We start from the raw sequence: 71,257 nt of genomic DNA, 5'->3' as shown, positions 1-71,257 counted from the left end.
GCATATAAACATGTAAACTGAGAATCCTGAATAAATCACTAGACTCCAGAAACAGAATACTTACGCACATCTCTTAAAAAAAAAGTAGCAGTGGAAGTCTAGTAGCACTGCAAGTAAAAGTCTATAAATAAAACGGAAAGAAAAGGTCATTTTTATTAACCAAGTTTAATCAAATTAAAGGAGTACACAAGAAAATAAAGTAGCAAAATTAGATTAGATACTTTAAGTCTTTCTTTTTGATACAAGAACTCTTGGTTGACAAGACTACGATTATTTATAGCTGAAAGTATAATTTAATTGTTTAATCGGCATTGTTTTGGTTCCACTGAGAGTGCTTAATCACGTGTTGGCCATGGATGAGTGTCTTTGAGGCTGCACAGAGCAATGAAAATCATATGGCAATTCCTAAAGAAGTGGAGCTAGGTTTCTTCTTTGTTATAGAAGTACAGAACATTGCTAAGTTCATTTCTTCCCTAGAAATGGAAAATTCTCTTCCTTTTGGTGCTTTCTTTAGAATTTATGACATGCAGATGAAGGTTTGAAGTTTATTGACAGCAGGAGGGTTCATATCAACTGGCTCTACACAGCGATGCTTGCTGCCTCAGATCTGCTGATGCTCCGTTTTCTTTGGGATTCATCACCACATAAAAATCAGACCTGCGAATTACGTCTTTGCTTCGAAACTGGTTTGTGGTTATCAAATGCTTCACACTACATCACAGTATTGAAATGACAGGAGCTTTTTCCTGAATAAAAAATAGATGAAAGGTAGCTGGAAATGCAGTTTCTCTCTTTTTTTTCCCTATTCATAACCTAACTTGTTCAGCTGATCTTTATAAAAATCAGGTATAGGACTTCATAATGCTTTTGTCTACATCATGCATCACTTTTTACATAGGTGCAGTTAGACATCATAAAGTGGGAAAACAGCTCCCAAACCAGGTTGACAAGTTTACAAACTTTTCCTGATGATCAGCAGACTTGGCTAGACCTTTAGTATTTTTCTTTCCATAAGGTATATCAGCAAACTATGACTCATACCAAATTCACATAGCCCCTAAGAGGATAATATTAATTCTGCCTAAGGCCAAATAACTCAGTCTAAGTTTGTGTGTGTGAACAGGAAACAGACTCAGTACAAATCTTCCGTTATAACGGAGATTAACATAGCAATGAAGGAGCCTACTAGGCAAAGGAATGAGCTTTAATGTTTAATTGGATAGGCCTAACAGTTTCTGAGAACTGAAGAAATGACTTTCAGAGTCTGTTGGTAGTACCTTAGAGTTAGTAAGTCAATGGCAAAACTCCTACTGACTTTGCTGAACTACCTCTGACTGGATGGATCTTCCCAGATACTAAAGTGCAGACTTGCCTGTTATTTGCCTGGCAAGTGAGCCTGCAGGTACCAATCCTGAATAACCCAGGAACAAAGAACTTCACAGAAACATAGAATCATAGAGTATCTTAAGTTGGAAGGCACCGATAACAATCATCGAGTCCAACTCCCTGCTCCTCGCAGGACTACCTAAAAGTAATGCACATGACTAAGAGTGTCCTCCAAGCGCTCCTTGAACTCTGACAGGCTTGTTGCCCTGAAGATTTCCCTGGGAAGCCTGTTCCACCCTCTCAGTGAAGGAAATTTGAAGTTTGAAATAGCATACATAACTGCAAACATACTAATTAAGGTGTGTTCATTGCACAGTAACCATCAAGAATGTACACATTAAAATAAACTATTGTGACAGAATAACTTTTAATCCTTCTCAGTCGTGCTGCCATTAAAGCAAAAGTAGCCTATTCATTCAAAATGTGTACCTTTTTTGTAGTGTAGATGCAAAAAGTTTTAGCGTATCATGGCAAAACTCAAGAAAAAGTGCACACTAGTTTACATGATTGTATAGCTAATATACAACCTATGCAACATTTCTTAATGCAATTCTTGGTCAATTAGGAGAAAATGTTAAGACTGTTAAAGGAAATCACATTTGTACAGTCCTCTGCAAGTTTGCTGAAATGCAGCCATGCATTTTTCAACCAGCCAGCCCCTCTTCTGTACACTCAACAGGGGTTAGAAAGAGCGCAAGGCACATATATCCTGAAGGCATATACCTCCACGAGTATTGTGGCAGCGTGTAAATCTAAGGATATGTCTTCACTGTACAGCATAGCACTGGGGAGATATCTGCAGCAGCTGAGACAGCTGAAGCAGCATGGGCATGTTAGCATCATGCTATGCCAATGTTGAATCATACCGGGGCTCAGGCCAGGTATCGTACCCTCTTAGCCCAGTACAAACACTTTGTACTGTATAGACAAAACCTCAGATAAAATACAAATGGACTTCTGTTTAAGAAGTCATCAGCAGCCACAAAAACTATGGTCAACGATTTTCTTCCAGCTTTGCCCTCCAGACCCTGTGTGAGATCTGTCACTTTTTCACGGGGCAGTGAGGACACCCAGCAATGCTTTCTGAATCCACAGACCACATGACCCGCACGTCTGTGATTCAAATCCTTCATGGCTACAGCCTGCCCCTGTTTCATTGAAGACTTTTGCTGGAATCTGCTGTTAACACTGCCTTTGACCTTAATGTTTAGACCCCCATTTGCTAAACTCGTAATTATAGGTAAAGTACCCATAGGACATCACAAGGTCGATGCAACCAAACTATGCTAGAACAATGTATGCAAAATGCCAGGATGTGTAGACCTTTAACAAAATTTGGAAACGCATGGGTCCTACGCACACGTGCGTTAGGTTATCATACACTGCTTGGTGCCCCAGTGCTGCCATCACCCCTGTCCCATGGCTAGTGCTTCCCTTTGGGTCTGCAGGCACCAGCCGTGGCTCCTCTCAAGTCTGATTAAGGCAACTACTCGGTCTCTTCCGAGCAGCTGTTCTCAGTGTGTATTTAGCTTCACAAGTCACAAAGAATTTACAATCCGAAGACCTTTTGCTGTACTTGCACAATGGAGCATTTGTTGCAGAAAGCCAGCACACCCGCACCCACCATTTCAGCTTCCACTGTATCCCAAAATTGCAAACTGCACTTTTAGACCTGAAAAGTCATGGAAGAGACAGACTGCTCTTAGGAAGGTAATCTGAAGCTAATACATCCCACACCCAGAGCCAGCACTGCCAATATCCAAACAAATGGAAAATGGAAAGGAAGTTAAATGGAAACTAAGTCAAAAATATGTTGTAACTAAAATATCTGCAGCGCATTTATCAACACCAGCTAGGGACTTTCCAGAAATGTAAAACAGGATCATATTTTCTCATGAAGAAACTAATAAACAAGAGCAGATAAATGTTAGGGGATTCTTATACCAGAGATACACTAGAAGGTCACCAGAAGTTATTTAATTAGAATTTAAAGAAAAATTAATTTTCATAAGCAGTGGGAAAGTCCTTAAACAACCACTGAATACAACTGAATTATTTTTCACTTCAAGTTACCCTTACAAAATTTTGCATCACATAGCATAACTTTCAATAAATGGCTGAACAGTACTTTCATACGAAAAAAAAAAATTGCCATTTGGGATCACAGGATAATTCCGTCTGGAGGAGAGCTCAGGGCACCTCAATCCAGGTGGTGCAGGACCAGCTCTGAGCTCAGACTGGGTTGCTCAGGGCTTTGTCCATTTCATCCACTTCCTACCACAATGGGTTTTTTTCCCCCTCAAAGTAAGGGAAAGAGAAAAACATGAGAAGAAGCTGTACTGATTTAAACCAAGGAACCACCTAGGCCAGGATCTCCTCTCCTGTGGTGCTCCACCAGCTGGGGCATCCAGAGCTGCCTTTGACCTGCCCTTCCCACATGGCCCCAGGCAGCTTCAACTGACTCCCCAGTACTGTACGGAGAGGGAGGGTGGTCAGTCCCTCTCTAACCTTGTACCAAGCATGATTTTATACCGCTAAGGAGCTACAACACCAGAATTTCCTCCTTTCCTTTCCTGAATTGTTCCATTTCTTCTTTTGTTTAATTTAAAAAGGTACACTAATGAGCCGTTGACCAACAGTACCCAGCGTCTGATGTCTCAAATATGACAGAAAGGGCATATTCAAACATGACCAGATTAAGAGTAGACAAATTATTGCCTAACAAAAAATAATACAGGTCTAGCAAAATATGGGTTCTTGTATGACTTTCTGAGGAACACATCCAGTATTTATTTATTTTCCCAAAATATGAAATCCTAGGAACAAATAAACATTCATACTGTAGAAACTTTACATGATTTTCTACTAAAATTGGTCTTCTAAACTGCCATACTGAACAGGAAAAGAGAGCACTTTAGCTTAAAAAAGCTACTAATTTAAAATTCCTCAGTAGATCATTATCTGCTATAGCAAAGGCCCTTAGCATTGTTGTAAAATAAGTACTTTCAAAGGCCACGGGAGAGGTCCTTCCGGAAAGCTGGAGGGAACTGTACAGCAGCGGTGCTGTTTGGAACCTTCTCTAGGCCATACCCAGCGTGGGACAGACATCTCAGAATCCGTCTTGTACAAGTGTCAGCAAGCTCACCCTGCTTGCTTTAGTTTCATGGAGGATATCAGATTCTGATCTAGTTAAAAATGCTTACAAAAATGCTTTTGCTTAATGAAAATGAAGTCCCAATCATTAGGGCAACTCCTTCTGGCTGCAAAATCCATGTATTTTTACTGCTGTTACCTTTAATATTTTTCAGCTGCAGGTACAGATTTTTTTCCCCTTGGGTTTGAGAGAAAACGCTCTTTCAGATTTGCCGTTAACTCGTATTGATCAGCAGCTTATAGATGGGCCACTTGCAAGCCTGAACTGCTGCCATATCTACTGCCGTACTGCAAAGAAAGTTTGGTAGCATTTATCTCGGCCACGTCCCTCGGGGTGATGGGTTGCCCCGGTTCACTACTAGCTCCCGCCAAGGCCCAGAATGGCAGCTTGCTACCTGCAAATAGTGGAAGAAAATAAATCCTAAAGAAAAAGAGTTGCTGGCCTGGTTTTATATGTGATTGATTTGGTAGTTTGGGGCACAGAAACATATTATTCCTTTGTATGTCGCTAGCAGAAAGTTAATAGCTCCTTTCTTTTGCTACAAGGGCAACAGCGATAGCTGCTTGCCTAGCGGAGTCTGTCTCATTTCTCAGCTTATTTATCAGGGACGAGTTCAGATGAGAAGCATTTTTGGAGCCTATACTTTAGGTGAACAAATCATGATTAATTCTTTTGGGACATTTCAGCCCTGTTGTGTTTTACACCCTTTTCCAAAACACATGCAGCCACACACCACTCATCTCTGGGAGCTGCTTATTTTTACAGTTTTTATGCCTTGCCTTACAGTACTGTGACACATATAAATATCCAATGAAATGCATTTAACAGCTTGTATTTATCTAAAGCTTTTGTGGTCTGTTCTTCTGGTTGTTCCCTGACACAGGAGTTATTGACACTCCAAGCAAAGCTGCTTTGGCATCTTGCTGCTAAGATGTAAAGCTGTAAAGCACTTAGAAGTTTGAGTTTCCTGAGATTTAAGGAATGCTACCATGTGCCTTAAGTAAAAATATAAGAGAACAATTCTGGCCTTAAAGAAACTGAAAACATACAGTATTGTGTAGAAGTACTTAAAAAAAGGTGTTGGCACAAACCAGGTATTTTGGACACAATTCGGCAAAATAATGAATTTGATCAAAATCTATTCAAATGTCATGTCTGATGCAGTTTTAAATGAAGGTTTATATATACCTGAAGATGCAAGTTTGTTTTGAACAGACAGGTTTTAAGGAAATATGGGAATGAGGTTGGGGACCTACACTGTCTCTCAGATGTCTTTTAAATCTGCTGACTTTACAAGGTTGAACAGTTCTTATGTAGTCAGTCCTGCAAAGCCTGCCAGAGAGCTGTCAAATTAGGGTTTTTTCTTTTTTTTTTTAAATCTTCAGTAATTAAGATCTTGCAGGAGAGAAGTTTTCCATGTTCCAGCAGCAGCAATTGTATCCTGCTCTTTATTAAGGTATTTAAACTACACTGAAAAACATGAAGTGGCTTGAGAGTTTTTGACTGACTTCCTGATTGCAAATCAGGAGTGCACTTGCAGGAGAAAAATAATTTGTTGTGAGCTCTTAGCTTATGCATCTTGACTACATTAGGGATTTTTTACACAAAAATCCCCAGTTATTGCAAGTGAAGATGAGAAGATGCACACTCAATGTGCTACTGAAAAAAAAATGAGGTGCCCTGAAGTTTTGGATGGTAATATATCTAAAATTAACATTTGAAGATGTGATCTTATCAGAGAGAATGAAAAAGATCTAATTACAGATGGATCTTTTTGCATCAGTGTGGTGATGTTAACAACTATAAAAGACAGAAATAATTTATTTTAATTTCTAAAATATGCATAATTGACTTCACATACAGCCTGGATGCAAATTTACTGACACAGAAGACACCATTCTCATTGTCCTGTGTAAGAGAAGAATTGCTCTTTAGATATAATTAAAATCCTCAGAGAGACTAGTTTAAATATTTAATGATTTTCAGGTCTTGCTGAAGTGATGCTGCTTATTTTTCATATTCTGCACCCTTCTAGCTTTGGAAGATGTTTTTGCTGAGAGTGTCATGTGTTCATATAAATATCTCATTACCACTCAAATTGAAATTTAAAATTATGAAGGTGGTGGAGGTTTTTTTTCTAATTGTAATAACCAAAGTACACAGGATGTGCAGACTAGCTGGCAACTATAACATCTGTCCTTCTCCCATCTCCACTTACTGGGTTTCCAGAAAACACTGCTTTTCAAAATAGATAAATAAATTAGTGGAAGTTCTTTAAATATTTGTTAATCCTGTCTTTTTGCACATGCTGAGTATTCTGTGGATGAAAACACATTAAATAGAGTATAATGTATGTGGAGAGAGATGGGGGCTGGGGGAGAGGCAGATCACTGAAGAAGCAAACCAGAAGGAAGAAATGAGATGATGCATCAGGACTGCAGGTAGACAGCTGGTCCCTGTCTCACACTGATGCTGTCTCAGCAGGATGTGGAGAAATTGCTGGAGATGACAGATGACCATGGGAGAAACTGGCAAAAGTGAGGCAGAGTGCCAGGAGAGATGGCTGAATTTCACAGGGAGCTAAGGGGAAGGTGCGTGAGAAAGGGTCAAAATGTAACTGCTGAAGGTTGTGCAAGGGACTTTTGGGCACATTATACTTCACAAGGCCAACAAGGCCTGGTGATCCACCTCAATAATGCCCTCCAAGTCTGATGTGATCTCAGTAACGGTATCACAGATAGCAAAATTAAGGTCGGATGCAGTGAAACTGGGAGCTATGAGGAAAAAGTGACGAGGGATAGGCTATTCATCTGGGTGGAGACAGTGGGAGGTGGAGAAAGGGATGCAAGAGGGAAGCTAAAATGGTGATCAATACATAGGAAAAAGGAAGAGAAGGTATACAAACGATGTGATCTGGGCAGTCTGGAGGTACTTGCAGAGCAGCCCAGCACTTGGTCACAGGCTCACGGGACCATTCATCCTGGAAGGGAGCTAGGAGATCTCAGTCCAGGGTTAGTCAGTGGCGAGTGACTGTACAAGTCAGGATCAACCAAAAATTTGCTCACAGCTAATCCCTCTTTAGCATTTTGCACCAAGTCTCTCCTACAGAACTAAGAATAATATACAAGAAAGTGGGTTTAATCAGGATACAAGTCATTTATGCAAATCAGGCTGCCTATCCAGTGTTTCAATATTTAGTAACTTGTGACTAATTCTTAATTCATTACAAATTTTGGGTGCTTAATCATTTAATCACTCTGTTCTCTGCATTCATCAAAATAATGAGGCTTAGAGGTGCCCCATTTCCTTACATTCCATTTTTCACTGACTCTTTATGTGAATCACTCTGGTATTGCAACACCAGCACCTCTTCCTCAGGCATCAGACATTATGCTTTAACCACAGGAACCACCGTTCATGTAGCCACAAGGCAGTAACAGATCACAAGAGGTCAGCTAGTCTCAGCCCTGCTTCAAAGACAGGGAAAATTACACCTGAAAATAGACATTTGTCCAAACTGTCTAGCCTGAAGTCCTTTGGCTGTGGCAGGTCCACAACTACTCAGGTAGCCTCTTCCATTGTTTCCTATCCTTGGTATGTTAATGCAGCACTGTTGGACCTGCAATCCCAAAATGTATTCTCCTCTTTTCCTGCAGAAGAGAAACATCTGTTCCTGTGCAGTGATGGTACTCAGTGACTCCTGCCCAACTGTACCACTTTTCTTTTATCTCCATGATAAAAGTCATCCATATTTCCAGTTTCTCAATTTTTTTTTAATTTTAACCTTGTTCCCCTGTGTTCACAACTTCTTGTATCCAAGGAAGTCTGCACAAGATCTTTTTCCTATTGCCAAGATTTTTTTGACAAGAGCTAATAATTTCAAAATGATTCAGGGGAAATAACACACACTTTTTATTCCAAAAGGGACAGTTCTTTAGCAAATAATAAGTGCAAAAGATATGTTCATACATTTTGCGCTCACATTAAGTAAATAGTTTCTTCATTGGCTGAGCAAAATTAGATGAATCCACACCTGAATCTAACATTTTGAGTCCTTGAACATCTATTTCTGCTACTATTCTAAAATCCTGGCATAAGATGACAACTCTTAAAATAGTGACATTCTCAGGCCTGGAGAAGATGAGCTATTTTCTAAACACTAAGAAGTGAACTGATGAGTTACCTGTTCCACCAGAAAATACATTATGATATTCATCTTGCTTTCAGAGACGGTGGTGTTTTTTTTTTTTTTTAATCCAGAATAACAAACCTGGTGTGAAGGTATATTTAGTGCACTTTTTTTTTTATTTCAAAGAGGGGGTTTTTTTGGTTTTTTTTTTTTGTTTGTTTGTTTTTGTTTGTTGTTTTTTTTTTAATGGTAAAGAGTCCTGTTGTTCATGCTTTGACTTCATAGTATTCCAGATCAAATAAACTTCTAATTCTCTTTTCCTCCCCTCTCAAAGTGGCTGTTTGAAAGGAAAAGAGAAAAAACTATGCTTCTGCACTGGTACTTCAGATATGTGGAATAATCTGTAGTTGACATATTTCATCACTAGAGGGAAATGCTTTGCAGTGCTCCTCTCAGTAATGTGACAGGCACACCTTTCTCCAGAGCTGCAAAATGTGCAATAGACTTGAGTTTGGATGCAAAAGCTGTAGCAATCGAGTATGACACAGGGAAGATTGTCTCTCCCTTGCTCTATGGAATTGTCTCTAGTCTCATCACATTACACCGTGATGAGAAGGTGCTGGAGCACAAGGGTTACTGGGAAAGAGAAAACCCCAAACTGGCCCAGCCTGAGCAGTCCAATCGTCCTGCAAGAATGTCTCCAAGCCAAAACCAGGACAGAAAGCTATCTCCCTGATGGGAGCACAGGAAAGGAGACAGTGAAGTCCATTTGTGCCACCAGCTCTCAAAACACAGACATTTAGAATAAAGAACAGCATTTTGAGACACTTGTTAAATCCACTTCCAGCTACTGTTTCTCTAGTTAGTCTCCATCATCAGACCTCATATTTCTGTTGACCGTCAAACAAGACACTGAAGATACCTTGTTCTGTCCAGTTTTAAAGGCCTGGAACCAAAAAGCCAATTTGAAAATCACTGATCATAAATGAAAAGCACAGCAAGCAGAGAGCTGGGGTGCTGCAAAGGCAGATTTATTGCACTCTGCCTCATAGCCTTGATGTCACCTCACGTGTTCCTGCACTCACTTTTTGTCTGCTACGCGCACTGCAAGCTTTCAGGACATGAACAGGCTGGATGCGTGCATCCTTGCCTCGCCACCTCTGAGCCCGCTGGCTGCCAGCACTGCTGCCTGGGGCAGCCACTTGCTCCAGCTCCTGCCACACACCCCAGTGCAGGCGTAGCACCTGCTACCCGGCTCCCCACAGAGGAGAGAGGGGTCCCGGCTGGCACCTGCCCCAGCCCTTGCATCACTGAGGATGACCTGCAGTGCTAAGAGAAAGAAAGAAATGAAAGAGAAATGCTAACAAGGGAGCAAACATGATTTTCAGTGCTGACTCTTTGGGATTTTAGAGTAGATTTTATCTTTGACCTCATTTGGTAGGAGTCAAAGCAAGTCAATGAGAGAATAGAAAAGGACTGCATGTGCTATTGCCATTTTCCATGACAGTTTGTCCATTTCTAGTTGAAATGTTTCATTTCAGGATAATAAATTGAACTTGTCTTCAGAAGCATCATTTCATGCTGTTTTTACAGTGACCTTCTGTGGCAAAGCACTACAGATAATTGGTATTGCATGTGTAGGTGGTATTAATTATGCTCCTTTTAATCAAAAACCTAATTTTTAATAAAACATAGCTGCCACAATTCAGTTCTTACTACTTGTATTTTGTTTTTAAATAGTGCTATGCTCCTTACCATTCAAATATTGCATCTAAATACCAGGACATTTTAAACCCTAAACTTTGTGCTATGAATGAAAGAAATAACAAAGAGATTTCTGACTGATTTCTTGATAGGCAGATCCTCATTTTGCTGTCCATGCTTTCCATTTTTTTGTTTTTCTCTCCACTGCAGTGGTATACACTAGTAACTGCTTTGCTGCTCTGGCATCCTACACACAGGATCTTTGGATTTGACACAGGATTGTCTTTGGACTGTCATAGTTCAGCCCCGATTGGGACCAGACTACGCAGTCTCTCTCTCATTCCCCCCACCCTCCAGTGGGACAGAAAGGAGAATTGGTAAACCAAAGGAAAAAAAAACAAAAAAAACAAAAAAAAAACCAAAAAAAAGAAACCCAAAAAACCAGAAAAAGCAACATCAGTTAAGATTGAACAAAAAGTAAATTTAACAGCAATAACAAAAGAAAACAAAACAGTGATGGAATACAAATACAGTATAATGGCTTACAACAAACCTCCACACCTAGTTTCTTCCAAGTACTAGGAAGCTCCCCTCAGCACCCTCCTCACTTATACACTGAGCATGATGTCAGATGGGATAGAACAGCCCTTTGGCTAATTTGGGTAAATTAACCCCAGCTGTTAGCTAATTAGTTAACTATCCCAGCTGAGTGCCCCAGCCATAGGGGCCACCAGCTCCAGTTCTTCTCCCAGCTCAGGTGAGTATTAACTCTATCCTAGCCAGAAGCAGGACAGTTACATTGACTTATACTGGCAAAATCGTAAGCTCTGATCTGCCTTCTATATAATTTCCCAAGTATATTGTCCCTTTAACCTACTGCAATGTGATTTTAATCTTCTTACAAAACTTTCTTTGGTTGCAGCTGAGCATTAGATTACAAGATTTTCAGGCTGCACAGATGAATGCCTGAACCTAATAATCATTGAAACCTCAGAGATCAGACTGAAGAAATACTTGCTATAATTTTAGTTTTGAACAGCTGTCAAAATGCATTTAACTTTTGAAGTTTTTTATTCTGTTTCAAAACCTGGGGTAGCTCTGTGTTTGCATATTGAAAAATCAAGACACAATAATACATCATGTGTCCTAGGAGGCTTTTTCTCCTAACAGTATTTTCTTCTCCTATGAACATACATTTTAGCACATTTATTATGGCCATTTAAAAAGGACTTATATGAGATTTAAGTGTTATTCCTGGCTAATAGAAACTGGCAGAGAAAAGAAGATGATGAAGGAGAACAGAAATAGAGGGGAAAAAAAAAAAGAAAAAAAAACTAAGGAAATGGCAAACAGGTTATCAGTGAAGGCTGATCAAGACATGCTGGTGGAGACACCAACAACCTGCCTCCACCCTGACTTAGGCCACCACCTCCATCTCGTTGCTGTAGGTCACTTTTTGCTGTGAAGACAGGTAGGACTTCTATTTGCCTGTTTTGGAGATGTAAATGGCAAAACAGCCAGGATTCAAACCTGTCTGTAGATATTTTTTCCTCCAAGAAACAAATATCTTGGGAAAAATAAATTTAATGTGCAGAAATCCATAAATAGTAGCCCCTTACTCACATGGATTGGTTGTCCTATAGCAGATTTTCCATACTTACATGCTTTAGAATAGCAAGATAAATGACAATCATTTTTGTTACTCACTGATTTAGCCAAAATGCCTTATGACAAATTTAATACTGATGTTTTCAGGGAAAATTATATCCTTAGACTGGAGCCAAGGAGTAACCTTCTTTCAGGACTTGTTTGCATACACATATATACACATATAGAGAAACTCATAGAAAAATATCGGTCGGAAGGATCCTCCTGATCTCATCTAGTCTGATCCCTGCTCAAAGCAGGACCAACCTTGAAGCTAGATTCAATGTTAAAATTAGATCAAATTCTCAGGGTCACGTCTAGTCAAGTTCTGATTATCTCCAAGGATGGAGATATATGCTCTTTCCATAATAAACAAGTGGCTTAGATTCAGAGCGCAGGCAGCTCAAAGACTTAACCTTTTGGAGCTTTTCTGCAAAATAAATTAAGAACACTAACGGAAGGGATCATGTAAAAGCAAAGACACTTCATCCCATTCACTGGACTCAGATTTGGGCTTGGATTATAATCTACTGTTCTATAATTAATTTCAGTTTTCCAATTCCAGTGTTTTACTCTCACTTTAGTATCACAAAAGTCATGGGTATGTTTTCCCTTAGGGGAAAAAAAAATACATTATATACAGATATGCAATTTAAGGGCTAAAATTAAAAGTGCATCAAGACGTTTCCTTTTAGGTTCTCTCTCACAGACTCTGTAAAACTTTCTTTACTGATTAATAGACTTCTGGTAATCAAACAGTTCAAAGTTTTACTGGCAAGACTGAACTCTTTTGCTCTTTATTGATGATGAGCCTTTTCAAAGAGCTGTAAAAGTAATTAGTTAGGCTTTTTAATAAATTACCTAGGGGGAAAAAATCCTTTTCACCAGCTCAGAGTTATCAGTAAGCAAAATAATAAAATCAATTGGTGAAAATATAGGTTTGTTTCAAGATAATTTTCAGAATCTTGTGGCATTTGATGTGTTTCACATTTATTTTGAAAGGCTACACAAAATATTGATATTTTGCATTATAAAATATAATTACTTAAAAATATTAATTGTTTTGGAAAAAGCTAGCTCAGACAATGTTTTAAATACACAAAATGCTGAATAGCTACATGAAATTTTTCAGCTAGGTAGGACCCAGGTGAAATACAGGATCAGACTAGAAAACAAGGGCTGTTGTAGCTTAAGCCAAAGTAATTTCAGATGTTTTGGACCCTGCTGAAGGTCTGTCTTCACCATCGAAGCTTGCTGAGCCCATCCCTGTCTCCATTCTTCATCCATCACAGTCATGGCCACTGCAAACACTCTCACTTACGAAGATGGGCTTGTACTAATAGGCTGATTTGTAAACTGGGTTATACACCAGCTGCCACAGACACAGAGTTGCAACCTCCAGCAGAATGGGGCTAAATCCGCCAGTACAGCTCTGTGAGAGCTAGTAGGCTCAGCAGCACACAACAGTAGAGCATTTGCCCTCAAATGAGGAAGACACTCCAGATTCCTTCTCCCTTTACCTGCCTCTCATCTCTTCTTAGAAGAAAAGAGCCCCACCAGTATAGCATGCTGAGCCTCAGCCTGTCCGTGTTCTCAGAAGACATCAAAGCCATTCTTCTCAGATCAAGTCCTCAGGGACTTTAAGCAGAAGGACATCTCTTTTATGGTTCACACAATCAAGGTACCAATTTGCTCAGTCTGGTTAATACTGAGACATCTCTGGATACAGGTACAGATGCTGCTGTAGTCAGTGGGGAAACTTAAGTGAGACGGAAGGTTTTATTTGTGGATACTAAGAGACTCCAGGGTTAAGAAACACCAGGGGATGGTTTTTGGGACCTTTAGTTTTGGACATTGGGTGATACGACACCATGAGCAACATTACCTCAGCAGTAGGAAATAAAACAGGACCAAGGCAGAGGTCCCCACTGTATAGACCTATCCCAGGCAGCTTTACACAGGTAAGGGGTTGTGGATGACACAACATGCACAGTGGCAGGCAGACTACCTGCAGAGGATGAGCATGTCCGAGGAGGCTGGTCACTGCTTGCTGATGTAGCACCACTTCTCCACATGCAGGACAGCATGAGTACCAAGGTTTAAAAAAATGGGTTGTCCAGGATAAGCTGCGGGCTGCAGCCTCGTAAAGACAGCACAGCTGCCACAGGTAACAGGACACAGGGTTTCCTTTGACTTTGCAGAGCCTCAGGACACAGGTTTATCAGTCTTGCTTTGCCTGAATTTGCCTAGACTTGCTCAAAGCTTTCCTTTTCTTTGGTTTGATTTGTTGCTGTAACAGCCACTTCTCTAACAAATAGGCAGCTACACCTAACTTGCTCTGCTTATCTTCATACAGTATAACCACAGCTTTTATACAGGTAGTAGTAACACACAGCTGTTCTGTGTCATGTGAAATATTTATGACCTTAGCAGAATGATGTAATACAGGCCTGGTATGGGAGCAGAGGCCCTGAAAGTGGACTTGCAGGTGCTGGTGTAGATGAGTACAGGCACAGGACGATGGAGCTGGGACACGGGCTAATGCTGAGGGCTGCAGAGCTGTAACCCCCACATCAGTGGTCAGCTAGAGAAGTACAGACCTGGGAGCTGAACAAAACCTGTCTTAGGAGATACAAAAAGTATAGGGAATAAGTTTCTAACATAGGTAAAATGCACCATATTTAGTAAATTCAGATGTAACGTAGAATTGCAGACCGATAAAGAAAGAACAAAGCAAAAAAAGGTGTTGACAAACATTAAAATGACCCTAAGTGGATCCTAGAGGAGGAGGAGGAAGAAACCATCACCAACCACCACCCAGTGAAGGGTTCAAGGGTTCTGACGCCTCACCATAGCTGCTCGCCCCAGGCTAAAGCTGTTGACCCAGAGGAGCAGTGGAAGGGTGAGTGGGACACCAGGAGAAAGGGTTAGATCCTAGACAGTGTATACGTAATAGTTTTGACTGTATTATTATTACTGAAGCTTCCCATAATGCATAATATTCCAAATTTTTTCGTCCTTCTTCCCGTTTTTAGAAACAAACAAACAGAAATCAATCTGCATAATAACAATATTTTTATTAGACTACTAAGACATCAGTTATGCTAACACTAAATTCTCAGCATCTCCTGCCCTCCCTCTGTAAGAAGATTTAGAATGCGACAGGCTTGTACAAGCATGGATTTATTTAGGTGAAGGGTGGCAAGGGTTGCTAGACTCCGGCTAAGGCTGGAGTTGGAGTTTGGTTTAAGACTGGGGTCATAACTCAGGTTTGCAGGGCTCTTACAGAAAGCACAGAGCGTGGGGTCCAACAGGTCTGTCAGGTGTGGCTGAGCTAAACCAACATCATTCATGGCGATCCCTTTGTATCTGCAGCTACATTTTTGCAGGCATCCCTAACTTTAACAAAAGCATCGATCTTCGCTGAGTGACCCCGACCAGAGGCAGAGCTCAGGGACCCATGCAGGCCTCAGCTGACAGCTTAACCTGCCACAACCTTTTTTAATCTATCAGTTGCCTTGTTGTATCCCAAATCCTAGCTGTGGTCAGTTGCAGGTGAGGATGATGGTTTGGGCTTGCACACATCCGTGAGCAGGAGCAGGCTGGAGGTGGGCCTAGTCAAATTTGGGGGCCGGAAGCTCAGCAAAGGGACCTGCTGTGCCAGCAGGAGGGGAAAAGGAGAGAGGCTGCTCAGGGAGAGCCCAAATCTGTTCACTGCCCCCAAGCTAGTCTCACCTTTCCCTTGGGCTTCCTGCTCTCTGGTGTCTCTGGACTTGGCTTAGGTCTCAGGGAATGCATTACTTTGAATGTTTTTCCTTCCAGTTTGGGTGCCGGACCATGACAATGGCTCTTGGGGAACAGAAATAGTTAATTAAGCAGCAAACCTCTGAATGGAGCTGTCATGCAACAGGGTCAATTTAACTCTTTTGCCTTGGACTCTGTCCCAGGACTGTTGCCTCCACACAGTCCAGAAGGACACAGTCAAAGTTCAAGTAAACAAGAGATGATTGGTCTGCTTGGGCAACTGGGAAGAAGAGGAAAGATAAATTAAACTGCCTGGATAATCATAAAAAGATTGATTGTTGTTACTAGTGCAGGGCAACTATAGAGAGAGGATAAGAGGTTTATCCAAGTTTTGCAGTGACAAAAGAGAGAAAAAACATCAAGAACAAAGCCTTTCCCACTTGTATTTATCTGAAAATTATTCTACACATAGACACTGAGTTTAAAAGTTTAGGAAGTAAAAGCTTTTTATCATTTCTCCTCTTTTTAAAAAATAAATCAAAACCAAATGTGAAGACCTTGCTTACTTCGAAAAAAAATAATCACATTATATTCTTTTTTGTTTATACACTTCATATTTACAAACAATTCACTAAGACTGCAAAATATTTTGACCCATAGTTACACAAAAAAAAATATAGATCTTAAGGGTTTTTTTCTATCTTCTTTCATCTTTAGATGTTTTAGTAAATGGTAATTTTTACAGAAGAAAAGACAACACTACTCTCATTCAAGATGTCAGTTTCATTATGTCTCTCCAGTTAAGCCACAGCCTGACATAACGATATTCCTCATCACTGCCGAAAGCCTTTTTGACAATTAATCAACTTAACAACGTTTCTGCAAGGATCTCAGCATATGCTGTTCCCTTAGTGCAACTTTACGATGCCTTGCTTCTAAGGTCACTGAATTTCTTTTCATCAACATGCACTTGCGTGACACAGCTGATCCTGGCACACCTTCAAAAGAAACTCAGCAGCCTCTCGCAACCGCCCTAAGGAAATGTTTGCTCGGAGAGCCTAGCAGCCCTCAGAGGTGCCTGTGAAAGGAGCCTTGCACATAAAGCCATACTAACAGAAAATAAAGCATTATGGAAACACAATAGGCAGCCCTAAAACGTCACCTTTATGACTCAACTCCTCTGCAGCCAGACATTTGTTGAAAACTCCCTCAGCTGTAGCTAATGAAACCCTTGAGCACAGAAGGAGTCAGCAAGTGCCTTCAGCCAACAAGCCAGTACTGGCAAGCATTGAGAAAACACACTTGAATGCAAAGTCTCCTCTTCTGTGGTGGGTGTGTGGCATTTCTTCCTCCTCTGAACCCTGAATACTTAAAAAAAAAAAAAAAATTCCACTAAGAATGAGGGAATCAGCCAAAAACTCCCCTCGGCAGAGATTGAGCCCCTCCATGATTCAGCCCTGTAATTTCAGCAAGGTCAGTGGGAGTTAGCCAGAGCTTACCGTCAAGCAGCATTTGGCTGAACATTTTTTAAAAGGCATTGAGTTTTCTTCTCCCTCTGCCTAACTTTCAATTAAAGGCATAGTAAAACTGGAGGAGCGGGACTGAGCAGGGTATTTGTACTGACTCCCCAGCCGCCCCTGCCTGTGGCACCCTCTGCATCACCCGCACTGGGGAGGGAAAAGCTTTAAAGGAGGAAAAACACAGCAGCAGCCCTTAAAAAAGCCCAGTAACCCCATACAGCACATATTTCTGCAATTTTATCTTGACAAGGAAAAAAATTAGTAAATCACCTCAACCTCTTAGAAAACCTTTTGTTCCTCACTGGTTGTGTTGTCTGGCAAGAGAGCAGCTCTGCGTTTGGGCTGAGGCCTGTGTGTCAGCTCTTTTGGCACAGCCACAAAATCCAGACACAGGTTTTGCCCCACAGAAGAAGGCAATAAGGACTTGAGAAAGAAGGCAGAAGAGAGCTATTCATTCTTAGGTAAAAATTTGAAAAGAGGTTTTAAAAAAGAAAAGGATTTTTTTTTCAGCACTCAGTTCTCATGGATGAGCAGATAAGCTTCAGAATTTATTTTTCTGTGAAAGCTTTCCCTGTTTCTGTTATTCACATTTATCTATACATGTGCAGCTAGATAAACAATTGGGAAAATTGTTTAGGTCCTTTCGGCAGCACAAAGCAATAATCCAACCAGTTTTTGGCCTTAAGCAACTTTAAGAGCCTCATACCTTAGCTCAGTAATTCTGTTTACTTTGCTGGAGTGTTTCTGCTAAATACTGTGCCTCCTTCGTGGTTGTACCTCTGAGAAGTGCAGTTACCTCAGCACGAGGTTGCCAGAGGCTCGGAGTATGAAGGGAATAAGTGGGTGAAGGTGGCCTTGTTTTACCAGCCCGAGCCCTCTTGTGAATGCAGCTTCATCTGGTATGAAGCATCTTTAAACTGAGGCAATGGTGCCCATGTTGTGTTGGATCAGCCTGGTCAATGCAACAAAGCACTGCCGAAATGCTCTGGAGTACGGATACCCTCTGGCACCTGAGGAAGCTCCAGCAGCCAGAGCGTGGTGGCTCAGCAGAGTACAGGAACCACAACGTGCGGGGAGTGGGGCAGGAAGACTGTCCTGCCAGAAGATAATGCCAGGAATCCTTTGCTTTTGAATAGCAGCACCAGTGAAGCGTTGCAGGACACTCAAAAGGTGGCATAAGAAAAACAGCTCTTACTGAGAAGAGTTTCTCACAGTTTTCAAATCCATGTACTCTGCCTTTCGTGCCCACTGCCTGGAGAAAACCATAGTTTTGTTTCACCAACTAAAACTTGTTAAACTTGCACTTACCTTCCTTATTCTTTTCTATTGCCAACAATTTTAAGAGCCCTGATGAGTCCTGTACACTGTATTTCTGTTTTACTGTGAAACCTGTAATCTCTGAGCTACTTGGTGATGTGGTAACTCACCATACCATTGGAAGCTGGAGAAACTTTTGGATGCAAACTTCAGTGTTTGGACAACTACAGTTAAAAAAAGAAGTAATGTAATATATTGGTGAATCTCTTGTGTGTCTTTTGGAGTGGAAATCAAATCAAGTTCTGTCCTTGTGAAGTCATTGAACGTGCCATATGAAATTTTTATTACTAAAGGAGAGATATGGAATGCCTGCACTCTGGCTTGGGCACACTACATTGTAATAATAAGGTTCAATCTATTTCATGAAATGGAGAAACCAGGAGGACGATGATGACCAGGGTACACAGTATATCTTTTGCTAAAGTCTTAGCCACTTAAAAAAAAAAAAATCCACTAAAACTTTTTTTTGATACTACTTTCTATTTATATTTTTTATAGTGCAACACATTGATAAAGATAACACCTACTTTGTTACATGCATAGGAGACAAAACTTGTCATATGCTGAACTTGGATGGATTTGTGGTCTACACATAGCTGATTTATGCAACAGGATGCTAAAAAAATACATATGCCTAAGCGAACCTGTTTCTGGAAGAAGGCTATCCCTATTCCAGAGCATTTTCACAGCACTTTGTTGCACAGAGTGGGTTGATCCTTCTATAAATGAATTTCTTTGCCTCACTTTAAAGTTTATTTAAAGTTTCAAATTAAAAAATAAAGCAATTTTATTATACAGCAATCTAATTTCTGTGGAAATTCCATTTTTTCCATGATATTCTTGGTCCCTGATCTCCAAAGGTAACATCACAGCCAGGATACGATCAATGACTGCTAGAACTCATAACACTTGCATGACACTTTAAAAACCTAGAAGTCCTTTTTCACTGTGTTAATAAAACAAATCTTAAAGTAAATTTAGCCTTCTTCTAATAGCAATGTATGAGTGGATTCAAAATGAGATTATTAAGGGAAGGTTTACCCAAAAGACAGGATGACTGGAGTGCTGTATGCCAGAAGAAAGGGCATGCTGAGCGATATATGTACTCTCCTGGATTACTTTTAAATAATACTCCACAGCACAGCACAGCACACAGCCGCTGTTCATCACAACGTTCACACGTGTTGTCTCATTTTGTGCTCGGTTTCAAGACAAAGTTTGTAGTCTGGATTAACTCCATACTTCAGATCGTTCTGGTAGTTTACACAGTAAAGAAAAATCTAACACTGAGTATAACGTACAAATTTGTATTTATAAGGGAATTTAGACTCATCTGCAAGTGCCATTACTGGTACCCTTTTCAGCAGCGTTATTAGAACTACTAAGCACTCCAAATAAGATCTGAATCTGTTCACAGTAGGCATTTTACACAAGGATGAAGTCCCTGCACCAATGGGTTTAACATACGTGGATTTTTAATAGACAAAAATAATGTAGTTTGGTGATTTTGCTATTAATGTTAACCCTATGCTTTTTTTTTTTTTTAACTCACGTCAGCAGTTGGAAGTAAGAAGGCCATCTATTTATAAGGGATTCATAATGAGCTCACACCGACTCCAAGAACAAACTGAAAGGTTCCCACGTGGAAGTGTGCGACAAGTCTGGAGCTGTACCCTCATGTTTCATGCAAATCTTCTGCAAGGCCCAAGAGAAACCAGTTAGGTTACGCCTACGGGAATGATGCAGATGCATCCAAGCTAGGTCTAAACTAGGCCAGAGTTCACGCAAGCTGTAAAACTTTGTCCGAGAACCAAGGTAAATATTCAAGCAGTTCATCTGTTCCAGTAGAAAAAACAATGCCAGATTCATAGCAGAGGGGAGAGACTAAAACTCTCTGCAGCTTAGCAGTAGGACACAGAGCTCAGAAGAAAAATCCTGGATGATAGCCCTTGCTTCACAGGCTACTTCTGTTTTTCTCAAGCAACTGTTCCCATTATTTTCAATGTCATTTACAAAGCACTCCCCTTGCTTGTCTTACCTTCTTCTCTCTAACCACTCCCTCCTAGACTTTGAAGCAGTTTCCAGAACATATTATATGTAAAGAGAGATTTTTCCACAGCTGATGGGTAAAAACAATATTCAAACAACATAAGGCTGCACTTATCCAGGACCTAAGCGCATGGAACTCCAGAGACACCATGGAGTGCTGTCACCCTGCAATAGGATCAGTCAACTGGCTTTATCTGTAGACCAAAGTCTATGGAAAAAGAAGAGGTTTCTGTGGTAACAGTGCTACTAGGTACTGTTCCTGGACTCTGGGGGGGGGGGGACACATGAATTCTGTGGTGTTCTGCCTGGAGACACCAAAAAACCTTCCCAAAGGTTTTCCTGTGAGTAACTCTTCTTGCCTGACAGCGCTGCTTTTCTTCTCTCCGTGAACAGAACTGACAGCTCTTGGCATTACGCTGTCTGCCTAACTGCAATAAATTGTAAGACACAGGCACAGAAATCATACTGCACAGAATAAAAGTAAAAATCTATTCCTTAGACATGAGACTGCAGTGCAATCCAGTCCATTCCAAGCTCTGTCTCTTTTAGCACCCATCATTTGAGAGGGGTAGCTGCATTGTATGTCCCCAGTTTTAGAAAGCTGGCAAAGAAAGTGTGAAAGATTGCTTTATGCACACTCTTACATGTAAGAAGATTAAGAACAAGTCTAACTAGTTTTCAGAAAGAACAGAAAATCCAGCATTAATCATCGACTGAGATCCAATGTTCCAACATTTCTCATGAATTCATGTGCTTGTCTGCCCACCTACTTAGAACCCAGGTAATTCAAAACTCAAAATACTTTAACACATAAAAAATTAATCATGAGAAAGAATGTAATGTAGTTTGAAAGGAAAGTAAAATGAGGAAAGTAAAATTCAAATACATGATCCATCAGCTACTAACTTCATCTTGGATCTGGCAAGGTGTTACAGTTTCCTTCCCCTCCTTGTTCCTTTTATACTGTTTCTGAAATCCTGTTCTATGTTCAGGAAAAACGTTGTAATACTGTTAATGTTCTACATGTTTTGTATGATACTTCGATACAGCTCATTCATTATCACTGAGTTTTGGTTAATAATCTTCATTGCCAGCCTTGCAGAAAAAACAGCAAATTTTGCTCAAAATGGCCAAGAATTTATAAGCATTCATTTACCCTCAGCAGTCAAACATTCAGAAAATAAAAGCAATAGCATTGTCCCTTTTTTTTTTTGCCTCTGAAGAACATCTGTGATCAGCTTCCATTTGCTTAGCTTTTACCCCTTTGCCAGTTTCTCTCCAGCATTCTGCAACATCCTGACTGTGGCACAGCATTCAGTGCCAGAGAAAGGGGCAGTGTACTATTTTTTTCTCATCACAGCAGAGGAAGCAATTGGACAAGTTGTGCTGGCTTTAGTCCACAGACACCAAGAGGAAGTCAAGGCTGTCACCACTTAAAGGAGCTCTCTGCCACTATCTGTTCTTGTGAACAAAGGTGAGGCAAATAGAAGCCAACAATGCAACGCTTAAATAATTTAAGGCATAATTGTGAGGCTGTACAAGTAAACACCTTAAGATAGCATCTGATTTAAAGCATCAACCATCAAAACCAGCTTCTCCAAACAAAAATTTAGTATTAAAGCTAATTGCCAGACAATGTGAGCAGATATTTTCAGATTGTAACTGGGGACAAAGGATTTTGTTCTGAAAAGAAAGCAGACTGTCCAGTCTTTTATTTTTGCTGTAAGACTGTAAAAACATCGACTACCCTTAATCCACTAGATTAGATTTCTAACAGCATAGTCATTCATTCCTCACCAGACCCACATACCTTTTTTCATCGTCTCAGGTTCATGATCAAAAGCTGAAGTCACATAAAAACTCCTGTATGACACCCTATAGAAATCAGCTCTGTCTTTAGGGTATTAAAAATGAAAAATTATAAGCCTGATCATTTTTTTTTAGTTTAGTTTTATCAGTTTACATTTAAAAACTTGAAACAGTCATGTCCATCTCTGAGGAACACTGGTGGAAGGGAATACAAACAGACCAAGTACGGGGAACAAGCTGTGTGCATCTGCAATAGCATTTTAACTTCTATCAGTTTTTGAAGGATTGTCTACCCATCTCCACTCACTGCGCTTTCGATTCACATCATGGAAACTGCCTGCATGTGCCAGCTTGACTGCTTTAAGATGGGACTGAGCTTGCATAGGTACTCCAGGGAAGGGCACAAATAAACACGTAGTATATAGGACCCAAACAGCACTATATGATACTAAAACTCCCAAAACAGCATGGAAAAGGCCTTCTGTAGCAAGTGTTTTGACTTATGGACCCACTTTGATTGCACTACCCTGCCTGCTGATGTGGACATAACTATCCCAGCTTGCAATTCTTAGGGGAGGGGGGAAAAAAAAAAAAAAACCCAAAAAAAAACAAAAAAAAAAAACAAAACCAAAAGGTTAAGCTTTCTAAAGTTCCTGTGCGTGTTTTTTTTTCCCCTCACCTGGACATGTGAACTTAAGTGTTATTTTGAAAACTAACAGAAAATGCAGTACTTGATTTATGAGTCTAAATACTAACTCAGAGTTAATATATCATTTTAAAAGGTTATCTGTAAAAAAAGTAAAAAAAAGCCTGAATGTTTAAACTCTGCTTCACCCCATTCAGAGGAAAAGCTAGGGCAAGAAGAGGACAAAATAAGTTAGTGCTAGACAGAATCCCAAACACCACCATTTATACTGCACGCTAAAATTCCCAAGGTAAAGAAGTTGACGGGATCCACTGTAAGTGCACGTGTCTGTATCTGTAAACCAAGTCTCACAGACCACATGAATACAAGAGACACTAAATGCTTTCACTGTTGAAGCTAGACATGATATCCTTATTTGCTATAACAGTAAAGGAATTCCCACAAAAGAAATCCCATGATAAGGAATTCTTAAAGAATTCCCGTATTGACATATTTCTACACATGCGCAGGACAATCTCCTGAACTCACAGCACTTCCGTGTCCCAATATTTTTTTTAAAAGCTCATGTTTACAGTGTACTACCATTCAATTTAATTTGACTTGACACAGGGCCTAAACTGCACGCATCTTCCCTGGTGCTGCCAAGAGGCAGTCCCTGGAACAGTGTTTCAAGTTCTGATGAATGTCAAGGAGGCAGAGCTTGCAGGGCCAAACCATTCACTGCTAAGTTACTAGCTGGTGCTGAGGTCATGCTGATGAAAACATTTATCTATGCTCACTGCTCCATAATACACTTTCTCATTTTTTAGATGTGGCTTCCCTGCATAAGGGATGTATCTTGACTTTCACAGTGCACTATCAGATACTTCTCAAAAGTGCTCACAATATACAAGAGTATCCCTTCCAAGGCCTCCAAAAAAGTTTGAAATTAATGTATTTGAGCCAGCAAGAGTAGGCAATTAAACTTTTATTCAAGATCAATTATACATGACTAAAAATGTTCACCACAAAATGCAAAGTTATCTTCAGTTATCTTCTATTTAGCAGTGAAAATAGTTCTCTCTTCATGGTAAAGCACCAAGGAGCACATCACAGAACAGTCAGAAACAGATTTCATGTATCAGTTTTTCCCTCACAACATACATGACAAAGTTGAAGATTTTATAAAAAGTCTAAAAGTTCCAGAACACGTTCTAGAGTCACCTGAGTGCTTGGCAGGAACAGTATTATTCAGTAGCAGTTACATAACCTGTAGTGGAATTTACATAGCACTTTTTATGCCTTTTTTTTTAAAAAAAAAAAAAAAAAAAAGAGAAAAAAGGAAAAAAAAAGAAAAAAGAGCTACTTTTCACAAAACTGAGACAGACATGATTGGGCCAAACATTGGGTTTTGTATTTTACCTGAATTTTTCAATAGGAGCCAAACAAAACAGTTTGCTAGTAGAAGTGGAGTATCTACAACTATAAGAGCAGATGCCAAGAGGAAAGGGGTGGGGGGGTAATAATCAGCTCATTATCATCTGAGTGGTAGAGTCCAATCACTTACAGGAATCTATACCCACTACTCCACTCAGCTTTTTCCATTACATTTCACTAGCATTACATTCAAACATACTACATTTAAGAAGACAACTGATTTTTTAAAGTTAAATGAAGTTGTGTACATGGACAAATACATGTACAGTTTTGGCAGTCATTTAAAGCTGTAAAATTTATAAGTAGTGTCCTATGGACCCCATTACAGATTAAAGAGAAATAACCAGAATCAGTGTTACATACAAAACAATATTCTAGCACATAAACCAATACAGTTATCAAGTAATTTATTAGAGAATAGATGTTACACAAGAGAAATGCTGCCTTTTTATCACTTCAGAATGGCAAATAAGAAGGCAACATCAGGAAAAGTGCAGAGCAGAAAATAATTATTCAGTTGTCTGAAAAATTTGCATTTTTCTTCAGACATCAGGCTTTTGTCTGGAAACATATTCAGTTAAGATTGCTTATATTCTCTTCGAGATCAGTCTCTTCTAGCATCAGCTTTCAGTAAGGCGCTTACTCTGACATGTAGGAACGATACATCAGGGCCACGATGATTGCTGCTATTGCTGGGATCACCCAGTTGGACCATGAACTAGAAGGAAGTTTTTGAAACAGAAGTTTAGGAAGTGACAACTAGCAAGTTTAAAAAAGAAAAAAAAAATTAAAAAAACATAAAAAAAATAAAAAAAGAGTCATTGCTTAAAGCCCTTCCTCCCCACTCCAACAAATACTTCAAAGTCAGGGCAACAGAACACCTGGGCTGGCCAGTAATACTCTAGCCAACTAAAAAAGCTTGTATTGTTACGGCTTTGTACTAGAGCTTACAAGAAGTTTGCTTACTAGAGAAGAGTAAGACTGTAGATATGTTTAAAGTCATGGTGTGTTGCCCAAAATATCATTCATTCAAAAGCCATTTAAGCAGCAGCATCACATGACACATCTAAGCACCCAAGCTCCCCACTCAGAGTGGCAAGGAACAGTCCTCTGACATTTCAGCAATAGGCAATTGTCAGCAGAACATAGCTTATAAAGTTTGATTCAACGGTGTTCCAAAGTGTTTCTTCCCCCCCTCACAATTCTGACAGACTTTCCTTCGTATTGATACAATCTTTTTATTTCCCTTAGATACAACAGTTGCAGAAAATTTTAAAAGTGAGTCATCCGTGTCAGTAGAAAAGTCAGCAATAGCACCAAATGTCTTCTATTCACATGACAGCCTCCAGAAATGAAGGCTTGTGCAACATAAACCATTTGGTAGAGACTGACACATGTCAATGTGAGGAAAAAAATCTAGACAGTAAGCTAACACATTTGTAAAGTGGTACATAGATGTCAACTTGGACTTTACGTAGAACAGAAATTTTAATGCACCATCCTCTGACATTTAAGTTTCCAGCAGAGAGAAGCTATTCAGCTTTCTAAGCTTTAGAAACATAATCATGAGGAACTTAAAGTTTGACATCAGTTGTCATACTATACCTGGAATCTGACTGAACAGTGGTAATAAGAGTTTCCTAGAAAGCAAAGCATAAAAAGATATTTACATCAGGCAGACGTCCCCCTTCATCCTAACCAGCTCTTCAACTTCTAAAAACTAGTTAAGTGCTACTAATCTAAAAACAACTCAGTGCATTGCATTTGGAAAGCATTTTCTCAGAATTCCTATAATGGACTGTTGTATTAGAAGCTAGCTAGCACCAGTTTCTGTAGTCAATATTGCATCAAAAGTTACTTAAAAATTATCATCACAAGGAATTTTGCTGCAAGTTTTCCATGAAGGTAACTTCAACCTCAGGTTACATCTGAAAAGTTTTAGAACCTAAAAGGCAAAGATTCCTTACTTGCCTAAAATCTAATTGAAAAGTCTCTGAATTAATACACAAATATTTCTTATATGGAACCTACATGAAGAAAGCTATTAATTTACATCCACAAGGCTTATTAAACTCTTTTCTTTAGAATCAGTCAAATTATTCTAGTTAATTCTGATATAGGTTTGGGCTTCTTGTTCAGTTTCCATAGAAAAAGAAGCACTACAAGATCAAATCCCAACTGGGTAAATGTGCACAACTTGTATGAAGACTTATTAATTTGAATACTACTAATTGCACATTGCCCTAAGTGCATTTAAAAGATCCAAGCATTAGAAGTGTACTTAAATTTAGTGGTACAAGATCCATCACTGAAAAATTCATTTCTTCAGTATCAGAGTATTCGCAATTCATTTCAAGGGTGAAACATTCCTAACATCCCATCGCTGGTTCAAACCAGCTACTTTTTCAAGCACCCGAATCATCATAGGTTTACAGGTGACAAATACCATGTTTAAAAGAATAAGACTCAGTGATTACATCTATATTGGTTTTGTGAAAGTCTCCATGAAAAAAATAATTCCAAAGCGAAACAGCATGGAAAGGTTCGTGTCCATACTATCAAGGCTAACACCTTCAACAACAGACTCTCGCCACTTAGAGGACCAAGAGATGGTTCCTCCTACACCAAGATAGTGAGAGGAACATGGGCCAGCTCATCAAAAACCTGGTTTTAAACAATGTAACACTGGATAAGTACACTGAGGGTACTTCAGATAACAGCACAAGGACAACAAGGACATCTCAAAGCACAAGGCCTTCTGACAGCTCCTAGAGAGCCAGGGCACCCAGAGTGCAATGCAAAGTGAAACTGTTATCAGCTACGTCCACACGTTCTGCTGGAGTAACATGCTCCAGCTTCCTTCTGGAATGGCAGAAAACACACACGTAGAGTAATTATGACCAGCAATAAAACAAGAGAGTAAACCAAATAAGAGTCTAGTAAAAAGTCATTTGGATACATCTTAACTCCCAACTGACCATGCTTTGGCCAAACTAATATTCCAAGTACTTCAGGTGAGTAAGTTCCTGTGAGCTGAACGAAAAGATTGCATTACTACAACTTATGCTGGGCAATCTCTCAGTTCCATTTATGGTTGCAGCTCTTACAGTGCAAAGTGCCCTGAATTTCAAAAGAAATCTGAATAGTAGATGTTACTCTTGACGGGAAGCAGCTCTGAATTCCAGTCACCACTCCATTTCTTATTTTTAGTAGTATACTAATTCCAGTCCTTAAGAAAATTAGTAATTGCTATAGCAAATATTTCAGTAACTATATATATAGGTGGTTTTTTGCATTATTTCCTTTAACTTATTCATATTATTGGAAGATCTCACAAAAGTGATTGTTTCTTAAGAGTAATCTCTGAAACAGCAAGAGTAAGATCCTATTCCTACTACACTTCATTTAAAAATAATCTTGAACCATTTCTTAAGTGCACGGCTGTAATGTTAAGCCAGACCCATGCAAACACCCTCTATATGCACAGCAGAAGCAATTGTACAAATTAATCCCTGATGCACTCTCTCCTTTAAGGGACACCTGAATTTTATGAGTTTGATAGTTGAGTGCCAACACAACTTTATTCTATTAAAAGATAGAAAAAAAAATAGAAAATAACTGGAATACTACATTGACAGGACACTCAGCAAAATCTACTCTAACAGTCAAGAAGCAAATGGTATTTTCACCTCGAAAAGGGTTCATAATTGCAGAGGAACCAATCTGTAATAAAGCAATCAAATGCCCCTATATATTCTGTATCTAGTAGTGTAACCAATATACTGTTAAGCATGACATTTTTTCTCCCCACAATGGATTTATTTAATCTGTTCTGTCTATAAACTTTTTTTTTCCCCTCAAACTGAATACTAGAAAGCTATTGACTGATTCTAGACTCACTTTTTTGCTATAGTGTAATGACATCACATTCAGTAACCTCTTGGTTTGAAACCACGCAAATTAAAGGAAAAAAAACCAGCTAACAGGAAGAATAAGTTTAAGCCAGATCAACAGGTTTAATAGATTTATGACCTGAAACACTATACTTAAATCAAGCTGAATTATTTTTCCCTCTGGGAGTATATAATTTACAGAGACGCTGTACCTAATGCCTAAAAGAAACAATGTGGTATTTCAAGAAACACACTTACTGTTGGTTTCTGAAGCTTCCCTCTATCATCCTGAAAAAAATAGGCAAAAAAAAAAACAACAAAACATTCAGGTGAAACACAAAAGCATTCAAATAATGTAATCATTACATTCAGTTTACAGTTCTATTCTGTTAATGTGCACCTATTTTACCTAGGAAACAGACCTCCAAAAGAGCAGATGTCAGTGCATGATTTTGAGCTACCATAAACAAGATCACTTCCTTAAATAACACTTCCCAGTACACAATAAAGAAGTGAAACTCAAATCTCCAACATATATCATTATTTCTTGCACCCATGTTTTTGCATTTCCTTTGTCTCTACACAGTACACATAACCTTAGGTTATCCATTGATAACAATCATATTAGTTTACTTCTACCTAGCCTACTCATATTATCAGGTAGAGTAATCTAACTAGTTTTGGTCCATTGTTCAGTACAAAGGTCCCAAATTCTATGGATCTTTCATAAACTCATGAAGTTTTACTTGAAATAATCACATTCCTTAAAAAAATCCAACAGTATATAATCTTGACAGCGCTGTATTTGTACATCAAACTATCAAGCTGTTTGTTTCATATCAAGTGAAATCAAGCACTTGTCAAACAAGAAAACTGGACTAGCAGCCAGGTTAAGAACAACTCCACTGGCATCAACTGCCATCTGAAGTCGATGACAAGCCTACAAAGTTACAAATGCGCATCAGAGCTGAATTATTTCGTATTAGGAGAAGCTACGCTATTCATATCTATAAAGAGAGGACCTAAGGCAGACTCAGGATCAGAACTCTTACTGTGAAATATGCTACTCAGACAGTGATAGTTACCCTGAATGCAAGACAAAACAAACGCAAAACAGATAGAAGGGGAAAAAAAGAGGCAGGGATGGGCAGTAGAGCAGATGGGCACACCAGCAGCCTAAGTCTCTAGCAAGTGGTTTTCAACTATTAAGATGCAGAAGAGCTTAAATAAGGCCTATCTGAAGGAAGCCAAGACAGCAACTCTACCTAGAAATAAATCCTTCAAGGCCTGAGGCAGCAGAAAGGTGCTTGCTAACAAGTTCAGGAAATGGTAAGGACAGTATAGAAAAGAGGAAGTGACAGATGATCCAGTGGGAACTGATCATAAACAACTCTGACACAGCACAAAAAGGGGAGATTCAGAGAGAGGAAAGACAGGGTATCAAACTAGAAGATGCTTAGAGTAGCCATTTTCTAAACATACATATGAAGAGCCAGGATTGTCCTTTTAGGTCCAGATGGAAGCCCAGCATATATGTTTAAAACAACGAAAGAACGAAAGCAGTTGTTAGTAATCACTCTGCATTTTGATATATGAAAATGTCTAGACATTCTGACATGCACCTTCAGGGGTTAGAGAGAGTCTCATAAAGCTCTCAGGGTACACCAGAAACGGCATGATTACACATTCAGCTTATTCAAGAACTAAGCTGTAATATATTTCAAAGTATTAGACTTTTAGATGTGACCATCCTTATGCTATACTAATCAAGTTCCTTCTCATTTGGGGAACTTATCTCCAGTTCAGGTCCATCCACAAACAGCTGCAGGGCTGGCATCCAACCAAACTAGCAGCTCTCCTTTATTTTGAAGTAAATTCCCAAAGAAAAAAACTAAATGCAAAAACACTACAGTAAACACCAAGTACTCGTGCTCTCACATACTCACCGGATGAAGTTCCCCAACAATAAAGGTTTCTGACAGTGTCCTTGCATCTGTGGAATGGCCAACATCTTCAAAGTTCTCAGTAGCATCTCCCCCAGCTTGCTCCCTGAGGACCTCTTCACCACCTGGGTGCTGCAATTTTTAATGAGTTTGAATTTGTTACTGAAAGCCATTCCACACTCTTAAAATGGAAATTCTTCATTTCTACATTTCTAAAAATAAAAAAATGTCCTTGCAAAATTAGCTGCTAGACAACTTAGAGCAAACATAAGCTTCTCTGAATAACTAGAGAGCTTTGTGTATTCTCTGAAGCCAGAACCCAAGGAAGCTAAGTCTCTACTCTATCAGAGACAGAGCAGTAAGAGGCATTACCCCCAACAACTAGCATTTAGAACACTAAGGGAATCAGTCTTTTAATAGCCAAACTATTATCTAAAGTTATACTCCCTGTTCCCACTTCTGCAGGAAATGTGTATTTTTATCCAAACAATGCTTTGTACAGCAAAAGGTGTAAGGTACAGCAAGAATATTCCAGGTAGACGTAACAAAGAAAAAAAAAAAGAAAAAAAAAAGAAAGAAAAAAAAAAGAAAAAAAAAAGAAAGAAAAAGCGCTATTCACAAGAGCAATCAAGCATTGAGAACAGGTTGGCAAGGAAACATGCAGAATCTTTGTCCTTTGAGGTTGCCCGCACAAGGCGCTAAGGAACTTGACCTTCAAGTTAGTCCTAGTTTGAGCTGGGGGTTGGATACCAGATAACCATACAATCATTTATTTTGGAAAAAGACCCTTGACAGTTATCTAGTAAAGACAACTACTTGGGAACTGCTTTAGCACAACTGAAAGCTAATACAATATACCAGAATAGCAATTTGGTTTTAGCAAACTATGGAATCCCAAATCCACAATGCTGGTAAAACCCTCGAGATGTTAGAGAAGTCATCTCCCAGCATCTCCTAATACCTCAACCCATCACCATTCCCTTAACATAAATCCCTGTTCTCCATCGAGTTTTATTCTTCCTCAGGATGTGCTTTTGGGATTGCTTTCAGTTCCACACCTCTACCCATCAAATAACTCTGTCTGTACAAACTGCAAGAAATATCACATCTTCAAGTCTGGATGGCATCCCTTCCCTCCAGCGTGTTGACCGCATCCCACAGCTTTGTGTTGTCAGTGAATTTGCTAAGGGTGCACTCTATACCATTTGTCCACATCACCAACAAATGCATTAAACAGGGCCTGTCCAAAATCTGATCCTGAGGAATGCCACTCGTCACCGGTCTCCACTTGGGAGACTGAGCCGTTGACCACAACTCTCCGAGTGCAGCCATTTAGCCAATTCCTTATCCACCAAGTGGTCTGTCCATCAAACCCATGTCTCTCCAGTTTAGAGACAAGGATGTCATATGGGACAGTGTCAAATGCTTTGCAGAAGGCCAGGTAGAATTTTCCCAGCTTCAAGTTACTCATATATATAACAGGTAAGTAATCATAGAATATGCCATAAAAATTCACCACTCAACTTTTAAGTAGGAAACTACTACATAAACACCAGGAATGATTAGGTAAGTAAGTTGAAAATACTTTATTGCTATTGCCTTCGATTAAGGCAACCATGAAATAAGTTCTAACACTTTACTAGTGACAGAAGAAATAAGGCTTTGGAGCCTCAATTCCATTTTTAATGCTTCTGACTACAGGATCTAAAATGATGAAAGCAGGCTAAAGTTCTACTATTTAGGGTCATCTTGCCTGGAGTATAGCTGAACAGAAAGACTATGCTTAGACAGTAAATGCAATAAATGGCATAAACATTTCTGCAAGTCTAGGCAATTCAGGTTAGCATTTACTTTAAATCTACCACGTTAAGGTCCTATCAATCCTTCTCTTCCAGCAAAAATAAGATTTCTTCATATAGATCAGGAAAATGCTATTACTAACAGTTACCAGCAGTACCAGAACTGCAAAACTCAAATCTTTGATACAAAGGCAGTCATTTATTTTGATACATTAAGAAAGTTTTGGGGTTTTTTTTTTGGTTTTTTTTTTTTTTTAAAAAAAAAAAAAACAACAAAAAAACCCCACAAAACAATCCAACACTTTTTTTATAGAGTCAAGGTACCGCAGCTAGAAGGGTAAGGGATCCCTACCATGACTAAGCAAAAGCAAGATTAAGCAACTGATAGAGAGATTAGGCACAGCAGCTAAGCCAAAAAAGGTTAAAAGAGTGCATGCAGAGTAAAGATTATGCAAACAGACGTGCAAATATGTCATATTTGCCAAAATCCTGCCCTTGAATCCATTCTGATAAGTATTCAGGGAAAGGACTGGACAAAAGTTGAGAGATCACTCAAGTTCAGTGCCTTGAAATATACAGTACATTTAAGAAGTTGAACTTGAGTGTAACAGGCTCTCCCAGATTCTGCAACAACTAAGTCTTCAAAGTATTCCTTCATCAACGTGGGGTTTGGGAGCCTTGGGTTTTTTAATACCATGCTATGGAATTGCAGAAATTCCAAAACAGAAAAATACCTGTAGCATCTACAGTAGAGAAAGGCGAAACTCCTTGGAAAACATGCATACCCAACAAGATGTCAACAAGCAGCAAAAGGCACCAAACTTAAATTATCACAATTTACACTAGTTGCCCCCAAAAATCTACCAGCCAAAAAATTGGATACCTACCAGTACTACTGCATCCACATTAAAACTATTTCACAGAGTACTTTAACAAACTGCCTGCAGGTTGCTACAGGATAATCATGTACTATTATTTTTTTTTTTCCCCAAATCTCTCCCTTTTGCCACTACAAAGTAATTATGTAGCTATATGCGCAGCTTCACCAAGGCACTCCAGCTTTCCTCTGTAGAATTAGTTTTTGGTCTAATTAGTAGTTGATCCCTCTGTCTACAAAACCAGGATACTACTATCAATACAGTGACTGTGACCAGCTCTCTCGGTGGCTATCACACATCAGCTGAAGGGGACGAACTCAACTCCGACCTCTGCCACCACAGTATTTTTCCCCCCTCACATCAGCAAGGATAAGGTAGAGACAAAACACTTATCTTTTAGGTGGCACCTCCACTTAAAGATGCAAACCCTCTGCAAACAACTAGTACATAATACAAGCAATTAATGAAAAGACTTCACCTCTCCTAATGAAAGGGAGCAACTGTAACATCTCAAAGTGCAAGAAGTGACTTTTCTATCAAAAGCTGAACATTTTCCATGGTTCAATGAGTTTCTCAAAGTTTGTTTACACAGGGCTTTTGTTGACACTTCTACATGGTAAACAAAGCTTGCTACCAGATTTTCCACTTAATGAAGAGCCTCTGGATAGACACTGGAACTGGAAAGCCCACAAGGCTACACAGATAATGACTCCTAAAGAAAATCCTGCTGATACAAATAACTAAATTGCTTTCACAGGTAGAACTGTGGTTAAAGGGAAATGAAAAAGCTTTTGCTGATAAACTAAGTTAGCCTAATTCATTCTTAGGACATTCCCGATATAATAACACAGGTATTTAAGTTACATGCATAGCACAAGCCTGTACAAAGACAGCACTAGCACAAACTAACTCCTAACAGCAGCACATTAGAAAGTTTCAGACAAAGCAACTCAGCAGCTAAACTCACTGCTTTCTTCTGGGTCAAAAGTCTGTGATTACTTCATCCTGAACTCCCATCACCTCTTCTCCCCTTCACTACAGTCCTGCAACTTTCTTGGTATCATAGTCCAAGACTCTGTTAAAGTGTAACTATCTAAATTCACAGTTCCTGCGCCCTCCACCTTCCCATACTGGGATAATAAAATCTACGATCCAATTTAATTTTCAGGGAGATTAGCAACGGTCTCCAGCGTGGCAGGCTTACAAATTCAAGTTCTGCTTTCTGCACTACAGAGAACGAGAAGCAACAGAACCAGAACTTGGAGAATGTCAGCTTTATTGTGCAAGACAGACAAACACTTGTTTGTTTTATGGGCACTTTTGTGTAGTCTGAATGGTCCTCCAAATCATTTCCATCCCATCTTCAAGTTACAGGACATAAATTCTGAACACATATAAAATTTTAGGAGTCCAGGAGAGCAGATCTCTTTATGAGAGTGTATTTTTTAAAATCACCATTAGGATTTTAGATGAACTGCAAAAGAAATGCTCAGTAGCTGGGTGCCTATTTCCCCACTTACAAAAAACAATTACAGCTTGCAGTGTCTTGCATAAAAGAGTGCTAAGAAATGCTATTTTTCAAAGCATTTTCAAATCTTCCTGCAAACTTCAGCAGAGCTTAAGGGAGTGACAAGATTGGTTTTAGTCCTTAGAGTGCAAGGTTCTGCAATAACAATTCACATGGTATATTGGCAGATTTCAAAATGTGCTAGTACCAGCACCTTTCAATGTAAGCTATTCATTACCTTAAAGATGGAAGGTACTATGCTACTCCTACACCATATCATCATACCAGATGAATGTAACTTATCACCACATGGCGGAGAGATCATTTTTCATTCTGACGGAGTAAAACAGGATTTCTTTTTCTGCCCTTGATTCCATCAGCATTACCAAACACATTTTGTGGGAGCTGTCCACACTGTTCAGAAATAGTGCTATGGACGCACAGGTTCACACCTTATGAAAAAATCTATTTTCATTGGCCATTAATATTTTCACCAAATTACGAGACCACCAACAGTAATGTAAACAAAGTCTGTATTAGACTAATACTAAACATATAACATAGTTAGTTTCCAAAATAAGCAATTTCTCTCAGATAGAGATGTTCCTATTCTTGTTAGCTTCTCTGCGTAGCTTAAGGAATTCAACCAAGTTTGCACAAAAGCCATAGGGAAGACACCACAATGGTGAGTAGATCAAGACACTGATCATTTAATTCTTACTTTCTTACAGGCCCAGCTACTCTTGGTTAGCTCATTAGACTAATGTCAAAGCCTGACTAGTGGGATTGCTTTATTAAACTATGCAGAAATGGTATCCCGTATTACCAACATACTTAATCCACATTAATTTACATTTAATATTATTCACATATGAAATTATCTGTAATACAGATATTGCCATAAGATCCTGCTGTGAGTACACATGCATTTCTAGTAGCTGTTTTCCTTTAAATGATGTAGGTCCTGAAACTATAAAAAGGTTTCCCTAATTTTCTGTAATACAGGTCTGATAGCCTTTGAATGAAAAAGATCTATACAAGTTTCTGGTCTCAAAAATAGTCTTTCATGCCAAGAGCTTTCAAATACTGCACTCCAAAAGTCAAGGTCTCTGGATTTCCTTTCCTAGAGAATATACTTTGATAATCAAAGAAAATTCAGATATGAATATTCAAGTTGTAAAGTTTTCCTATGACCTGCCATTTAAAAAAAAAAAAAATATATACATATATATAAAAAAAGCAGTTGCTGGAATCTGTGTCTTCAGTAATCATCTTCAGTAAACCCTAGGATAAGGTGTCAAATTACACGATTCTTTCCCTCTTCAGCACTTCATCTGCATTTCAGATTATCTTTTTTAAGCCTTGTCCTTCGGAAACCAAGCAATACAGTCACACTACACAATGCCTCTGCTCCTTTTCAGCCTCCCCATTCCCAACACACATACATCACCACCCCCAGCCCATTTTGTATTGAACTTCAATCAGATGTTCACAGAGGCTGATGGTTCGCAAAAACCCAAACAAGTTTCACTAAACATCTACAAGCTTTATGAAGAGACAACAGCTGGACCTAGGAAAGACACTTCAAGTACTGTAATGGAGTGAAATATAGCAACATACCTTCACTTATTAGGCATGAGAGCATCCAGAGTGTCTTTTAACACTAAAGCACTGTAAAGCTGACAACTTCATAATCAATAAGAAAACACTTCCACAGGTTAATGCAGTGGCTGGAAAGATTGCTTGTTGAATTAAGAAATGGCACTGGTGAAGTCAGCTTCTGTTCCCTGCTCCTCACTCCCTAATAAACTGATACTTGTACTTATTTACTACTTGTCAAGAGTAGGAGTGAGGCGATGCTTTAGCAGTGCATCCTCTTTATCCTGGACTTATTTTAGTAGTCTATATTTAATTCTTGAAATATTTTAAGCTTTTCTACTTCTGCAAGGAACTGCAAGAAGTAAAACTGAGTTTGACCAGTCAAGCTATTGAAACAGGAATCCCTACTTCACTGAGAAGTGGTTACTGTACTCTGGAACGCACCAGCCAGAGACTAGCTCCAATTTCTCCTCATTTGTCACATGCAGATGCCTCAGGGTGTCTGATAGCATCAAGAGAATTAGCACATCACCTGATAAATTAACTAGGTATTAAAAGCATTCAAAAAAGGTAAAAGAAGTGTCCTATGAAGTATTTTAATCCACGAGTTCCATCCCAAAATCATCAACACAATGAACATGACAACATCCAAGGGCTCTCCTCAGGGATATAGTTTCATTTAGACACTTAATTGAAATTAGTTACCCAATCTCATTCCTTTATTATCTCAGAATATGAGCCAGAAACTTCAGCTCCAAAACCAGTCATACTACATTTACAGCTGTTTAGTGTGCGGCTAAATTTTGACCCATGCGTACTAGAGTGCAGACATCCTACAACTGTCCAAGAAGCAACGATTTAACTGTTTACAGAAAAACTGAGTTCTTCTGATGTGCTGCTGAATTAGCAATGTTGTCCCGAACGCTGAATGAAGATTTCCTTGGATAAATTTGCACAAAGTAGCACCTCTTAATATTTACCAATTTCACCACATGTACTGAAAAGGAAGAGGCTGCCAGCTTGTCCGTGCAAATACGTAACTCTAAAAGGTCATTACATCTTGCATTTTTTGTCAAGTGTTTTTTTTTTTTTTCTTGTGTGATGTTAGGTTTGGGCTGTGGGTTTGTTTTGTTTTGTTTTTTTTGGTGGGGGGTAGGGTTCCCTCTCCCTCCTCCCTCACCATCTGGAAGCACTTATACAACTATGTATCAACCAAAACTGATCAAGTTTCCAAGAACAGCTACTTCAGTTTCTCAGGCTGCATGAAAAACTGTTCTCCTGCAAGGGTCTTGTGTTGCCTGCATAACTAAACACACACTTCCATAACTAAAGAATGAACCAGACCAGAGACAGAGCTAGATGAAAAATAATCAAAGAGGAGTCAGTAGATAAGTTTCACAATCTTGCTGAAAAGCCAAACAATTTGTGCTGACACACAGCTTAAGAAACAAATACTACTTGGGTCAACACTGCCTTTGAAAAATTGCTTGTTCATGTCTTATTTGCAGAATTCCCAATTCATACTTGAAGTTTCAAGTATATACAAGCACAAATGGCAAGATGGGGCTACAGAAGTGCAGAGGCTTAAACTCTGTCATATCATTAGCAATCTGAACCATAGTTTCAAAGAAATGAATGTAAATCTGTAATAACACTTTTCAGTCAGATGCTAAATCTTTGCAGATAATGGAGATGAGGGAGAAAACCTTTATCACTAATAAATCCTAGGTACATTTAATAATGAAAAAAATTGCTCAGGGTTGTATTTCTATATCTCCACAGAAGAATGTTTTAGTCCAATAACTAAAACGCTTCTTCATTAACTGTGACTCTCAATTACTGGAATAGCATCATAGAATGGTTTGGGTTGGAAGGGACCTTTTAAAGGCCATCTAGTCCAACCCCTCCTGCAAGAGGTGGGGACACTTTCAATTGTTTACTATTACCAAGTGATCAAGAACATCAATCGTTAACTCAGGGAAGAAAAAAAAAAAAAAAAAAAACCAAAAACAAAAAAAAACCACAACAAACACCATAGCCATGTTCAACTCGACCGCTGTACTCTGGTAGAGCTTGAACTTCCGCAGCCCCGCGTTGCGTGCCCACGCCGAGTGCATTAGGACAGCAGTAACAACGCAAAGCCTTCAACGAACTTTAGTTTCTACAACAGTAGAAAGTTTAACGGCGGGTGAAGGAAGAAGGAGGCTCCTGGCAGCGCATCACACGCGAGCGGGGGCCGCTGTGCTCGGCACACGCGTGTTTTTCCTGCCCGAGAGGCGCCGGCAGGCCCCCTTCCCCCCGCCCCGCCGTTAGGGCCGCCCTCTGCCCCCACGGCCGCGGCCCAGTGCCGTTTCTCCCGATCACCGCCGCGGCCCAAAGCCGAGGGCCGCACCCCGCCGGGCCGCGCCTGCCGCCCACGGCCCGGGGGAGGCCGCCGACAGCCCGCAAGAAGCAGCCCCCGCGCCCCAGCCCACGGAGCCGGGAGACCCGGACGGCGAACCCGCACCGCTCCGCAGAGCCCGGGGGGCGTCGGTCGGTACCCGCGGTGGCCCGGGAGCGCAGCGCCGAGCTCCCCGCTTCTCCTTCGACCTCTCCCCGGGCGCTCACCTCGTCCAGAAACTTGGTGACATCGTAGATGCGGTGGTGCAGGATGATCCAGGTGCTCTGGCTGTTATTGTGCTTCTGCACCTCTTCCAGCCGGTAATACCGGCCCCGCCACGACTCACCCCCAGCCTCACTGGAGCCCGCCATGACCCCCGCGGCGCGGCGCTCAGCTCACCCCGGCAACCACCTCCCCTCCTGCTGCCCCGCGCGCACACACACAGACCGGAGCCCGGCCGCAAGCCTATCACCGCCCACCACCGTGTGTCGTCCTGCCCGCCCCCTCCCTGCCGGCTTCTCGTTGGCGGAGAGAAATGCCTTTCAAAGAAGGCGTCAGGCTGGTGATCGAGGTGGCAGCGCGGGGGGGGGGGGGGCCCTTTCTGTCGAGCGCGGCGGCTGCTCGCGTCGAAGGCGGGAGGCGCGCGGCTGCCTCGGCGCCCCTGCGGAGCCCCTGAGGGAGCCCCTGAGGGAGCTGCGGCCTCTCCGCGCCCCGAAACCCCACCGGCTGCTGCAGGAGCCCCTGGGCTGGCCCTGGGGAGAGCTCTCCCGCGGGCCCTGAGCCGAGGTGACCCGTGGAGGCACCGTTCCTCGAAGCTGGTGGGCTTGGGTGGTTGGTTGGTGCGTGCGCTGTTAGTTATCTATGCGCAGGACGGCCTCGTAGTCCCTCGCTGAGTGCCACCGCCATCTTTAGGTCCCATCTCCAGTTCATTACAGTCAGCCTAACGGGAGGAAAAGCTGCCGTCCCTCACAGCTTGGTGTCATTCTCAGCTTTAATAAAGAGGCTTTCCAGTCCACCTTCCAGGTCGTTACTGAAAATAACATCACCACTGAACTCTGCGATTACCTGTGTGTTTTGACAAAACCAGCGACAGCTGTTCTCCAGCTCATGTCCTGTTCAGCTTAGCAGGAGCTCTGCGGTCATTTCAAGTTAACATGTTGTGATTATCAGCACCTAAAGATGTAGTTTCTCCCACACACATCAAGTTCTCCTACTTGTACAGAAGGCAGTTGGGTTTATTTCCTATGATTTATAACTGGTAGTTCTATGTTAACATAGAACTATGTTAACTCTCTTTATCCTCTCCTCTGAAGGGAGAAGCCATTTGCAAGCACTATGTCCCATTAGTTTTTAAGATTACTAGGAAGATTTAACTTAGGTTGAATAAAGCGAGTGGTTCCCAAAGAGGAGTTGGCCTCAAACAGCAAGCAGATCACAGGGGCATTGCATGTGTTTTACAGCATCTTTGCCACAAAAATCCCCAGCTGGCCATTTAGGATTCTTTTCAACATTATGAAAGCCGAGGACCAAGCCTTTCTTTTCTGTATTTGCGGATAAGGTTTTTTTCTCATTTGTTTAAAATGATCCTTTCCCTTAAGCTGGAGCTTTTGTAGTTCTCTCATGCAGTTATAATCTTTGCTGGCCTTTTAAAAAATCTACTTTTCATGATTGCTAGAAAAAAAAAAAACTTGAAATGTGTTTTTCTTTAAGGGTAAGCAACAAGGAAGCATGTTATTTTCCTTTAAATTACAGTTACAAAAAAACTAACCTTGTGATTTTTCTAGCATATGACTGAGGTCGATCTTTTTAATGTGTTACACTGTAAAAAAAGGCAAAGCAAAATCAGAAGAGCAAAGTTATCTTTGACATTGTTCCTAAAAACATGTTTCCAGTTAATCATTTTTTGATCATGATTTGCAAAATTGCTTTTTAGGTGAATACCTGGAGACTTCATAAAATTTGGAAACAAAATATTTATTGCTGTCTTCATTGCACTGGTAAGAACACTTCTGAAAAGAGTTTTAGGGTTTGAAGGGGTGAGAACTATTAAAAGAGCTTTTTCTGGTGTGCAGTGTTTGTTCCTGGCTTTTCATAAAAAAACAGACTTTCTGCCTTCCTGTTTTTCTTTGAAACACTTTGATTGAGAAAAGTGCTGTAGTTAAAATGTGTATTTTCTTTAAATAATGGAATGTTAGGTGTTCTTTTTTTGTCATAAATATTATAGTTCCTTTACACTGAGTCTGGCCTGTGCTGCAGTCCATAGGAGCGTGCAATGGCATCCAACAGGCCAGATAACAGCCATAATTTCATATTACTCCCACTCACATGAAATCTGTTAGTACTGCATCAAAGGATCACAGTCTGAAATTCTGGTTCTTTCAGTTCTTATTTTGGTGTATTTTATGAAGTTCAAAAATGGCAGAGTTGCAGCACATGTGGTCAGTGTATGGCAATGAACATAGATGTACTCTGTATTCCACGTTCGTGTGAAATATCAGGTCATGTGCACTTCAGGATGATGATTGAGGCCTGAGCACAAAATTGCCTCAAACTCTTGAACACAAAATACAGTCAATAATTTCTATTGTAAGGCAAAGCTTAGGATGTGAGAGACAGCTTTGGTAGAACCACTGTATATCTAATCACATTCCATTCCAAATGCCAGCTATGCTCTCTTTATCTTTTGATAAATATGTAGGAGTGTACCTATTAAAAATTCCCACCAAGACAAAGTACTGTTCTTCATACCATTCTCCTTTGACAGCAAGAACGGGAGAAAAAATATTGTTTGTATTAATTGTTAATTGTATAGCTGAATGCAGTTCTGGATTAGAACAATTTTCAGTCCAGTGTAAGACTGTACTCAGTTCTGCACATGTTAGAGTACAGCGTTCACCTGTTACTTCAGAAAAGAGATGAATTTATGCTGGGAGCATAGAAGTTCTCTGTACCACTAGGAAGGGAGCCTGGTGTGGGCAAAAAGGAAAAGATTCCCAGTATGCTTCTGTGTTTCTGTGGCTTTCATTCTCTCCAACAGGCCGGTTGTGGTCTTTGTATGACTTAGTGAGGAGATCCGTGTTGAGCTCCTGGGAATTAAACTCTCTTACCAGACAGGAGGGGACCAGCATCACAGAGGGATTCCTCAGCTCTTGGATCGAGATAGATTCCAGCCCCAGTGTTGACTGAGAAGAAGATGGGAAGGATGCTTTTGTCCTCATCTTTACTCTGAATATTTTGGGTCTTCTAAATAATTTTTTTTGTTCAATTATAGTGCATTATATATAGCAAAAGTATACTGAGCTGTCTGTTTTAGTTGACCAAATTATGTTATATTGGCTACCTATTCTTAATCAGAAGATACTTGATGGTTCATTTAGCTGATACCATTTACTTATAAAGTTCTGCAAACAAATATCTGCCTTATAAAATTGAATTAATTTTTTTTTCTATTAAGACCCAGGTGCTGCTTTGGGGCAATCAGCAATATAACATGAATGGCACCAGGCACCAGTCTCTGTTCTTTGTCATTCTGCCAGAGCTACAGAAACTCTGTGCCACTACAGTAACACTGAGTTCTCAGATACCGGAAACTGAGACAAGGAGTACACAGATAAAGATTTGCAGGTAAAGAATTCTGAGGGTTATTATTTTCAGAAGCTGTTGGTGGTTGTTTTTCAAAAATTTTATTAGAATTAAGTGTACTAAAATGAACAAAATTCTGATCAGCAGCAAATGGTATAAAATTGTTCAAAATAGGGGAATTTTTTTATGGGGAACTTGTTGGCTATTGGGGAAAAAAATACATTTCTATTATGTTTTAGATGTCATCAGCTGAAACTAGCAAGTTAATAAATAGTTAAAATTAATCTGTGTTCACATGCAAAATTGGTACATCTGCATGTACATCTTTAGGTACATCTTCTGAGTTATTGTATTGTTTTATGTATGTTGAGACTGAGTAAAAAGAATATTGGACAGCATATGTAGGCTCCTTAGTGTTCACCAAGAATTATGTCATTGCCTTTAATAGGAAAGGGAAGAAATGAGAAATTCTGCTGAAAGGAGCACATTTAGAGAATTCTGTTCATGTGCCAAAGGCCTGTAATCTTTGTCTTAGACCACTATGGGTGGGCTAAGAGCAAGTAGCTTGGACTAGTCCAATATATTGTACTGAACCACTGGAAAAATATTAAAATTTGAATTTATTATCATAGAATCACGGAATCATAGAATGGTTTGGGGTGGAAGGGACCTTCAAAGGTCATCTAGTCCAACCACCCTGCAAGGAACAGGGACATCCCCGACTAGATCAGGTTGCTCAGAGCCTCATTCAGCCTGGCCTTGAATGTTTCCAGGGATGGGGCATCCACCACCTCTCTGGGGAACCTCTTCCAGTGCTCTACAAGTCACATTGTAAAAAATTCTTTCCTAATATCCAATCTAAATCTACCTCCCTCTATTTTAAAACCATTACCCCTCATCCTATCACAACAGGCCCTACTAAACAGCCTCTCCCCATCTTTCTTGTAGGCCCCCTGGAGGTACTGGAAGACCACTATCAGGTCTCCCCAGAGCCTCCTCTTCTCCAGTCTGAACAGCCCCAACTCTCTCAGCCTGTCTTCATAGGAAAGGTGCTCCAGTCCTCTTATCATCTTCGTGGCCCTCCTCTGGACCTTCTCCAACTGGTCCATGTCCTTCTTATGTTGGGGGCTCCAGAACTGGACACAGTACTCCAGGTGGGGTCTCACCAGGGCAGAGTAGAGGGGGAGAATCACCTCCCTTGACCTGCTGGCCACGCTCCTCTTGATGCAGCCCAGGATAAAGTTGGCCTCCTGGGCCACAAGGGCACATTGCCGGCTTATGTTGAGCTTCTCATCCACCAGCACTCCCAAGTCCTTCTCCTCAGGGCTGCTCTCAATCCATTCTCTGCTCAGCCTGTATTTGTGCCTGGGATTGCCACGACCCAGGTGCAGGACCTTACACTTGGCCTGGTTGAACTTCATGAGGTTGGCACGGGCCCACCTCTCCAGCCTGTCCAGGTCCCTCTGGATGGCATCCCTCCCCTCCAGCATGTCAACAGCACCACACAGCTTGGTGTCATCGGCGAACTTGCTGAGGGTGCACTCTATCCCACTGTCCATGTCGCCGACAAAGATGTTGAACAGGGCCCGGCCCAACACGGACCCCTGATGGACGCCACTCATGACCAGTCCCCACATGGACATTGAGCCGTTGACCACCACTCTCTGACTGTGGCCATCCAGCCAACTCCTTACCCACCGAATGGTCCGTCCATCAAACCCATGTCTCTCTAGTTCAGAGAGAAGGATGTTGTGTGGGACAGTGTCAAAAGCTTTGCACAAGTCCAGGTAGATGATGTCCGTTGCTGTCACCCCATCACAGAAGGCCACCAAACTGGTCAGGCATGATCTGCCCTTGGTGAAGCCATGTTGGCTGTCACCAACCACCTCCTTGCTCTCCATGTGCCTTAGCATGGTTTCCAGGAGAATCTGCTCCATGACCTTGCCAGGCACAGAGGTGAGGCTGACCGGCCTGTAGTTGCCTGGGTCCTCCTTGTTCCCCTTTTTAAAAATGGAGGTTATGTTCCCTCTCTTCCAGTCATTGGGGACCTTACCAGACCGTTATATTTGCAGAGGTGAGGAAAATAAATTTAAGCTGAGAAAATCAAGTACAGAAAATTATTTCTGAATTTTTTTCTAACCTTTTTTTTTTTAATAGACAATTATTATTCCTGTATGAAGATATCCTTTCTGCACCTGTTATTGGAACGCTAAATCAAATTTCAGTTGTAATGGCGGTCAGTATCACTGTGTAAATAAGTATATGTAGTTACGTACTGTCATGGATGAGCAGAATGCAGCTCACTCAAAAGAGGGAAGCAGCAATATATTTTATTGAGGTAAAATAATAATTTTACAGAGTTCATTAAGTTTGATGGCAAGGTTCATCTTATTAACTACTGCATGGAAGAAACATACAAAGGAAAATTGGGTTAGAACGGCTCGTACAGATACCAGAAGTGCAAAGTGTAAAGAGGACCCTTCCTCTTGAGTAATGAGGTTCAGAGTGGACCCCCTTGCTTTCTAAACTCATTTTTGGAGCCTAGGTGCAGCTGGATCCAATCTTAGTTTCAGACTTGGTCAACGATTCATGTCTAATGGAATTATCCATACAATGTTTATAATGTCTGAGTAGCTACAGAGATTAGTAGTATTTCATAGTATTAATTCAGCATGTCACTTACCAAGGACCTGTCATGAGTAAGGGGTCTCTTTCTCAAGGGGAGAGTCACCTGGCCTTCAGTCCAGCTGCCATTCAGGGAGAGCTCAAATTGGGCCCATTCTGACTGTAGTATTTATAGGGTGAAGTAGTTGGCTGCTAGTCGATAGTATAGACAAGCTAGATGTCTTCAATTTAGCTCTGATATCTTGTTCTGTGCTTTGGTTAACTTGTACCTTTGGGTTTCAAAACCACCTTTTGAAATATTTTTCAAGACACCTTCAATCCCTGGTACGTGAGGCAGGGGCTTTCCAGCTCTCGAGTTCACTCCAAGGATGTGAAGCCTGTTGCTTCTTGGTCAACCTGAACCAAAGTACGGCTAGGAGTCAAGTGTATCCTTCACACATACCTGCATGTTTCTCTAAAAAGTGTTTTGTATGAGGATCAAGGATAAGTAAAATTATGTAATTTAAAGCAAACTTTTATTTTTGTGCATTAGTAATGTAGATGACAGCTTATGTCTTCTACTGTTAATGAAATGGCCTTTTCAGATGGTGAACCTGTTGTGGAGCAGAATGGACTCAATTGGTAAGATGCCACCCAATTCACAGTGAGAGCAGCAGTGGCAGAGTTCTGCAATTTTGTTTTGGGCAGTCTCTTGCTTGTTTGTTAATGTATCTTTAGCTGGAAATGAGATTACATTATGACAAATACCTGAACTAATTTTATTTATTGTTCTCCTTTAAAATGCAGGATATGATGTGTGCTTTAACTCTTCCTTAGTGTGTTTTTCTTAAGCAAAAACACTGATGGATCAGAATTTAATTATGATTTGCTAAAACATCCTTTAATTCCAGGCACTTGAATTTTTTTTTAATTTTTAGATACCATTTTACAAATCAGGAATATGTCAAGCCTACATAGAGAAACAAGGAGCTACCGTAAGTGCTGAAAGATGTCACAGTTCTTAAGATTGTTACGCTTGTCTGCAATTGCTGTTGCCAGAGATTAATATTTTCCATAGGGCATACAATTTGCGCTACAGAAGCCAAGCTTCAGGGTAAAAAAAATGTATCCCATAGACAAAATATCTTTTACGAATGTAGGTATAGTAAGTATACATTGTTGGAGTCAAAAGTTTTAAGACATTCCTGAGCAATTTCACTAGATTTCTCTGCTGCAGCAGGATCATGGTCTTGCGCAGGGGCACTGGAGTTTGACCTCAAGGAAATGACAGACCTGCCCTTCAGGCCAAAGACCTGCAATTGCCCCGCTGGTGTCATCTCCTCTGCGTGTGCCCTGTAGGTTCCACAGGTCGGGGTGTTCAGACCACTGAACTATCTCCTCGTTCACATTTTGGGTCTATCCAGCCTGCACAGAACAGTCTTACAGAAACAAAACAAAAACATAGACGAGAAGTGGAACCCATGAGCTTAACAGCTGATACATTTTTAGACCATTATGCATATGCTTTACTATCTTCTCGTACGCAATGTTTGTGGGTTTTATGAATGTATGTGTGGACGCGCTAACACTGCTGAGTCAAAAGACTGATTGTAAGTAAAGCCAGTAGCCCTTCTGATTCATTTGCACGGCCGGTTCGGTGTGTTTTCCTTTGTTCCAGGAAGTGGAAATGCATATCTGCATTAGTAAGATATAGACTGCTCAAATATGCTTAACTTACAGAACTGCTTTATGTTGATATATGTAACTGACCTGTTAGATTTTCCAGTGCCAGCAGGTTAGTAGTACAAAGTTGTAGTTCAGCCCTGCTCAGGACCAGACTATGCAGTCTCTCTCTCACTCCCCCCACCCTCTGAGAGAATAGGGAGAGGTAATACAAGAAAAAAGGCTCGAGGTTTGAAATAACGACAGGGAGAAAATCCTTAAAGTTACCGTTACGGGCAAAACAGACTCAACTTGGGGAAAACTATTCATTTATTTCTAAACCCAAAGCAGGATAATGAGAAAGAGCACAAGATAACCTCCCCCCACCCCTCCCTTTTCCCGGGTTTAACATTATCTCTACCACCTTCCCCACCCCGAGCAGCACAGGGGCGAAGAGGGAATGGGGGTTACAGTCAGTTCATCACATATTGTTTTACACCGCTGCTTCCTCCTTGGGGGAAGAACTCCTCACATTCCTCCCCTGCTCCAGCATGGGGTCCCTCCCACGGGCTACAGTCGTTTGTGAACTGTTCCAGTGTGGGTCATTTTTTCCATGGGGTGCAGTCCCTCCAGAACAGCTGCCCAGCAGGCCCTCCATGGGCCACAGCCTCCTTCAGGCATCCGCCCACCCCAGTGCGGAGTCCTCCACGAGCTGCAGGTGGGTCTCTGCTCCTCCGTGGACCTCCATGGGCTGCAGGGGGACAACCTGCTCCACCATGGTCTGCACCACAGGCTGCAGGGGAATCTTGGCCAGGAGCCGCATTACTCCTCCCCCTCCTTCTGAACTGACCTTGGCGTCTGCAGCCGTTCCTTTCACAAAAAAATTCTTCACAATGGGCTCAGGCAGATGCCTCTCAGGTTCTTTTTACATCTCTCCACTTTCTTGCAGCCAGGCCGGGCCAAGTCAGGCCCAGATGGCTGCCCAATGGGAGGCCAGAGGGTGAGGGCCACAAGGCCCACAGGGCTTGCGCCTGCCCCTCTATGCCTCCACTTCAGCCTCTTCACTTCTTCTCTTCTATTTTTTTTTTTCTGTTTTTCCCCTTCTTAAATACATTATCACAGAGGCATTATCAGGGAACATTCTGCTACCAATTGGCTTGGCCCTGGCCAGCAGCAGGTCCGCCCTAGGCCCGGCTGAGTCCCCTGAACAAGGGGGAAACAACTTCTAGCAGCTTCTTACTGCCACCATAGACCCCTCTCACTAAATAAAACCAGGACAAAAGTGTATTGAATAACCATGAGCTGCGAGCAGATCTTTTCAGGATCTCATTAGAAACATCCTCTCTGAGGTGTTTTAGTTAACGCTTTTTAACATATTGTAATCAGTTTATTTTTCTTGTCTAATGCTAACTGACAATAGAAAGCTATGGAGGACAGGCAACCAGTCAGGCAAGAAGTACTGCTGGGTGAACAAAGCTGCATTTATCTATTGTTCTTGTGATTGCAAGAAAATATCTCTAGTCTTGAGTTTGACAGCAGAGTTAGTATCTGTAAATTTTTGGTGTTGTGCCTATTGTCTGGAAAGAGATGCATATGTAGTAAAGTACTCCTTATAGTTCAATTAATCTTTTCCCCGGGTCTATTATCATCCTCATGAAAACATTAAATGAGTTGTAGTGCACCTTACTTTAATGACACATGAAATCTAAATGTCTACATCAAATGTGCTAACTTCTTGAAGATAAAAAGTAAAGATGTGTAACATATACTAGGATTTGGCTCCAAGATGCAGTCGCAATATTCTTGACTGTATTTTGACTGAAGCCTGTAAAAAAAAACCTGTTAAATTATTACTAATGTATTTTTCTTTTCTCATTGATGTTATTAGCTGGAAGCACCACAAGCAGTTAGTCCAGCCATTCTCCAAACCTGTCTCTCCTACACACTTACCGCCAGACTTGCGCCCAGATGGAACAAGGCTGGTCATCTCTTGGTGCAAGGTATTTTAATCACCTGGGTCAGGGATCAGGCATTTAGTTTTCAGTTCTTGATTGCTGCATTTATTTTCCATAATTTAATGTCCATAATTATTTTGTTTCCATCATTATTTCATTCATTATATTGATTTATTTTATTCATTATATTTCATTAATACATTCATTTTTTTCTATGATTTTTTTCTTTGATTGCATTGTTATTGTTCCTTTATCCAAGTTCAGTGATTCAACTTAACAATCTGAATGGATTTATCATTCACTTTTTGTTCCATCTCCTAATCTTTGTAATAGAGCAAATAATTATTTCAACTGAATGCAACCTACCAGATTAACAGTTTCCAAACTGGACATTTTTGGACAGCAAATGTCTTCTAAAAATTGGGCCTTTCAGATTCATGCTTTCATCAGTTGCAATTCTGCACATGGTTTGCCTGCTTTTCTACTACAGAAGTGTTTTTCTGTTTCACCACCTCCTTCTGCCAAGCTCTGTCTTTTTAGATGGTAGTTCCTTTGCCTGGCATCTCTCTACTAATTCCTCTGTAGGATAAATGTGAATTACCAAAATACAGAAAAACAGATGTGTTTCAGATTCTGTGGTGTGCTTTTATTAAGCAGAGCAATTGTATAGATCATTCCAAATATACACTGAGAAAACTGTGTATATTAACAGTATCTTGTTTTCAGTATCTTCAAAATATATAGCTCTCTTGAGTGAAATCAACTTATTCAGGAATAGTGGCTGGAAGTAGAGGGCGAGATAGTAGCTGATATAAAACTAGTTTCAGTGAAAGACATGGACTAACAGCAACGTGACCCTGGTACATGCAGCTTGTGTAATCATCTATGTTGCTAAAGCTGGGCGAAACTTACAATAGATGGTAAAATTTGTAGTAATACTATACAGATTTGCTTTTCAACTTGAGAAATTCGTTAACCGTTAGTCAATCACAAATAGTTCTATGTATAAATTCCTTACAGGAGGAAAAAGCAATGTACAAATCGCTGTCCACTAATATACTTTCATATATCTTTCTCTTTTGTATAAGATGTTAATTAATCATTTAAAAGTGAATTGATAGAGGGGGTTTTCTCTCTTTAAAAGGAATAAACCTCCCAGCATTCATGACACACACAAATGAAACTGTGTAATTTCTCCTTTTTTTTGCATAAAGACATAAGGAATATGGTTTAGAAAATAATGTCTATCTATTTTATTTATTAAGGAAAAGATTTTTTGTCTCATTCAGGAAGGCAAAATGCTGTTGGTAAGTACAATATTCTGTTCATGGTAAACTTGCGAGAGCAAGGTATAGTTATGTGCTTTCATACTGCTATGATCTTGGTATTACCAACACAAGAGTAATTTCATTTTTCATTCTGAAATAACCTCTGTCAAAGTACACTTGATGGCAGATGATGCTCTGTATGTAACAGTTGTCAGCTCAACTGCACCTTTGAAATATTACCCACAAAAAAAGGTAATTTTTCTACTATTAAACTACAGCTGTAGATTGAAATTTACCACTTAAAAGTTATTATTATTACAATTAAATGCATTTGCCTCAAATAGAGTCTTGCAAGTGATGTGAAAGTTCCATAATAATAGATAGGAAAATGAGCTAAGGTGGCTGTCCTGTACGTACTGTGTTTGCTGTTCACAAAAGTTAAGTCACAAAGCATGCTGCTTAGCTATTGCAAAAATCACAAAGTAATGTTTTTATTCCAGTATAAAAATTAAGGATTACATTTGGGGATATTGAAGCCTAAATTTGTAACAGGGACATATGTTGAGGAGCATAACACATTCAGTCCCTGTGCTAGAGCTTGCACAGAGCTGGGTGGATGTTCTGGAGATGCGTAAGTAAATGCTTGCCTTGCTCGTATAGTCTTTTCTGTTGACCACTTCTGGATGCATAATACTGGACTAGATGACTCAATACAGCCAATTGTTATAAGAACTCCATTTGCTTTGAAAATGGGTGTTTTGTGTATCGAGGATATGAGTATCAAGCATCCAGTTGCATGGACAGCCATGAGTTCCTAGGGAGGTACACTGTACGGAGAGTAATTCACTGTTATTTTAATTTTTCGTAGTTAAAATGCAATTAACTTTAATTTCCATGTTGAGGAGTCTAGCCTTTTGATTTTCAAATGCAGAATTTAGACTAACAATTACTTTAAATAAACATTTGGTTTAGCTTTCTAAAATGGTTAGCTTAGATGGTTAGTTTTCCAAGATGAACTGTAGTTCAAAACAGGGCTTTGTGCTTTGTTTTAATTTTAGTTGTGGACCTCAATGTATCAGAGAGACAGCTTTGCATCAGTGTGGAGGCTTGCTCAATTCGGTTGCCACCCCCCGAGGTATAAAACAGTTATATTTTCTATGCCTGTATTGGTCTTACTAATCTTCATCTTCTTTTCTATTAGGTCACTTGCAATTAGCATGATGGGGATAGAAGTGCTTATTTCTGATTGTGTTAAGACAGTAATCATATTCATTAACTATCTGGATCTGTTATAAGTGTGTAAAACCCATCTTACATCTATATCGATGCATTCTAGCAAGCATTGTAAAACTGAGATTCTAGACTAATTAAAAGACCTTTCAAAAATGCTAACAATATAGTAGTAAAGTGTCTTTATGATTCTAGATTTCCTTCTAGCAGTGTTTTCTAGCAGGCATTCACTGTCTCACTGTAATACATAGACAGTTTTGAGTAACATCTTAAAAGCAAAGCTACAGATAAGTTGTCAGTACCATATTTAAAGTCCCTGTATATAATTATTCTGGAATCTGCTTTGTTTTCTTTGCAGCTTCCAAAATACTGAAGCAGCTTGGACTATGCTGCTTGTAAGCATAATTAATAAATTGTTTAAGAAATCATGGTTGAGGTTGAAAAATTACCATCCTTTGTGACAGCCATGTCACCTCTGTTGAATATGTCCATACATATAGAAGCATATTTCTTAGGCTTGTTGGTTTCTTCCAAAATAAGTATTTCTAATACAAACTCCTCTTTCTTAGAATAGAAGAGTAGGATTTCTTCTATGATGTAGTTGAATAGCATAAACATTAAAGCTATATATAGGTATGCAATTCCAAAATGACACAGGGAGTGGTGGAAGCAATCATTATGTGGCTTCATTATCAGTTTGATCATTATAATACTTTCCTAAAACAGAAACGGCCAGATTTTCATGTCAGAGAATAAACCCAAACCCTGGTAGACCATAGAGAGAGAAAATGTTTCTCAAATCTCACTGTTTGATTGGCCCCTACAGTCAAATACTTTCACAATGTGGGTTTTGACTTCTCACAGGGTGAAACTATATGTCCCCTTAATCCTGTTGCTTGGATCTTTGCATTTGATTAGGTAAGGTGGCATAAACAGTTACTAGACGGTCAAACATTGATTTGAACTTTAAAAAATGTTCATGAAAGTGAGACAGTTCTTAGTTTGAGAAATTCCTTCTGTAATCTTACTTATTAAAACACTTCAAATAAAATTTAAGTCTCACTGATTTAAATAACCTTTAAACCTCGTACTTGCATAACTTTTGGAAGTGTAGGCTCTAACATAAGATAGTGTGCAATTTGATAACAGGAATGTCTTCTGAAATAACCAATCTGTGAGAGCTGATAAAAGGGTAAAAATGTATAAGCTTCAGTGTACTGTGATATGTAATTATTTTTTTTAAATTTTAATTTTGTGCTGCTGTAAAATATTTGCATATAACTTCTTTTTTTTTTCTGTTTTAAGCTGGGAGATTTTGATATTTCAGCAAACACCTTAAAGCTATTTGACAGCAATGAAAATGCAGTTATTCACCAGCATTCCATATTAAGTAACTGGTGCTATGTTTTGCCAAGGTAGGAGTCTGTTTACATTTCAGTAGAAACAAACACTTCCTGGAATGTTTGCCATACAAATTGTGAATTTGATACTAGTGATAAGAACACTTCTTACAGTCTGATTTATATGCAGGAATCTTTCTTTTTTACTTTTATGGTCTCAGTGTTACGGAAAATGAAAAAAAAATAATCAGTCAATCATAATTTATGCATTTAAATATTATTTCAGTTTTATCAAATCCTCTGCTACTTCTGTGATATGCAAGAGCATTAATTTTTCTCAAATGTAATTTTAGCAGAAAGTGTCAGTTTAAAGAAAAAAATGTGTTCACACCTTTGCCACAAACTATCTCTATTTTCACTTATTATTTTCATCATAAAAATGTGAAAATTAATGATAGATTTTCTTTTGTTCTACATTCACTTGTAGTGAGTATTACAGACAAGAGAAATTAGACTTGTCAGTGCCAAGTTCTTTCACATACTTCAGGAAATATTGCTATTGTTCTATCATAAACTTATGAGCTAAAAGTGTTAGTTCTCAAAACATAAAAGCAATCCATAAATACTTTCAATGCCAAAGATAAGATTTACTTTTTTCCCAGAAGTCGAGTATATTTTCAGCTGAGTTTTATGACACCCTCTCTAAGCATCCCTTCTTTACCTATGCACAGCATGAAAATGGGTCAGATCACAAACATCAGCCACATAATTCCTCCAGAGTCTCCTTTCCGTTCATATAAAGAATTTCAAATGCACTGGAAGAATCTGGTAAGAAACAATATACCTTGCTTTCGTTTTTCCCTCCCTTTTTTGTAGCTATTGAGTTTGTATTTGTAATACATGTTTGTGTTTTTCTTTAAGTATGGATATATTCTTCCAGAGGATCTTGAAGAGACAAAAATATACCTCAGTGTTTACTTCAAACCAATAGGGGAAAGGTTCTTTACGTATCCTTTCAGAATATTTTTGTTACAACTCCTCTACTACACTTCTAGTGAAGATCTACATTTTCATTTTTGAATGTGCCACATTTTTTTTCTTCCATAATTTCATAGAAGTCAGTGGAGAACTGTTCCACTAGACAAACTGGAACAAAATATTTAGTCAACTGTCTTTATCCTAGTATTGAATAATAGTAAGTCAAATAGATCGGTTTGCTTCACAGCTTCTGTAAACATGATAATGCCACTTGAAATGGTGATGCAAAAGGAAGAGTTAAAGTCCTGTAAAAATGTGGACAACAAAGATTTGTTTTAAAGATTATCTTCCTGCTAGGGATGACTAGACTAAGGGTTACTTAAATTGAGTAATCTTCACTATGATAGATTAGTATGGTATAATCATATTGAAGTCCTATAACTTTATGAACTTCAATCCTTTAACAAACTAAGTGCTTTTGTTCACCTTTTTAAAAAAGCTTTAGAGATGTTCATGCTTTTTTCTCAACAACGATGATTTCATAATTATAGAAGTGTAAAGAAACTTGTTTATGTATCCCTGAACACTCATTCAGGTACCCTTTAAGTTGCATTAGAAGTCAGCCAGTGCAGTATTTCCCTAGAACAGATTCAGAAAGTGTGTTGGATTCTTTTCTTTCTGACATGAAGCGTAATCTTTCACATCTGTGTGGATTTCCAGTAAAGATGACCCGTAAAGCACTTTATGCTACACAGGAACTCTCCAGGGCTCTGGTGCGTGTAAGGTTTTTTTATAAACATATTAGTGGCTTGTACTTTGTTCATGGTGTGAAGTGGTCTTTATCGTAATCAGAACACAGTAAGAGCGTAAAACTATGCTTTTCACAGTGAACAACTATCAATCATGTAACTTCTAATTCAATGTGTAATTAAATATTATATTGCTATTTGCCATTAAGTTGTTGTTCACATCACAAATACATTAAAAAATTGGACTTAGTGTTAATTAGTTTTTATCAATATTTGCAGTTCTATAGACCTTATTTTACAATTGGATATCCAGAAATTTCTCATACCTCTTCCATAATAATAATAACAATAATAATAATTATTATTATTACAATTATTTTTTTTAAAATATAAAGTTCTATGGACTTACACATTTAAAACCACTCAGAGTGTAAGATTTACTCCATAGCTGGTTATAGAAAGGAGGCAGGCAATCAAAACTCCTATAATTTGAGATTGTGACAGAGGCTGAGACTCAAATTTATTTGGTAGTAGTATATGAAAGAAGAAATGAAGTAATTAATTTTGAACAAAAAATAGTGTTGGAAATTGCAGAGATTCTAAAATACTATAATCCTCTTTCAGAAACCAGTTCCTGTTTATGTCTCTTCAGTGATCAAAGCTAGAATGGCTCCTCTTTGGCATCTCCAGTTTTTATAGACATCCAAACTGTCTCTTGCTCAGTATACAGATGCCCTTAGAAGTCTTAAGAGTCGAGGAGCCCAGTCAGTCAAATTCTTTCCACACCCCCTCAAAAGGGGTAGGCATTACCCAATTGGAAAGCACTAAACCAAGATAATGACTGTGATTTTAAGTCTTTCCTTCTGAGAAATATGATATTCCAGCATAGTTTATAAACAAAGAACTGTGAGGAAGATAAAACAAATCTGCATTTATAGTGACAACAAAATATTGTTTAAAAATATAGTTAATTCTAATTCAAAACAGGAAAATGTAATGTTGCATGTTGTGATGTGTATTAGGTAGATATCATATAGCGATGCATTTGGTGGCACAATCAGATTTTAAAATCAAATTCTTTCAATTAAGCAACTCTTTTTGTATTGCAGGAAATAAAATCTAAGCATATGAAATTGGCTGGTGAGATGGTTTGTGTGGTATCTCTAACGCAGGCTCCTCCAAGAAAACAGACTTTGCCTAGAATTTTTTCACCATGCAGTATGGAAAACAGCCACTGGATGGAGCGTTTGATCAAAGAGCCAGAAACACACACTTTTTCGAGTAGCCGTGAGGGTACAGAAAAGGTTAGCATTGAAACAACAGAGAAATCAATGAATAATAAGCAAATACCAGGAGTACGAGAGTTACCAGTTGTGAAGTCTTTAGGAACGCCTATAAATTCAGCCTTTGAACTCCCCCCTAAAAAAGTCAGCAAAATTATACCAATTTTTAAAGGAAAGTTGATGCAAATGAATGGCAAGACCACAAATCAAATGGATGGGAAGAAAAAAGAAAATGCTGAAAAACATTCACCAAAAAAAACTATGGATGTTTCATCTTCTATGCTGACTGTGTGCAAACCCAGCGTAACTCAGGTTTATAAACCCTTTCAAAATATGTCAGTCAAAAATCCTCCTCAGAGCAGCATACTTCAGGTAATGAACGCAAAAACATATACAAAACATGGTATACCTATATTTCGATGGAAAACAGAGTCTAGCGGACAAGTGTCTAATTCTGATTTTTCTGATAACTCAGCTTCAGGTGGGAGTTCAAGTGAAGTCAATCACAAAAAGGCAAATTCTCCTTCCTCTCTTAAGAATGTTGGGTCAGTGCTTCAGAAATCAAACATCAGTCTAAGTCTGGAAACATATGCATCTCCTACTTCCAGTGTAAGAAGGGGAAAAAAATTTGCAAGTCAAAATACCACACAAGTTCTTGAGAAAGAACACCAGTCAAAGAAAGTACCTTTGCGGATTTGTAAATTAGACAATGAAATGACAAACTCCAGTTTATCACAGCAACAAACAAAGAGATCAAATGAAGGAGCAGGCTTAAATATTCATGAATCTGTATTAAATGATACAGTGTGCATCACCAAAAATGAAGAAAATAAAGCAGCATGCCATTCTAAGGACTATGTCGCGAAGACAACTAGTCGTCATTCCAAATCTAACTTTGAACAGGTATGGTAAATAACAGGGCTCATCCTTACCGGTTCTCACAAATTCGGTATATTCTAAAACAACGTTAAGCAATAAAGAGCATGACTTTCATCATGTTCTACCATCACTCTCTAGAGTTTTCTGAAATCTCTACCATATAAGTTGATGTTGTCAGCCACTGCTGCTTTTTTTTTTTCTGAAAGGGAAGACTATCTACTGTGTTGTCTGAGATTTTCTTTTTATTTGGGACTTTAAAGGTGGGATAATTAGTTTTCCTTTCTATAAGACAGTTTATCAGTTTGTCAAGATTTGTGTGAGGTTAATATGGTGAAATTTTCGGTGTTCAATCTGTTTGCATATGAAACCATATCCATGAACAGCTCCTGGAAAGATTCTCAAACCTTGTCACTTGTGTAGTGCTGGCTGCAGCGTGTGTAAGTCATTGTGCTGTTACAGAAACATGGAAGTTTTGCAAGTACAATTTTAATTATAATTTCACTAAAAGCTTAAATTGCAACAGGAAAAATTCCTAGTGGGCATAAGGAAAAAAAAGTCTTCAGCGTGAGAGTGGTTAAATACTGCACCAAGTTGGACAGAGAGGTTGCAGAGTTGTTATCCTTTCAGCTTCTCAAAACTTGATTGAATGAGGCCCAAAACAAGGTGATCTAACTTTGTAGTTAGCTCTATTTTGACTAAAAGTTATGATTAGATGACCACTACAGGTACTTTACAGCCTAATTTTTCTATTATTCTGTCTGTATTTTAATAAAATAAATAGCTGGGCTGATTTCAGTGCAATTTTGATGATATCCCACAGATTTGGCACATGGATGAAGTGTGTTGTGCTTATAACTTTTTTCACCTACAGAATATCATTTGGTAGGTTGTTTCAACTTTGTGTTATGAGGGCATCTTTTGAAAAAGTGGTTCATTTTAACAAGTAGAAAAATACTGGAGTTTTGTTGCTAATTAAGGTATAAACGTCTCTATTTTTAAGATGATTACTGGAAACGAGTATCTGACATGTGAAACACTGACCTCAAAACTGACTTCCTCAATCAAGGAGAGCAGCATGGAAGCATCTGTAAAGAAATGTTGCACCAGAAGACGACAGGTGAAAAACCCCCCACACATACACCCTAACCCAAATACATACACCCCTTAATCCAGTCTACAGGGACCTGAATTAAGAGATAAAAAGGATTTTTTTTTTCTTTTTACCATGTTCCAGTTAAAACAGGGAAACCAAGAAATCTTATTGAGCCTGCGCTGGATAAAATTAACCTTAACCATTGGTTATGTTACTGTTACTTCAAGCATGCATTTTGTCTCCTGCAAAAGATACCACTAAAATGAAAACGTTTAATGATGTTACTTAATATAAATATGTTTCTGAAATCAGATTTTCTGATTCTGCAGAAAGCAGTTTTATCCTGCCCAATATAACTGAGCATTCTCATTGGCTCTGTCAGTGTCTCATCTTAAATGCTTAAATTCAGCACATTCTGTAGAAATGAGTTCCAAAAGGCTATTTGTAATTCATTCTGGGTTTTTAGAATTTATATTCTCTTAATTATTTAATATATTTAGGTTGTTATTGTATTACTAGATGGGATCATCAGCAGCAATTAGATAGGTTCCTAATATGAATTTTTTTAAATACTTTTTCCGTTGGATGCTGCTCTAATTATAATAGTGTGTACTTTTAAATTCCTCTTCAAAATATTTTTTCATTACTCTTAAATATTGCTTTTGCCTAGCACTGGGCTACACTTCTGTTTCTAAATATCAGTTCTTTAAAACTCAGTTGTATCTTCCATCTCCTCCTTACAATCACATTCTCTATGTTTTTACTACCTACTAATTAGGCCCGTTAGAAGGAACAGGTCCCAGGTCTCCCGTGCTCAGTACAATTGTATTTTCTTACATATATATGTATGTATTGTTTCTGCTAATAGCCAACTGAAAATACTGTGCAATAACAACTCTACAAAATAAGCCAGGAGAAAAAGTGGCATGCACTTAACTCCCCTTTCACCCAAGTTCCCTTGCCTTTTGTATTTCAGTTCAAGTGCGACAATCTGAGGTCTCATTACCCGTGCTTGACCTCAAGTGCCTTTGCCTAGTCACATGTTGCAATATATAAACTTACCTTGTCAACATAGTCATTAACTGTTAATTAAGAACTTAAGAGTATGTGTCCATAATTCAGATTCTTCCACTTAATTTGCATTTGTTAACATTAAATTTTATCTGCCATCTTTTTGGGTTTTTATGCTTTTAAAACCAAGTACAAGACAATTCTGTAACTTCTAATAGTAATTAAAAGAGCACAGTCTGTGCTATCCATGCAGTTCGGAAAGGGCCAGCAGAGCAGCCTCAGGGGCCTGCTGCAGGAACACATTCATACCCTGGAGCTCAGGCTGCAGCAGGGAGTTGGTGTGGGAGATGCCAGCCCAGCTGCTCTGAGCTGGCCCCATCCAACTGCAGCTGGGAAGGGCCCTTCCACAGGGCCACAACTGAGTCACTCGTTACAGGCCCAGCACTCGAGGCCGGAGTCAGTCTCACAAAGAGGAAAAGAAAAACAGCAACTAAAAACAACTGCGGTTATAAGAATAACAACCACAGAGGTCTGAGTACTGAAGGGAGACTTCCACCATAATACAAATTAAGTGCTGAAGTCCTTTGTCTACTGCTGGGAATGACTCAGCCGCACTAGAGCTTGTGAGCATGGAGATAGATCTACAGCTTGGACAGACTGATCAAGCAGAGAGCTTGTAGCTGCTCTGGCAGCGCAGCTGGGATGGAGAAGGGGCACTGTCCTGTCCTAGTCATGAGTCACAAGTGCCATTCCTCTCCCTCCAGTCAGGCTGTGAGTAGCACGAGTAGCAGCCTGAGCCCTGCAGGCTGCTTTTGGGAAGCAGCAGGAGACAGCAAGTTCTCTCTTTCTGCCTGCCACACTGCCAGTGCAGCACTGCTGCTGCTGGAGCCAAGTGAGGTGGATGCACAGCTCTAGGGAAGCTTCAGCTGGAGTCTCAGGAGTAGGAGAGCGGCATGTCTACTCACTGGGGTGGGGATGGACTCTCCAGTGCTCATTAATCTGATTTCTCCTCTCTCCAAATAAAAATACAATACCGCTGACTGAGGACACTGCTAAACACTTCTCTGAAGAGTAAGCCTTTGTCATTGTCTCACAACACCAAAAATGATCAGTTGGTTTTGAAGGGCTTGGCTGCCAGCATGTAAAAGGGTATTTTCCAAAGTAGCTCTGGTTTTATATTTACATTGGAAAAGAAAACCTTTTATTAATTCTCGTATCATTTAACGAAGCATTACACGCAGAAACAGCTTTGTAGTTGAGCTGCTAGCTTAGTATTTCCGCTTTGTTTGCTTTACTGTTTTTTGCTTTGGTTTTTGTTAACAGAAAGAAGAAAGTTCTTCAAAATTAAAGAAAGCTAAAAGAAGTAAGCCTTCTATTTAGGATATTCTGGAGTACTGAAAGAAAACTCTGGGTATGCACATTACAAATTTAATTTTTTTTTTTTTGTATTAAAATAGTATCATATCTCTAATAGTTCCTACTCTTTTGGATCATGATAATGATATCAGCTGTTTCCAAAGGAATCACTTTCCTAAACAAATGGCTTCAAAACAACAAGGTAACAGAAGCTAAGATTCTTGGTTTTATTTGCCACTAGCAAATAAAGCTTTCCCTTTTTTTTTTTTTTTTGTGAAACAAGCAATGTTAAATACAAAGACATCTTGTACTTAGTAGAACTTAGAATTTGGCTTAAATTTGTATTTTGATTGGCTCATTTTCCTTCATATGAAAACAGACCTGTTTTTGTGCTGCTGAGTTTCATTTGAATCTGAGCTGAAGTTAAATCCATAAACCATTGAAGTGAAGCTATGTATATTTTTTAATATCATTACATGAAATGGGGTGGCTAGATGCTTTTGTGGTGCTAAGATCTAATCCAAGGACAAAATGGCCTGTCACACAAAATGAATAAATTTAGTTTTGTGACCAGATATTTCAACCAACATCATGGGTGTTTGTCGATCATAGTCTTGCAGGATAGAACAACATTTTCCTGTGAATATGTTAAGGACACATATAGCATATGAAACCCACCACTTTCATTGACCTAATGCCTATCACAAGTTGCCAGTAGAAAAACATGCAGGAAGGAGTAGCCTATACAGTTAACTGTTTCAGAGATAGGTAGAAGTGTATTTATTCAAAAGAAAATATTGATGTAAGCAAGATGGTTACACAGACACAACAGAACAAAAATTTATATTGTACAAAACAAATTGAAGCAATAAAGAAGCTAAATGTAAACTGTGCATCTTTTAATCTGGCTTTCGGCTTCAACATAAGTGATGACAAGTAACTAAATGTGCATTTTGTCTCACAGATGCACTTTATGTCCTTCCTTTCTTTGCATTGATAAATTTCCTCCAGTGAACATATATATCAGTTTTCTACTTTCCCTAAAGAAAGTCCACTGTATGGATGGAAGCTTTCCATATAGGGCCTTCATACTTCAGTATTCAGCATATCCTGTACCTGCGTCTAGCATTTCATCTCTCCTGCTTCAATCCAGGCAGTTCAGGCATGGTGCTTCTTCAGAGGTGATCTGTTTTAGCGATTCAGCATAGATATCTGTAGGTCTAAAGTCTGTGACTTTCACTGAGGACTGATGAACAGAAATGGTGTCTCTGAGAATGGTCAGAACTTTACTTTTTTACTTAAATATAAAAAAAAATAATTTTTTTCTACTTATGGGTTAAATGCCACATTGATCGTGGTAGGTGATGCTTAAACCCTAGAGAGGAAACAGTGTCTTCCATAAAGTGTTTAAAATATGATTTCTAAGAATCCCATTGGTATGGGTTCTTCATTGGTGTTGATGATTTAAAAAGAAAACTAGAGCTAAAATAGCTTCTGCTATCGGATCAGTGCCTACAATTTTGATTCAGGAAACCTTTGCTCTGAATTTCTTTATTATGTATTACTACACATGCATTCAGAGTGCATGTTTTCATTTGAACACTTGAGAATTACTTGAAAGTTTTCAAATTTACTGTGTAGTGAAATTTATGAGTGGGAAGGTCTTACAATGGAATTCAATGATGTAGTTAACAGAAAGGACTTGGATCTATAATTCATGACAATAAAAACATTTTCTTAAAGTTATCGTGCAAAAAAGGGTCAGTTTTTATGACTAATGTGCCAAGTTACACAGTCTTTTAACTTGTCCAGGAAATCACAGCACAATCCTAATTTTCTTTTGTTTTGCTGATTAAAATGATGGGTATGTTAATAAAGCAATGTGAGAGAAGTATTTAACATTTTAAGAAGCCGAACATTTGATTCTAATACTAACTCGTTCTCATTCATTCTGATTTTACCCATATGTAAACAATCCCCTACTCTGGGAAGGGAACTCAGGCTTTTCTTTGTCGTAAAAAGAGCAGCTAGATATTAAGCATGAGTTTGAGATACCCTCCTCCCCTCCCCGTATTTAGGGGTCTGGGCTGTACTGGGTACATTGCTCTTTTTCAAGGCCATGCATATTGAGCCAGTGGAACCTCTAGGGCTGCTGAGGTGCCCAGCCCGTGGAATGGAGACAGGGTATCTGCTACTGAGTGAGCCCTGTGGTGTCTCTTGGTTATATCTGTTAGATTTCCATTGAATTTAATAGGAGTTTTGATGCCTAACATGTATGTAGACAGCTAAAAGTAGGTGGTCTGAATCTGGAGCTCAAAACCATCCCAAGAGTCAGACTTGAATAGTTATTCAGGTTAAATAAAGACCTGTGTGATGGCAGAGTTTTCAGAAGAGATTTATAGATTATTTTTCAGCTATTTTATATTTGCCGTCAAATTAAAAAAGAAGTCTCCCCATGTTTAGTCTTTTATAAACAAAAGTCATCCTATCATTTTCAAGGTCAGATCTGTTGTGAAAGGGAAGTTGGGCTTCTAAGACCAATCAGAAGAGCAGAGCTTCCAAAGAAGAGTATATACTAGTACAGAAAAGTGATTTAAAAGAAGGATTTACATCATTACAAACATTGGTGCTAGAACAGGCGTATTCAAAATAGCAGTGCTGAAGTTCCCAAGCCTTGTCCACTGCTCTGCATAACTCATCCTGTTGCTCTACTCTTGTCTTGTCGTATGACCTTTGGTTTTTGTTGCCAAATCCCATTTAGCAAATGAGAAGCTACAAATCCATCGCATATAGTAATAATAGTAATAAAATAAAATAATATTTTAGATTAAAGTAATTGCCCGACTTGTTCTTCATCGGGATGCACCTCTGCTGAGCTTGGAGGAGGTGCTTCTTGAATATGGAAATTTAGGAATTTCTCTTCTAATTAGAAGGCTATTGTACAGAAATTTCAACAAAGCCATCTTTCAAGCTTTCTTGATGTGAAATACTAGGCTAAAATAATACCTTTTAAGATATCATAGAAATACAATAGCTTGAGCTGGTTATATGATGAAACAGTTTTAACTTAAATTTGAAAATATTTGCATGGAAATTGCATGTGGTGAAAATACTTGGATTTTCATTGAAAAAAAAAGATTCTGAAAATGTTTAGTCTTTCAATGAAAAAGTGATTTCTTTTATGATGGGGGAAAATTAATTTCCTAGTCAAATCTAGTATCAGAAGTAACCTTTAGACTGTGTAAGGTTTCTGGGACCTAAATATTTGAGACATACTCAAAAAAATAGATGCTATCATAACATTATTGCTGTTATCCATTTTTTGTTGCTGCAGGATTGTTCTGTTAGGGATAATCTAATTTACTGCATAGTTGACCATTTAAAAATAGTAAAAAATAGTTTCTTAAGATTCTGTCTCTTACTTTCTTATAGAGCTAAGAATATGGTTTGGCTACCTGATCTCAGCTGGTTGAGAAGGTGTGAATACACTTCTGCAATCGAAGTTCCTTCTTCCAGTACCACAACTGATTGTAATATTTTGAGGGCTTTAGATTTAAAACCCCAGACCTAAGAAGAAGGACAAAGCTGCGCATAGTAGCAGAGATATATCCAGGACAGGATTCTTTCTTGTTCTGTATAAAAATGCAAACATTTAGCTTGAATGGCCTAAATCCAAACTTTGTAAACAGAATGCACATGCTGTGTAAATACAGCAACTTTTGTTTCCATATTAACCATACCGTTGTGAGTTGTCTTTTGGTTTCTTTTGTGATCTAAACTTTTTCTGTGTTTTCCTCCATTCAGGTTCCCAGGAAGGCATTAACATACTTGAGGATCTCTGAGCTTTGTGAAGTTTGCTTTGTTCATTTCACATCACTGGTAGCTGTTTCTGGATAAAAAAAAACCTGAGGGTTAAATACACACAGTCAAGTGAATCCATGTATCAACAACTTCTCCAGACTGTTGAGGTTAATAAGCCTGAAATGAATTTTAAAATTTAGCTAATTGCTTAGGGTTTTTGAATCACATTGTGTCTGTCCTAGTACTTGCTTACACACTTAATCACTCTTCCAATTTTGAAGTTTCAGGTTCATATTTTTATGATATCATTATGTTTAATTCTTTGCTGCGATGTCTGAGCCTCTTTGTTTCAGCAGTAAAGCATTCCTAAATAACTTTTCCTCATCAAGTCAGATGGTTAGAAAATAAACAGTACCATTTTTCTTAGGGGAATTATCTGAAGGCTGGATTTAATTTCAGCTTCTTTCATTCTTGTTATAATTTTTAATGAATTTCCATTTTCAGAAATGAAACTGCTCTGTAAAAGATTTTTTAAAGTCTAATTGATAACACCATTCTTCAGCATTTCATGCAGAATGTGTATTGCTGCCCTTTGAGTAATTTTATCAGCATAAATGTGTCTATCTTCAACGACCTACTTGAAGGTGTTGTTACAAATATATAAGTATATGTGATTGTTGCCCCATAATCGCTGTTTTTAAGTGAATGTTATCGCGTTACCTGGAAAATAAGAATCAAATGTCACAACATTAGCTCCTAAACTTATATGATATCGAACTGTAGTTTAACACTTGCTTTGGATATAGATTTGCAACACTTGAGGAAAAAAGGAATTGGTACAATGGAACTTTATATGCTTTATGAAAACCTTTTTAGGTTTATGTTGCCATAGTTCTATTTCTGTTTACCCCATTTTTCAAAGCAGGATTTTGCCCTGCTACAATGACAACTTTTTTTTTTCTGTGTGTGTGTTTCTTTTTTTCTAATGGTAACTGTTAACATAACTCTAATTTAATGGTGCCAGAGTTTAAAAGGAAGTGGGCACTTCAGCAACATGTAATTTTCTCAAACATAATAGAGAAAATACAAACCAACACAAATATTACAAAAATTAGAGCAATATGCCCAGCGAGATATCAAATTGTATTTCATTCTGCCTGGAAATTGATATGCAAAGCTGCCTTTCAAATACTGTGGATTAGTTATTCTTTCATAGGTTTGACTGTGTAATTGATCTTTTTGTTGTCTCACAACATGAAAAAGCCTGTAGAGCAGTTGCATTTCTACTGTGCTGTATAAATTACTGCTTCATCTGATCTGTTTCCTGTTGTTGCTTTTTGAATGCTGCCGGTTGCCAACATTTGCCTTGTATTATACCAGAAGTCATTTTGCATTATTCTTGCATTTTAAAATGTTTACATCATTTCGTGTTATCTGTTATACTACTCAAAATACATAAAATGTAATTATTGCAGATCCAGTTTCTTCCATTTAAAATAAACTATTGAATTATTTATTTGTGCTGAAGCGCCAAATACTTCCTAGTCTATGCTGTGGGGGCAGACCCTTGTTATTCTACTCCACCCACCCACTCCTTGTAAATGTGTAGTAAGGTGTTGATAGTGAGTGGAAACATGCTGGATGTAGAAGTGGCAGTGGAAATGCCACTAACAAGGAGGAAGGATTAGTGCTGTGGCTGCCTGCAGAGGATTTGGCAATGCTGAGGGGACCTCCGCTGCTGCCTTACCCATCACTGTTTATATGGAGGGGCTGTAACAGCCTGCCTCAGTTTCTCCTTTTTGTATCAGTTCTTACTAACTGGGCACAATACCCTCCCTTCTGGCAGGTACACGAAGCTGTCAAAGCACAGGAGCCCTTGACATCCAGGGTCACCCGGAGCCTCCACCTGCGATGTCTGCAGGCTTGATTTCTCAAGATTAAAGGAAGAGACCCACCCACCTGCCCCAAAATACATAAATGTATGTTAGGAATAAATGGAAATGTGAAAGGTTAAAACAATCCCCAGGTGTGAGAAACTGGTAAGAAGACAAATAAAAATATCACCTGCCCTTTGACGCCTGATGGGTTTTGTAGTGTTTTATAGCTTTTTAATCAGTTTTCAAATTGTCTGATTCCCTATGTAAGTCAATTTGGATTTACATTTGAGAAAGCTTTCTTTGGCCACTGTATTAGCAGATTCAGAAAGTATTTGTTGAGTTGAAGTATTTGTATTGAGTTCACATTATTTAGTAAATATGCACTACCAGAGAGTGATCTTTTATCAAATATTTTCGTAAGTTCTTTTCCTCCCTAGTCTTCACAGATGTAAGCCAGAGGGACGACTTACATACTCCAAATTGGCTTATGCTCAAGTGCTCTGTCAAATGTGAACTTAGAAGTTTACAAATCATTTTAGAGGTGCTTATAACAGCAGGGAAGCATGCTGTTTAGTTCCTTTGGTGCCAGTTTCATACCAGCTTGTGGTTAATAGTTGGTTTAAAAATAGTCCGATTAAGATCTCTTGAAGTACTATCTCACTTTATCACAAAGTAATTTAGTAAGTAAAGCAATTCAAGGACTTTGGGCTGCATGCTTATTTGCATCAACATGCTCGTCCGAGCTTCATGGAGAACGGTGAATGGAAGAATCCTGTGGCATCTCTTGTGCTAATGCAGGAAAACGATTTGTTGCAGCCCTGCAACACTATAGTGATCTGTCTCTTCCCAAAACTGTGTAGTTCTGCTGGCCTGCAGACAGCACAAAGCAGCAGCTCAACCTCTCACCTAAAAATTTGCAGCCAGGATGAGCAAGTATGTTTTCCCTGGGATCTGTGCAGAACTTGATGCAACTTCTGAACAGCTTAATCCCCCCAGGGTAGCATTAGAATCTCGGACAAAGCAGTCAAACTTTGCTGGAAAATACGTGAGAATTGTTCCCAAAGAGCTTACAGTTCCATCCGGAACACACGTAGCTTCTTGGAATGTTTTTTTGTTATTGTTCAAAACAGTGACAACAAATTTCTTCTTAAACCCAATATATAAAAGGGATTTAAGCTTGCTCCAGCAAAAGAAGTTAGAAAGTATTGGAAGCTAATACCTCTGATCTTCTTGCAGGATGAAGCTCCTTGTCTGGGATCAAATAATCACTTTCAGGAAAAGTACTCACAGTGTGTGTAATGTGCAAAATGCTGTTATAGTACAGACAGTTCAGATTGGGCAGCAGCGTTTGGAAGTTCCCTGTTGCCACATACCACAGGATGATGCGTGAGGGATAATTTTCATTTTGTCATCCTGGTTCCCTTGTCAGAATCCACAACACAAAACTTTGTTTACATCAAAGGGAACAGGTCGAAGCTTATCTGGTTTTAACTGTGCTGTCTCTATCAGTATGTGAGTTTAATTAAATACTATTAAATCATCAACTACTATTTAAGTAAATCAGCAGTTAGCCAAGTGCGCTGATAGTTGCAGCTTGCAGTGTGGCTGTGGTATGAAATCTTGGGTGATACCAACTTAGAAGTGAAGGTTAAGCTTTCACTCTTCTCTACCTGTTCCAACGCATCGGTCTGCACACTGCAGGCGTGCCACGGAGTCGAAGTGGATGAGCCGGTGTAGGTGATCCACAGTTGAACCTTAACACAAACAAACATAAAGCGGGTGATGATGTGCTTTCCAGCTTCCACAGTCCAGTAAAATGCATTTCCCTTAATTATGCGTGATATCACAGCACAGATTTTAGCAAGAATAAACATTGGTCTTACAAAGCTGCCAGCCACCTGTCTTGGTTCAGCCAGTGAACAGTGGCAGGGAAAGCAGCTAAAACTGCTCAGTGCCGAAGTGCTTTCCAGAATAAAAATAAAAAGGATTATTCCTCTGGGAGGTGCTGGCAAAAGATATCTATGCCTAGACGGGCAAAATTGATGCAGATACCCATTCAACTTTTTATGTTACATTTTTTAGTATATTACGCAGCAGAAATATTTTTATTGCAACTGGAGCTGCATGGCTCTGGGCTATTTCAGAGCAGATGAGGTAGGTGAAACAAAGCTCAACCTTGCTGAAAAGGGAGGAAAAAAGGTGGTAAGTCATAATTCAAAATTATAATATGTAGTTTTCAGTCTTCAAAAGAAAAAAAATTATCAGAAAATTAACTTCATTTCTTTTTCTACTATTCATACGATGGAAAATAATGTGGAAAAAAACCCGGACTCTCTGTAAAGCAGTTATCATTCTGCAGTTTACTGTGCATCTTTCAGCATGTCACCAGCATTGTAGGGAACTGAAATTTGCATAAATTCAAACATTTGTTAACCAGGAAATTTCCATAGTGCTTTTTCTGTTGAAATAAAGACTTAAATAAGACTCAGTTCCATAAGGTTTTATTTCCTGGGAGATCAGATGCTTTGAAGGCTGACAAAAGCATTTCATTTCATATCAAATTGCACAGCTGCTTTAGCAATGCCCTCAGTAAAATGCCACCCAAAGTGAGCACTTTGTCCTGTTGACCAAACTTGGGTTATTACTTCTCAGTCCTAACTGGATATTCTGCCTCTGCAGTTTTTTAAATTTAGAAAGAATAACAATAAAATCCAAATTCTGCACATCAGTGAGAATAAATGCATTCTAGTAATGGAAAACACATAGCTCCCAATACCTGGGCACCCAGCCAGCTCGGCTTGGTACTAAGCATACATCTTCATCTTCAGGGATGAATCGGTTGTGTTAGCAGCGTAAGCTCAAGTAGTGTAAACTGTAATTCAGATTCAAAGGAAAAAACAACATGAGTTTCGGGATTTCACCCGTACTGGGAATACTGGATGTGCCTATATCCATGGGCTATTGGCAGGCGTGTGTCGGCTGAAATCTGAGGCTCCAGCCGGGTAAGGGATGCTAAGCTTTACCCCCTCACGTCCTGCACTCCCCCAGCAGAGCCAAATCTGCCAGCTTTTGGGTCAGAATGCTGATTTTACCTACTTTCCCAGGCTTTTTCTGGGCTGGAGGGAGCTGACTGGGTCGGAGTGAGCAAGACGTTGTGTAAAATCACAGACACGCTCCTTTATAAAGCTGGTTTGCATGTTTGACATACAACTACAGAGACCAATTAATTTTAAATGAGTCCAAATTAAAAGGCCAAAAGCTTCTTTCTGCATTGTTGGTCAGTGATAACAAACTACTGGGAATTTATCGTAACAATTACACTGTGAGTTTCAGTACTCTGAATGCTGTGCACCTTTGCGCCTTTATGGAGGAAAGTTCTCATCTGCTTTGATCTTTTCAAATATTACTGGAAAATTTAAAAGATGCTGTAGAAGAAGGGGTTTTTTTTCTGCTTCATAGCTTAAAATATTTGGTTTTTTTTTTCCAAACTTCATTAAAAAAAAAAAACACCCTATTTTTATGCTATCATATGGAATTTTTAACCCAAGATGGAGATTTAAAGCAGTCTTACTGGCAACTGGAAAGGAGAACAGAGCGGAAGATCTCACAGAAAGTGTCTGTAGATTAAGTAGAAGAATAAAGATAGACAGAACGAAAGTTTTTGGTGAACTGAGCCTGTTCCCCTACACATGGAGAACATGCCCATCTAGCTGGAATCTCATCTGAACCTACTGAGTTGTGCATTGGTAATGAGGTAACACTGAAAGCATGAGTCATTCATTTTTAGGACAGCAAACTGCTAGAAGAAAACTGTCAGACTTTGTGAAGAGTGTGATAGACCTGTCAGGGCTATATTTTAATGCCGCAACAGTTTCATTTTCATGTCTCCGAAGAGTCAGTATCTGTTTAAGTTACAGCAACACTCTTTTATTGTGCAGTTTCACAGAGTACCCAGGGGAAATTTGATGCAAGGTTTAGCTCCTTCAAATCAACTGCACATGCCTACTGCTGCATAATCAGGGCGAGTGTTTTCAGAATAATTTAGAAAAATAACACAACAGCCTTTTAACATGTTCATTACAAAAAAAAAATGTTTAGCATAGAATGCACCAAGTGAGTTTTTTTATATATAATTTAGTGAACATAAGATTAAATATTTATGCAGTAACTCACTATTTCATTAAGAAGTAATACATTTTATTATCACTTTTAGGTGTAACAGTCATGTAAGCTCTGAAGGTCTCCCTTTATGATTACAGTGACACTTCTATCAAAGCTAGTTAATTAATCAGATTGAATTCTGTGTCATTTTTGTCACTCCCCTCTCCCACCAGTTCATACCTGCTCAGTCCAAACATGTAGCTCGCTGCCTGCATCCGAATGAGGGTCTTCCCACCTCTGCCTCCTGAACTACAGGGTGCTTAGGATTTCAGTGTGAATAACGCGCTTTTGGGCATGCTCTACAGAAAGTAATTAATGGGGCTTTCATTCCCAGTGAGTCATGTTTGGGCCAGCAGTTTAGGTCGTTCACTCTGTTGCTTAGTAGGGCAGATGTGATGAAATGCACTCAAAGTGTCAGAGCCAGGTGTCTTTTGAAAAGGGAATCTAATGAGAATTGAAATAAGCTTTATTTCTCCCATTTTGGTCTTTTGACATTGAGGTATTTTGTTCACAGCCACACCTGTTAGTTTTCTTTCACCTTTTCCTTCTAACTTTTATTCTTGGGGGAAAAAAAAAATATTTTGACTTAAAATGACTGTGAGCGTAGGTATTCTGCTCATATACTTGCTTGTGTCTTTTTTACCATTGTCCTTTCTGCATTGACTTCCAAGCTTGTGCTTACAATGTGTTGTCTCACAAAGCCACGCACTTCTGTTCGTGATGATGTTCTGCTGCTCGCTTACTGCTTTTCCTCCTGCTCTGTTCCCAAGTGGGTCACCCATGGACGCAGTTCCTCAGGGTGTCCATGCCCCAGGGTGTCTCTGTCCCTGCCAGCATCTCCCTGGCCGGGAGTGCCAGTCCAGCTGAGTGGTGCCAGGACCAGCTTTGCCTGTGGGCAGGTGTCCCTGCAGTGGCAGGGCTCCCAGGCAGGACAGTATGGCTGCAGCCCTCGTCAGGGTGCCGTGCTCAGACAGTAGGGCCCTCTCTCCTGTCCCTCAGCCTCCCCCCTCCCACTTGAACATGGTTCCCTGTTCCTGCACTGGTGGTCAGACGGTCACTGAACCTGGATCTCCCTCATCAGCAGCAGCAGGAGAAGCAGGGTGATACGGCTTCTGTGTGCCCAGTGCCAGGCCCTGCCTGGCTGGCTGCTTCCCTTGACACCCTAACACCCACCCCTCCATTTCCCCATCCCAGGCTTGCAATGTTTATCCAATTTGGATGATGGTGCTACATGAGTCATGTGGAGCTGATTCTCCCCTGGGCCTAGCACCAGCTAATTCTGTGCGTGAGTACATGCCAGAAACCTGTTTCTGAGCAGCCTGGCATGCCCCAGAAAGTCAGGCAGTGCCAGCCTCTCCCAGAAGGCTCGGTGTCTCCTGTCGTCTTACCACAGTCCAATGTTTTCCTAGTTTCCCAGCCAGAAATCTCTCTGACCAGTCAATGTTTTCTTACCCCTGCCTTGGGTTCCAGACATGTGTCAGCCCAAGCAAGGATCCAGGGAGGACCAAGAAGTTTTCCAGCTTTCTATTCTTGCTTTGATTTTTTTTTTACTTGTCCTCTAAAGCAGTGGTTTTTCCAGGGTGTGAGGGTGAGGGAAGCATGCTTCTGATTTCAGAGGGACAATATTGTTCCCGTGACTGTACCACCATCTTTCTTCTAGCTCCTACATCTTTTTATGCCCAGTGATCTGTGGTCACTGCCAAAAAGTATATTCCTCCAGTTGTGTATATGGATATCTGGAAAGCGATCCTGTAGCATTCCAAGATAGAGAGATGGCTGTACCAGCAAAACCACTCCATCCCTGCCAGAGCCAGTGTCGACACAGGAACCATCCAACAACAGAGTTTGTGATGGCTGTGCCTACTGCACATCTTGGGTCCCGTTAGGCACTACCAGAACTACATAATG

The 71,257-nt window shown here is 39.5% G+C and overlaps 2 protein-coding genes and 1 long non-coding RNA gene across 4 annotated transcripts in view; 1 reads left to right on the top strand and 2 right to left on the bottom strand.

Moving 5' to 3' along the window:
• The window catches only part of LOC147601738 (uncharacterized), a 2,285-nt gene extending 1,491 nt beyond the window's left edge, over positions 1–794 (bottom strand). Inside the window, exon 1 of the long non-coding RNA XR_015257664.1 lies at positions 65–794. This is a non-coding gene — a long non-coding RNA (uncharacterized LOC147601738). The remainder of the gene's footprint in view (positions 1–64) is intronic.
• A 23,260-nt stretch (positions 795–24,054) lies between these two features.
• On the bottom strand, positions 24,055–38,974 carry CYB5A (cytochrome b5 type A). 2 transcript variants are annotated; one of them, XM_086740550.1, is made up of 5 exons: positions 38,748–38,970; positions 30,361–30,489; positions 28,673–28,702; positions 26,127–26,161; positions 24,055–25,239 (listed from the first exon to the last, which is right to left on the bottom strand). In XM_086740550.1, the coding sequence occupies exons 1-5, from the start codon at positions 38,889–38,891 to the stop codon at positions 25,161–25,163; spliced, it is 417 nt and encodes a 138-aa protein (XP_086596676.1). In that variant the 5' UTR covers positions 38,892–38,970; the 3' UTR covers positions 24,055–25,160. The 2 variants fall into 2 exon arrangements, with proteins under 2 accessions (XP_086596676.1, XP_086596677.1); XM_086740551.1 differs by lacking the exon at positions 26,127–26,161 and having other exon boundaries at positions 38,748–38,974.
• A 3,036-nt stretch (positions 38,975–42,010) lies between these two features.
• C2H18orf63 (chromosome 2 C18orf63 homolog) lies at positions 42,011–64,695 on the top strand. The gene is made up of 14 exons (XM_086742155.1): positions 42,011–42,144; positions 44,260–44,338; positions 45,645–45,701; positions 48,257–48,368; positions 49,589–49,630; positions 50,650–50,726; positions 52,127–52,236; positions 52,893–52,989; positions 53,083–53,168; positions 53,735–53,912; positions 54,998–56,074; positions 57,051–57,167; positions 59,478–59,565; positions 63,315–64,695. The coding sequence occupies exons 1-13, from the start codon at positions 42,011–42,013 to the stop codon at positions 59,532–59,534; spliced, it is 2,223 nt and encodes a 740-aa protein (XP_086598281.1). The 3' UTR covers positions 59,535–59,565; positions 63,315–64,695.
• The last annotated feature ends 6,562 nt before the right edge of the window (positions 64,696–71,257 follow it).

The sequence above is a fragment of the Chlamydotis macqueenii genome, chromosome 2 (assembly GCF_036417535.1).
Source record: "Chlamydotis macqueenii isolate bChlMac1 chromosome 2, bChlMac1.mat, whole genome shotgun sequence".
NCBI lineage: Eukaryota > Metazoa > Chordata > Aves > Otidiformes > Otididae > Chlamydotis > Chlamydotis macqueenii.
This window is presented reverse-complemented; position numbering and strand designations above follow the sequence as displayed.

Excerpts from the sequence above, each read along its gene's own strand:
- CYB5A (XM_086740551.1), bottom strand. The coding sequence starts at position 38,891 with ATGGCGGGCTCCAGTGAGGCTGGGGGTGAGTCGTGGCGGGGCCGGTAT. Across the intron at positions 28,703-30,360 it reads TTGTTGGGGAACTTCATCCG|GATGATAGAGGGAAGCTTCA; the intron begins GTGAGTATGTGA and ends TATTTTTTTCAG. Across the intron at positions 25,240-28,672 it reads GGAAGCTTCAGAAACCAACA|TTCATGGTCCAACTGGGTGA; the intron begins GTAAGTGTGTTT and ends ACTTCCTTCTAG.
- C2H18orf63 (XM_086742155.1), top strand. The coding sequence starts at position 42,011 with ATGAATGGCACCAGGCACCAGTCTCTGTTCTTTGTCATTCTGCCAGAG. Across the intron at positions 42,145-44,259 it reads ACACAGATAAAGATTTGCAG|ACAATTATTATTCCTGTATG; the intron begins GTAAAGAATTCT and ends TTTTTTTAATAG. Across the intron at positions 57,168-59,477 it reads GTTGCACCAGAAGACGACAG|AAAGAAGAAAGTTCTTCAAA; the intron begins GTGAAAAACCCC and ends TTTTGTTAACAG.